Below are 65,665 nucleotides of genomic sequence, written 5' to 3'. Positions count from 1 at the left end.
GCAGAGTGGTGACAAGCATCATTAAGGTATGCATTTACTGTGTGATTGATATCCATTTACTTCCCATTTTACAGGCCTGCAAACATAGAAGAGCTTTTCAATTTGCATAACTCATCTGCATGGAATGTTGTCAAACAAATCTTTGGTGTCATCAAGCATCGTTTCTGAATTCTTCTTCTCCCTCCAGAATATCCTATCAAGATCCAGGTGCTCATTCCTGTTGCCCTATGCATTATCCACAATTTAATTATGTCACATGAATGGAATCCAGATGCTGATGGAGAAATGCGAGAGGGGGATAGCGGAGGTGATGGGGGTACTGGGGAAGTTGGCAACATCGAGCAAGAAGAAAGCATGCTATCAGGGGATGATGAGGGAGACAATGACCCTCAAGAATTATCAGCTAGGGCGTTGCATGATTCTATTGCTGAGGCAATATGGCACGACTACCAGGAGTATCTGTGGAAGTGAGGGCAAACTTGATCATAGAGATTGTTTTATGTACACTTTTCTCACTTTCTAAATGAATATCTCTGGATCATTCTTTGCATAACAAAACACCAGGTCAGATAAATTGCAAGCAGGGATACAAACATGATGGAGGTACTACAACACAAGGTCATCTGGAATGAGTTTCTGGTTACGAAGACAAGTCTGAATCCAGTTTCTACGAAGGGTTTTATCATCCAACATGAGGTATAAATCGATCGCCCCCCCATCCATATGGAACGCTTCCATCAGGGCTGTCTTAGCTAACAGGGGAAGGTCATCATCTCGCCATGTGAGCATCTCCATGGCAGCATGCATACGCTCAGTACACCTTTGCTGTGTGGCAACTGCAGACAATGAACTGATAACAGACCCAAGGTATGAAAGGGAACCCTGTACACCAACGAGTAAAGCAGGTGTGGACATTCCTTTGCTCTTCTTCGACTTCTTTGAAGAGCGTTCTGCATCGTCCTTGATAGAGAGCAACTGGAGCACAGCTTGCGCCAATGGAATTTCAGCAGAGGGTGAAGCAGGGTTGGCATCTGCATGTGTACACTTCCTGCTTGATGGCATAGAGCTGGTAGTTGAGGGGGGATATGAGCTAAGTAATGTTGTAGGGGAAGCGAGAGTCAGCATGGGTGGATTAAATTGCATTGAAAATAGCTGGGACTGCATGTTCATTCTGTTGGCAGGAACTACCTTGTCAATGGACATTTGATTGATCACATCATCTTCAATGATTCCAGCGGAGCTTCCAACCTGAGGAGTAACAAACTGTAAAGTGGTGGAGGATGTGGATGGGGTCATCACCAGATCACTGGAGGTATGGCTAGATGGGTTTATGGAGAGGCCAGGACCACTGGCGCCAGATATGAATGCTGCAGAAGTCATAGGATGGTAGGCATGCATACCACAGGCTTGGTCATTTGGAAACAGCAACTCCATCACCATAAGCAGGGGCCAACCAACATTTTTAAACTGGCACATAGCATTCCCAGGTCAGCCCTGTTGATGGATGTTATTGATGTCAAGTGATGGACCCAAGATGATGGGCACGTACTGCTAACCACTCCTTGAAGTTGCTTTCCTCACTCTCAGAGATAATATTCGCCCCATTTTCATTATCCCAATGCTTTCCAGAATGACCTCGCCATAAGTTGATATCCCTCAGTATGGATTTGAGCTGTACCAATAATGATCAATGAGGCTACACAGGCGCTGGGGAGGGAACAGGATACTCACATTACTGAGCTTCCCTCTGCACATATCAGAGGTCTTCATCACACCTTTTTGTTTCAGGAATTTCTTGTTTATGTGGGCAGTGGCTGCACTCCAAGTGGCAGACTTGAACGACCCATTGCCCATCTTGCCAGCAATTTTCTCATTGACAAGGAAAGCGACAAGGGCCTCTTTCTCTTCCTCAGTCCAGTTGGCTTGATCCTTATCGGAGGGCATATCTTCAGTCACTAGCTCGAGGCAAGACTCACCGATGAGCATCACTAGTGCTGCAATAATCAGTAGGAGGGGTTCCAGGGGTTCACTATCCATCATTGTCAGAGTGGTTCAAAATACAAACTCTGCAGCATGGCAGAGCGGTGGCTTGCCAGGACCACAAACAAAGTAAAATACCAAAGCCAGCAAGCAACTGTGTAGCGAGACTATGTGAACATACCATACGGACTCTTAACACCCATCCACTCTATGACCTGTGTTTCAACAGCCTCATCCCTCCTTTACGAGTTTGGAACCAACATCTGGAGTGGATTTTCAGAGGAATTTGGGCTGATGGAAGCACCAACATCCAGTGCATCCCAAGATGGTTCCAGGAATGGAGACATGGAGGAGACTGCTTTGATAGCAACTTATATGGGTTTGTTCGACAATTCAAAGAGTCTACTGATGTGGGAAGTGAGCTGTGATACACGCCTTCTAACAGGCATCTTTTCTGGTCTACAGACCCTGCTCACACTGAATTTGCTTACTGGCCTGGCACTTCAGAACTTATTGCTGATCTTGAATGTGCCATGGAGAAAGATACATTCAACTATCTCGCGGAACCCAGACCTTACAGAATACAGACTATGGCTCTTAGCAGAGCTCATGCAGCTTGTGCCATATGCCAAAAATTATCCTCTTCCAAGTTCAATGAACATACCATACATATCAGGAGGGCAATACCATTTGGGAACTGACAGCTGTATTATTGACGAGTCATACAATGTACTTGAAGTTCTTGTATGAGATACTCATTTTCATCATTCTCATGCTGTCAATGTACCATACTCTTGCACTGATCCATATCTTGGATTCACTTCTGGAGGAGAACTGTTGCATAATTGCAAGTGGTCATTCCTTGGATACCACTATTTCCCTCCACTAGACTTTGAATGTCTAGAGTGCAGTAACTCTCGCATCTCCACAAGGCGATTCACTGAGAGAGGTACAGAGCATCAAAAGACTTGGCAAAATCCTCATCCTCACATTCCCAAACCTTGCTATCACTGTCCATCTCAATCTGCTAGAGCATCTGCTCACAGACCAAAATGAATCGTACTTCACACATTAAATCCTCCATCCATTAAAACCCATCTGACTCACTCATTTCTCTATGAACACCTTCTAATGGACTTTTAAAGATGTCCAAAGGTCTTTCGAAACAAATCCCAAAACTCAATGGCATTAACTATGCTTCTTGGTTGGTTCTTATGAAGGCTTACATGCAAACTCTTGGTATCATGGGAATTGTTGATGGCACAATTGTGATTCCTGGAGCTGCAGCTGGACAGGCTGCTATTGATGCCTGGAATACCTCTGACACCCACGCTCAAGGAATTCTTATGCTTTACTGCAATCCAATGATCGCAATGTCAATTGATGGGCTGGCTACTTCAAATGCGAAATGGCTTGCCTTACAAGCTTCCTATGGCGCTCCATCTGCTATGACAACTTTCATGGAGTTTCAACACCTTATTCGCATCCAAATTAAGCCAAAAGATGATATAATGGCCAAGATCTCGGAGATTACCATGCTCCTTACTGCCATTACCACTCAGGGTATCACCCTGAATAATAAAATGAAGGCTCTAATTTTGGTTCATGCCATGTCACAAGCCTGGGAACAGGCACCTGTCAATATCCTATCATCTATTCCTGCCGATCAACTTTCTCCTGATACTGTAATACTCACATGAAAGAAGTCTGGGCCCACAAATCAGGCAAATCTATGCTTCCACAAACAGAAAAGGCTGGGTCTTCTTCTCAGACCCAAATCAAACAAGAATCAAATTCACTTCTGGCATGTATGAATAAACCACCTCTTTGCAATATCTGCAGAGGCAGTCATAATACTCAAGACCATATTGGTGGATCTGGTTCTGGATCATTCTGAGGCCGAGGTGGCTGAGGAAGAGGTTGTGGAGGACATGGATGTGGACATGGCGGTAATTATACACCTTACCCACAACAGCAGCAACAACAGAGTTCTGGTTCTCATGGTTGAGGCCAAAACCATCGTCGCAGCAAGGGTAAAGCCCGAGCCAATAATCTCGAAGTTGAAGGGGCAGAAGTGATAAACTCTGCCTATGTCAAGGAATTCCCTGAGGATTCCTACGATCCAAACACTCACTCTTATGCTGGAGTATTTGGCAATCATTCTGATCAACCTTCATTTGAGAATTATGAAGATGCTGCTCAAGAGTTTGATGTTACTGCTCTTGATTTTCCAATCCATGAAAACTCTCCTGAATATTCTCTCCCAGATCCTACTCTGGTTGAACGAGTTTATTCTTCCAACCTCAACACTTATCTCAGACAACATGTCATCACAAATGCCGAGACTTATGATCCAGACCTGTCATGGGATGATATTGAAATGGCAATGCAAGCTGTTGCCAATACTCCCAACAATCCTGTTGATGCTACCACCAGCCAACTCGCTCCTTGGTATATTGATGAAATTGCCAATTATCAACTGGACCGAGTTGAGTCAGTCAAGATTTGTGTAAACATTCCCAAGTCTAATTCTCCTTGCACATGTTCTATTTGTCGCCGAGCAGCCCTCACTCACCAGCGAGTGGACTCATCCCTTTGGGAACAGTGGGAATGGACAAACTCGGACTCTTATCAGAGGACGATTTCCCTTTCCATTGTTGAGTCAGACAGGCTATGTCCAGGTGGTTCCATCTCACCCTCAATACAAGTGGGAGATTCCCTTTTGGCTTGTGAGAACATGGTGGAGAATAGGGATGTTGAGGACAATGGTGGTTTGGCTTCACTGACAGTATGGAATAATGATCAGTCTGCCCCTCAATTTCGAGGACATGATTGTGACAATGGAGGATCTCTCCAAAAATCTGTATTTGTGAAAAATCATAAAAAGAAAAATCACCCAATGTCTTTATCTCAATTTCACAAATCTGTGCCAGAAAAAGCTGTATGTAAACCTTTTCATATAAAACATAATCCAGACATCAAGTATGATCCAAACGAATCTGCATCAGGATATCTCCCTTCTGCATTCGATGGACATGCCTTCGATTCTTATGACTGTTACCCCTTGGGTGTACATGTCAGTTTCAAGAACCTTCCAAAGGGTGAGTCAATATGGATGTTGGATAGTGGAGCATCACACCATGTGACTCCATTTAAAACTGATCTCCTCACTTTTCAAGAGTTTACAACTCCTTCCCTTGCATCTACTGCTGGGTTAAGTAGAGTTCAATTACTCAGTGAAGGAACAGTGGTTATTCGCCTGGAAAATGGCAATAACCTGCCACTACATAATGTTGTTTACAGTCCTCTTTTCTCAAAGAGATTATGCTCAAGAAATGCACTCTTGAAAAATGGATACAAGAGCACAGTGACACTTAATAGCAAGATAATCCGAGCACCAGACAGCTGGACTGTCCTTGAAGCAAAAGTAGCTTCACCAACTTCACCCCTTCATTGGTTTGTGGGCATACCACTTCCACCTACTACTGCCTATGGGGTCCTTTTCCCTCTGGTTAGGATCACAGAAGAGTCTTTATGGCATAATCACATGTGCCACCCAGCTCAAGCTGTTCTCAGACACATTCGCCAATTAGGGCCTAACATACAAATACAGGGGGAGACTACTCCTTGTAAAGGTTGCACACAAGGCAAATTGTCTTCCAAATCCTTTAAACCTTCCTGGAAACACACAACTAAACCTCTCGAGTTGGTCCATGCTGACCTTCTTGAATTACCTGTCGAATCTTACTTCCGGTCCACTTATGTTTTAACCCTCTTGGATGATTATTCATCTTATGGTTTCTGTCTCTACCTTCGTAACAAATCCAACACATATACTGCTTTTGCCAACTGGCTGGTATCTATGCAAAATACTACTGGCCATCATCTACTGGTGCTTCATTTGGATCGAGGGGGAGAGTTTATGGGTTCCACCTTCAAGGCGCTCCTTTCTTTGTGTGGTGTTACTCATTATCTATCTATTGCTGACCAGCCACAACAGAATGGTCATGCAGAATGCTTTAATCAGACTATTTCTGAGAAAGCTGGGACCATTTGACACCAAGCTTGCATTCCAAAGTGATTCTGGAATTTCGCCTTCAATTGTGCACTTCATGTGTACAACAGAACTCCTCTCAAGAGGATTCTTTTCAAAACTCCTGTCAAGCTTTTCTTAGGGAAAGTACCCAACATATCATACTTCTGCACCTTTGGCTGCAAAGCCTTTGTATGGGTTCCAAAAGATAAATGAAAAGATAAATTGGAACCACATGCAGTCGAAATGGTTTTCCTAGGCTATGAGCCTAATACAAAAGGATACCAATTTTTACATGGTCAAAAGATCATTCTTTCTTGTACTGCAAAATTCGTAGAAGACTCTTTTCCTTTTTGTTCAGATAGCAAAACCAAGACCAAGACCTTTGACCCCATTTCTGAAGATGACCAGGACACCTCATCCAATTCAGAAAGCCTACATTCACTTCCAGATCCTGATCAGATCCAACCAGCCACCTCATCACTGGCAACCACTAAATCCACCTAATCCACCACAACCACAAAATCCATACCCACAGCAGAGAGCTGCGGACCAACCTAGAGCCCAACAACCAAGAAGAGCACCTGCTGCCACACCACCAGTCAACCCTCATCATATATGGCACCCTTACCAACCAGAATTCATTCAAGGTGACTCGCACAATGTTCACAGAGCACAACCACCTGCCGATGACAGAGAACCTCGTCCAAAGCATCATTTTATACCAGTATCTCGTCCTGGCAACATTTATGGAGATTGTCCTCCAGTCCAGATTGAACAAGATATTCAATAAAATCAAGATCAAGCACAAGAGTGGATTCATAATGCAGAGTGACATGCTCAGCAGTCCAGAGATGATTACAGGAGATTTGGAGAGGAAGCTAGACCTCCATCACCTTGTCTACCTGCTAGACTTGTACCTCCTGAAGTTCCTCATCAGTGGACTGAACATCCACAAGGAACAACACCAACAACTCCTGGATCACCACTCACTCCTATTCTGGATACCCCTGATTCTCCAAAAGGCATGCCGGACCAACAGGCTGAAATGCATCCTTTTGAATTTGCACTTGCTGCATGTGTTAAAGAATCACCAGAACACTTCAAAGATGTGCTAAAATTATCTCCCAATTTACAAAAGAAGTGGTTCGATGCTATGAAAGATGAATTAAAGTCTATCAAGGAAAAACAAGTTTGGACTTTAGTGGATCCTCCAAAGAATCAGATACCTGTTAAGTGTCAATGGGTATTTGCAATCAAAAGCGATGGTCATTACAAAGCTCATCTTGTGGCAAAAGGCTTCACACAGGAATTCAGCACTGACTTTGAAGATACCTTCTCTCCAGTCACTCAATTCAAAACAGTTTGAATCATCCTATCATTTGCTGCCCAAAGAAATTGGGAAATGGAAGCACTGGACGTAAAAACTGCATTCCTATATGGAAATCTTGATGAAGAAATCTATATGGAGCAACCAGAAGGTTTCAAAGTTTCAGGTCAAGAACACAAGGTCTATTGGCTGCTTCGAGCCTTATATGGCTTAAAGCAAGTGGCACTAGCATGGAATAAAGCCCTTCATCAATCTCTACTCAAAATGGGCTATATATGTTCTAAAGTAGATGCTGGGATCTATATCCATTCATCAAAAGCTGGCATTGTCATCTTCCTTGTTTATGTCAATGATGGTCTATTTATTGGTTTGGACATATGTCTTCTCAAAGCCAAGAAACAAGAATTTATGAAGAAATGGGAATCCCATGACCTTGGTGAAGTCAAGGAATACCTTGGACTACAAATCCACCGAAATCAATCCAAAAAGGAACTGTACTTGGATCAGATTCCATATGTTAAAAAGGTCATCAAAAGGTTTAACATGGAGACTGCTCAAAATGTTTGCACTCCATTACCATCGGGATATCAACCAGAAAAAGCACCATTGGATTATCAAGCCACTCCGAAGCCAGTACCAGTCTATTATAGGGTCTTTACTCTATATGGCACTCGGCACAAGACCAGATATTGCATTTGCTGTCATTCACATGTCTCAATATATGGCAAATCCTACTGAGGATCATCACAACAAGGCATTGCATATAGTTTGCTATATTGCATCCACACCAAAAATGGCCTTGTACTATTCTGGTCTAGAATCTCAGATTTATGGCTTTGCAGATTCTGATTGGGCTTCAAATAAAGACACTTGTCATTCAACTACTGGTTATGCCATGTTCCTTGGCAATTCCCTAATCTCTTGGTGATCAAGGAAACAGAAGACTATCACACTCTCTTCTACAGAAGCCAAATATATGGCTCTCTGTGACACTGCACATCAAATCAAATGGCTGTCAATGCTATTTGATGAACTCAAGTTAAAAACAGAAAAGACCATATTATACTGCAACAATATGGGAGCTCACTTCATTGCTGAGAATCCTGTATCAGACGGTCGATCTAAACATATTGACATCCAATGGCACTTCGTTTGCAAATGTGTACAAGATGGTTTGTTCGGTATTGAATATGTTCAAACTGACAAACAAAAAGCAGATGGTCTAATGAAATCTTTGATGTGGCAAAAGTTTGAGACGAATCGCTCATCAATGGGACTTGTTACACTCCCATTTTAGAGCGAGGGGGAGTGTTGGAAATATTCTATATGTTCCAACATCTAGACACATCTAGACAAACACATGTATCAACACGTTGTCTATCACATGACTTGCCTTAGCAATCAGCTCCACAGTGACATCAGATATGACATCACTTACTACATCATATTCCATGACATTCTCCACTATTCCTTACTATACATAGTAGTAGTTTCCTTTTGCACTATTGGTCCATGTGTACCTACTCATGTATATAAACCAGGGACATTTCTCCCTTAGTCTTTATTGCAATCACAATCCACATTGCTTTCTTCTGTCCAACCAACAACACTGAGCCCCAAGCTTATTGCCTCAAATCTACTACTGTTCTAACAAGGCAAGTGTTCTTGTCTTATTGCTCTTCGTTTAGCTCCCATTCCTCTGCGCAATAGCTCTCACGAAGGTACAGGGCACCGGTGCCCTCATAATGAGGGGTGTCCCTGGGAGCGATCTGAACACCGAGAGAGGGAGTAAAGGTGCTACGTATGTCGTCGGTGGAGTTCAAGAGGGAGAAGGGGAGGTAGTTGAGAAGCTGTGGGCCAGCGGACTGAGTGAAGATAGACTCCCTGAAGGCAATCTCGACGTCATGGAACTGAGCATTGGCAAGGATTTCCTTGCAGCCGTCTGCCACAGCCTTTGCGTCCTCAAAGGACAGAGATCTAGGTACGACGCCAATCCATAGGTAGAGCAGACCGGCTTTCCCTCCTTGCTCGGCAAAGCAGACGGGATCGATGGTCGTCCACCTGACCTCAAGGGAATCGAGGAAATTATAGACTGCTACGCCTGGTGTGCACCATCCGTCCCGGATCGGTGGCTGCAAATGGGCCGGGCCTCCCTCCGCACGCGATACGCCTCGGGGCCCTCAACCGGCTATGTATCACCGGTTTTGTAGACGCAGATTGGGTTTGTAGGCAAGCCGTAGAAGTTGGGGATAGCACAGGGGTAGGGGTCAAAGGTCAGGGATGGCTGATGCCATGGAAGATGACACCCTTGGCCTTGTTGAGACCGAGATCGCCAAAAGCGGTGTCGGCGCGAGAGACAGACGAGCCCTTTTTGCTTAATTTCTTAGCAGCAGCAGAAACGCGCCAGGCGAAGAATTCATTGTTGAGATCCATTGGAACAAACAAAAACGCAAGTACGAAGAGATAGTGACCTACCTGCAAGATAGGAGACTATCTGATTACTAAGCAACGAACGAGCAGTTCCGCTGGTCACCTTGTCGGTCTGTCCATCCAAAAATCGATCGACAATCTCGTATGTCAGTCGTATCTTACCGTCAGGTTCGGCCACGATATTCTCGATAGCGGGACTACTGCACTCTCGGTGATCAGATTGGTCTGCAGTGGCCATTACAAAGACTAAAGCAATAACCTTGAACAGGTTAACATGGGTCGGTGCAGTGAATTTCAACGACGTAGGACTCCAACTTCGGACTATAGCTGGCTAGAGATCCTTCCGACCACTGCACGGTATAGGCGGGACTCGGCGAGGCACTTATACGTTTATTAGGGGAAGCAAGATATCTGTCTGTAGGGACCACATAGCAACTCATCTTTTGGCCAACACGGTGTTCAATCACTGTGGGGCACTGCCGTATACGTCTTGCGCGACTCTAACTACACTCATGATCGCTGTCTTCGGGTTCTTCATCTTCATCCTCTTCTTGCTCCTCACTTGTTTCTGCCTCCCAATCTGTGATGTCGAGTCTTTCATTCCGGTAGCTTTCTATATGTGATGTGAGAATAAATGGGTATATATGGGGACCGTTGCTAACCGTTTTCCTTCACCTCATAACCACCCTGGGTAACGCAGTGCACAAGACTTGCCTTACTTCCAACTGTCGTATTCTTTCCCAGAATTGAACTGTCCAATTTCGCACTGGTTGGAAATGAATTATCACATGTGAACAAAAGTAAACTAGGCAAGCCAGCTGATTTCTTACCCAACGGCAATAATACAATGATCAAGGATGACGCAGCCCACAATCTTGGCCATCTTGCCAATGACGCAGTGCTTGCCGATGACAGACTTTTTTATTGAAGCTCTTTCGTCAACTTTGGTGAAATCACCAATAGTGGAATCGGGTGAAATAGAAGCCTTGCCGTCGACAAGTGACCGCATCTGGGGGTCAGATGGCAAGGTATAGGATGCGGCACTGACGAACTGGACACATGTCAGCTCAGAAGAGTCACAGGTACAGAACGCCGCACGTGTCGGTTTGCCTCAAGGTACGAGGGCAGATCGTTCGCGCGAACACAGAACCCCTCTTTTGCCCGGTGGATAACGATGCCCACGCGGAGACTCCCTGTTACCGACCGGTCTTCGTGGCTTTCGTTTGGAGACGACGGTTCAGACCCTTCGACATTCCCAAAGACTACCAAAATGCGCATCAGTTACCTGCTACACAACTCGCGCCGAAAGCACACACCATAACCGTACTTCGCATGTCTAGTTTTTTGATATTGGAGCTTGCATAGCCAAGGGAAAAAGTCCTCCCGTAGGGAATCAAATTCGCCTTTTTGTTGTAGAACGCCTAAAACTTCGCGTTTACAAACATAAATATGAGAGTCTTGCAACTTAGACGACATATTGGTTCGGGGGTATCTGCACAGGAGACTCATCCGAAGCTCCAGCTCCTCTGGATTGCGGTCAGTGTTGTCCAGCGTGTCCACGTACAACAACGTCCCGGTGGAGTCGTCCCATACAATCGGAGTCAACTGAGAATTTGTCCCCCATTCTTCGGGAACAGCAGTTTTCCCGGAGGGTGGTTCGAACCAGCAGGTGGTTGCAATAGCACCATCAGACATCGTTTCAATACGAAACTTGTTAAGAAGTCTGGAGAGGGGGAGAGATGGGGGAGGTATGAAATCACATGGAAGTATAACGAAATCTTCTTTGATACGGCTGGAGAAGTGTCTCAGAACGGAGCACGTTCCGATACTCAGTCCCTGTGAGTCATCGAATGTCTGGAGATCTATGCGAAGGGAAGGGGACGAGGCGAGTGACTCGGAGTAGATGAAATGGGAGATGGCAGGGCGGTGAGACGGAGGACATATGAGCAGAACATCTAGAACATGCCTGGTCGGGCCAACAGGAAATCACTTAGAAAAAAGAAGAGTTCCCCCACCTTTTATACCAGACTTTTCTATCCAGGAGAGCACGTAGTCTACCATGGGCTTGTTGGATATGGGAAGCAATGCCTTCGGGCATGGCTGATTGCCTAAATCGCCGCTCAGAGGGACGAGCCTAGACAGTCAGATCTGTGAAGAGCTCTGAGATAAGTGCTCACTCGTTTCCAAATCCAGCCAACACGATAGCAAGAAATTCACGAGTAACTGGTCGAGGGGGTGCCACATTGAACTCCATGGCCGTTGGCGTTGATGGATCCGGAAAGACAAGACTGATCGCTCTGACTCAGATCTTATCACCTTTCAAAGTAGAAACTGCCTGATTAGTATTTACTGGACCACAACATGTAGTTCTATCATTTGCACGGTTCAGCCTTATTTCAGATGTACGGGGCGTGGTGTTAGGATGTGTGATGCGAGTCTTTGCAGTGCGTGGAAAGTGGCAGTGACCATGTCAGCCTCGACAATGAGACGCTCAGCTCTCAGAGTCTCACTGACCGGCACATTCCCATTCCGGCTCCCATGGCGCAGCCCAGCGTCCACCAGCTCTTTCGGCGTCTGGAGACTGTCGGTAAGGGTGCGTATGGCTCTGTCCACAAGGGCATCCACGTCCCAACCGGGAACATCGTTGCACTCAAGATCATCAACCTCGACACCGCTGACGACGACGTCGAGGCCATCCAGCGCGAAGTTGCACTGCTGACACAGCTCCGCGACGCTCCCAACGTGACAAAGTACTATGGTTGCTATCTAGATGGGCCTCGTGTATGGATTGCAATGGAGTTCGCTCAGGGAGGAAGCGTCCGAACCCTCATGCAGACTTCGAAAGATGGTGCCTTGGAGGAGCGATTCATCGTGATCATCATCCGGGAGGTTCTCGCAGGGCTCAGCTACCTTCATAAATCTGCTATCATACACCGCGACATTAAGGCTGCCAACATACTCATCACTGCAGCTGGCAAAGTGATGATATGTGACTTTGGAGTCTCAGCCCTGTCGGCCAGCACGACGAGTAAGCGAAACACGCTCATGGGGACTCCAAACTGGATGGCGCCGGAGGTGGCGCAGCCAACTCCTGTGTACGATAGCAAGGCGGATATTTGGAGCTTGGGCATCATGACATATGAAATGGTCAAAGGAGCACCACCACACTCTGACTTGAGAGATGCTATCAAGGTCATGCAACTGATCGCGCGTGTTAAACCACCACGCTTGGGAGAAGGGGACGGGAGCAAAGACATGCGTGATTTTGTCTCTCACTGTCTTCGAGAGTCTCCAAATGATGTAGGTGATGCCGGATCTACTCACTCTTTCAATCTACTGAAGTCCGGAGACAGCGCCTGTCGGCAGATGAACTCTCAAAGACAAAGTGGATTAAGTCGGCCTCCAAATTAAACATCTCGATTTTGAAAGAACTCATCCATCGGTATGAGGTGTGGATGCAGAACGGTGGTGCACGAGCCAGCCTCGCAGAACCTCTCGATTGGGAAAGCGAAGAGAAGAGAGAGTGCGTTGTATAGTGCGAAATATGCTGGCTGATTTCTCACTTGAACTTGTGTAGCCTGGAGAGGATAATAGAACAAGATGAGGAGCTCTGGGAATTCGACACGATCAAGGATTGGACAGGGAAGTCATCGAAAGGTGTCGACGACGAGGTTTCTTCCCCGGGCTCGACTGACCCATCTACAATGGCGTCGACGGTGCAGCAGGCGACAAGTCGCCTTCCAACGTCACTACGGGGTCTTTTCGACGACGACACAGCGATTACCGACACTTTGAAAGCACCTTCTTTTCCTCCACCTTCGCAACGGAGCACTCCTAGCCCAACGCTTCTTGTCCCACCAGTCCCTCCTTCCCCAGGCGAAGGGGCCTTGCCGCGGCGCAGGCTTGCCCACGAGTTTCCCTTCCCAAGCTCCCCAGCCGTTGATAGTACAGCAAGTTCCGGTCCCTCGGTACCTTCCACCCACAATGCGAAGACCCACAACCGGATCTCGCCAAACCACATCAGTGCTCCGAATATCACGCAAAGTATGCATCGACCTCAGTCGTCCCTGGATGCAGCTTTTCCTTCTATTCCTCCTCAACGGCCTCCGCCCGCAGGCCCGTTGCCTCTTCCGCCTTCAATTGGTAGGGCCCGATCCGCAAATGCTGCTGATACAGACTCTTCTCTGCCCACAGAGGGCCCGTCGCTTGGAGCGCTGATCTCTAGGAAGCCAAGTCTTAATCGACAGGCTTCTGTGGCTGTGATGGAAAGCACCCCGACGTCTCCTCTGTTACCGCCTATCAGACCATTTGCCGCGCGAGAAAGGAGTGGGAGTTCCTCAAGCAAAGGGAGTGATGGTGGCAGTCCTTCCAGGAGTCTACTTTTGCCCAGTCTGAAAGATGCTGTCAAGGTAAGCCCATCGTGAGCTTGGGTTCAATAATCTTGATAGCGATTTTAGGTTCCTACCCTCACGTCAGAACACCAGCTTGGAATGACCGATTTGTTGCCACCGTCACCTTCGTCACTTGCTCACATAGCTCGTCCATTTGCTCCTTCCCCCAGCTTGCTTGGTTCGACCAGCGGGAAGGAGACTAGTTCCTTCGCTCTGGGGAGTCGACCAGATGCTAATGCATCAACCATTTCCCTGCCTAATCCGAGTACTTCGACTTGCGGACTCGTCGGCCATAGCAAAGCTCAACCTGCAAGATCCTCACATGGAGCGTCACGCTCGCTCACGTCTGTACCGGTGGAATTTCCTTGCATGGGGCCTCCCGTTCGACCTGTTGACTTGTGCTCTCTCATGGGGTCGCATGAAGCTACCAATGCTCACCTGGCCCGAACGGTAGACGACCTTACCAAGTGGTTCAGTGTCCTTGAAGTTGGCTTTGCGAACATGCTTGAGCAATCACCCAGCGATTCCATCGAAGAGGAGCAAGAAGAGCCGATGGCCGAGAACAAATTTGTTGCAGCCATCGATGAGATCGTTCCTAACAAGCATCCGCCGCAGCGTTCCATGACAATTGGGGCTATTCCTCAGTTAAGCTAGGACTGTCTTGCAGGTCACCATTTCGTCTCTGATTCTAGCATCTATCTTCGTTACTTACGCGATGTAATAATGTTACAATTTGCATAACACCAGGCTAGCCCTACACAATGGCCTCATCTAAAGGTAACCGTGGGACACAAGGTATTCGGTGATAGTCTTCACGGCCTGGGTAACATCGCATTCATCCGTTCTGATATGAATTTCCGGATTCTCGGGCGGCTCGTAGGGGGCTGATATACCGGTAAAATCTGACAAGAAAATGTTGAGCACCCGCGGTACGTTTCTCCGACAACAGGATCGCCGACCTTTGATTTCCCCGGTGCGAGCTCTCTTATACAAGCCCTTGGGGTCGCGTTGCTCGACAATGCTGAGTGGAGCATCCACGAAGACTTCGACGAAGCCAAGGTTGGCTTTCTCGTGCAGTTCGCGAACTGTTTTCCGGTCTAGCAGATACGGTGATATGAACGCCGTGATAGCGAAGCAGCTCGCATCGTTGAACAATTTGGCAACCTGGAAACAGGATAGGGGGCGAAAATGATGCTGGCTATAATGCCGTAACGTGACATGTACTTGCCTCTCCGATACGCCGAATGTTCTCCACTCGGGAGTCCTCATCGAAGCCGAGGTCTTTGTTGAGACCGAGGCGGACGTTGTCTCCGTCAAGGCGGTAGGCAAACTTGCCTTGGTGCAACAGGGATTGCTCGAGAGCACAGGCGATGGTAGACTGGGATAGTTAGAAGGGAATCAGAATCCACGAGGGGGAACGGTGATGAGAAGTCACCTTGCCGCTAGCACTGAGGCCGGTCAACCAGATGGTGACTCCCTTCTGGTTGAGCAACTGCGATCTTTCACCGGCACTGACGGAGCCTGGACGACATAGCTGCGTCGGATGTCACAGACCAGGTAGGTATGCAGATTATACACACCCGGGTGGAAGGTGATGTTGGTGGCCATGGGGTGATCACAGCAGAAGTGTAACCTCCACACCGGAAGTTTCGGCCGGTTGACGAGTCGTATATTCCCGTGCCACACCACTATTAGCGTCCACCCAGTCACATCGGGACACTGGTGGCATTTGGGCATTTGACCTGGCAAGGGTCATCGAAGCAAATGGCAGTAACTAGGTAAAATAGTTGTCCTTGAGTGTTGCGGTTCCACATCACGACTGTGGTTTCGAATGGTATCTGAGGTGTTCTTATCTGTCCTCGTTCGAGCTGGGCCTTCTAATTCGGCAAATTGGTATACGAAGAATCCCGGGTAAGCGTCGGAGTGGGTGAACTGCGGTCCTCGCGTTTAGTTTTTCGCATCACGGCGGCTACGATGTCGGATGCGGTGCCGCTCCACTCCACACTTCATTCCCCCCCCACCAGCACACTACCAGTGGGATGACGGCCTTCCATGGCAAGTCAGACGGACACGTCCTCCCCGTCACACATCCAAAACGACCGCGGAGTCCTTCCTCGTATGGCCTCACAAGACGACTGCTGCGGTCTTTGGTAGCGCTGGCAACTGTCCTTGTATTGACGGCATTCTTCGTGCTCTCACATGAACCACCACCACCACCACCCGACCTGTCCATACCAGAAGACCGTCTCCCACCACTCTATCACGACTTCCGACAACGAGAACTAAACTTGCCACACTACGATGCTTACGAGAACAACAGCTCCATCAAGTACTTCTGGGCTGCCCAACACGCTCACAGTCAGTCTTCCCAAAGGTCGTACTCGTGCATGTGACGAACTATTTCTTTCCGTAGGTTCGGGATGGGGAAACGTGATGCAAGATTATGTGATGATGGCTCTGCTTGCTCATGCCACTGGTCGCTCGTCAGTACTTGCCCTTCCACCGTTTTCCGATCCACTGGTGTTTATTGTAGTTGAAGCTTTGTGTTCGACGACTACGTATGGAATGCCAACGGTTCAATCTACTCTGATCTTGATGGGAAACTGACACCCTCCCGCATACCCCTCTCTGCTCTCCTAGGCGGTACGCACTCGCACCCCTCGTCCTCGTCCTCATTCTCATTCATGCAGGCCCTATGGTTGGTGGCCCAATGCTTCCCGGGGACAACACACCCAGATCTGTCAACAAATACTTTTTTGAGAGAGTATGCCCTAACCCGACCGTGGTACACGTCTCCGACGTCAACACGTACGACATGCGATTTAACGAGCTCGTTCCGGTGTCAGACGTGTTCAATACATGGGTAGACGTCATCAGCGCTATCGACGATCCGTGTGTGATGCTCGATCCGACTGAGAACCAGGTCTTCGATAATTGGTGCGTCCGTCCATTCGCTATTGGATATATGTCAAGCTTAAATGGACATCGCCAGGGTATTCGGCAAGAAACGTCGCATGCTTCCGTTTTGGCCTACCATATCCCGCTCTCCCGTCCTCACCTCCTGGGATTGGTCAGCTCTCGTCCACGCGGCATACAAACGCAACCGGCATCTCTTCAAACGTTTTCCCCACCCATCTTCTCGTTTTGTCACTCTCCTAGACAACTTGGGATTATCCGGATCAGATACCCCAAGTAGCGTCATCGAGGGGTTGATGGCTATCCACGTTCGGAGAGGGGATTTCGAAGGACATTGCCGGAATCTCGCTAAGTGGGATGCAGATTGGCACGCCTGGAATTCGTTTCCTGAGTTTATCGACAAGTTCGAGAAACCGAGAGACGCCACTCCGGATGAAGTCCTGAATACGTATATCGAACATTGTTACCCTGATATCCAGCAAATTGTGGATCGAGTCCGTCGTGTACGTCAAGAGTCACGATCGAAACACAATCTCAACTACTTATATATCATGACGAATGCTCCGGTCTCGTGGGTAGAAGAGCTCAAGAGTGCGCTTGCTGAGGATGCAGAGAAACATCGACAGAAATGGAAGAGCGTCAGGAGTAGTAAAGATTTGGAGCTGACGTGGGCGGAAACGTTCGTGTCGCAGGGTATTGATATGTTCGTTGCTCAGAGGGCGGAAGTGATCATTGGAAATGGGGTGAGTCTATCTTCGATTCGCATCGTCGTCGGGCTGATCTCCAATCTTGATTCTCTTTCAAGTGGTCGAGCCTAACCTCCAACGCAGTAATGCTTCGAATGACAAACGGATTCCCCACTGACTCGATGCGGTTTTGGTAGCAATAGACGGCATTCATAGGGTTTGCTGGTTAGGATGTCTTTGGGATGGCATTTAGTCGATAGAGGATTTATCCGCTGACGTTTGGATATGCTAGGTGGATTTAATGAATATTCAAGTGGTATTAGTCTGGAGGATCATCGTTTCTGGTGAGATGGGTTTGTGGAATAGTTCTTGTAGGAGTCAAGTGTTATAAGGATGCTTTACCGACTCGTCGCACGTCAGCGCCCGACTGAATTGAAACGACTAGCGACCCTGAACCTGAGCAGTTCACTTCATCGTCAACAACGCTGGATTTGGCTCGACACAGCCTGAGATACTCCGTTGTAGCGTTGAGCTCTGACCAACATGTCGACCATATCGACACAAATCCGTAATTTCAAGGAGCCTACCAAGGACCAGCTCCTCTATGCCTTTTTCTCGATCCCAGATGCTCCGTCGCCGTCGTCGCATGAATGGCGTACGAAGGATGGGAGCAACGAGAAACACGATCCACCCGCCGACATCGACAAGATGGAGATCAGTGCTGTGCTAACTCTGGGAGAGCAGGGCATAGAAGATGCCTACGTGAGTTGCCATTCACATTCTTCGTGTCGTGTGGTCATAGTCATCATTATCAATGTCTTCCTCTGGGACGTCAATCCCGAAATCTAATGGCACGCTCGCAGGCAGGCAAACTCTACCTCATACCACCCTATCTCTCTTTCATCTCGCTAGACCGCAAATCAGTTCGGTTTACCATGCCCCTGTCGACGGTGCGACGCGTCGAACGTCTCAATGCTCGTGCGGGTGTATACGCGCTTAGCTTGATCACCTGGCACTCGTCAAAGATCGTACGTTCCACTCGCTATCTTGCCCCGTAACTGTACAGAGGCAGCTGACCGAGTCTTTCGTGTGATGGCTCTCGTGGGCATATAGATCGTTCAGTTGACTTCCTTACGTCCCACCGCAGACGCATTTTGCGTCCTCTTGAGGGACGCGCTCAAAGTCGAACTCCAGCGCGGTCAAATGAAAGTTGTCAAAGGCTTCGTCAAGACATGCTACTCTGAACATCTTCTTTCTTCCTCTTCTTCGTCCTCCTCTGTTACTATTGCAGATAGCAGCCCCGCCACTGAACGTGAGGATGGGGAATTGGTCCCGGAAACAAAGGAAGGACAGGAAGCTTCGGAACCAGAATATCTTGGTGGGTTAGGTCTCAAGTTCAAATTCCCAGGCGACCCAAGGAAGTGAGTCCCTCGTCTTGTGTGGACTATCCGATTAGATATCACCGCCGTTTCCAGATTACGAGAAGCTTCGAAGATCAAGCTCTGGACAACGTATCTGAAGAGTAAGTAACGTGTTCGATCCATCATCAATCCTTATTTTCTTGATCACATATGCACGTCCGTCCTGATCGTCATTAGCTCACGGCAGGAACCTCACCCTTCTTCGATACCCCCAATGCACGCGTCTCGTCCAAGTCGGCCTTCCCAACAGGTTACGCGGAGAAATGTGGGACACTCTTTCTGGCTCACTCTACCTTCGCTATAACAACCCGGGCGTCTATGACGACGTCGTCCGTCAGATTCGGGAGAAGACTGGCACACTCCTCGGCAAGACGAGTACCAGTTTCGAGGACATCGAGAAAGATTTGCATCGGAGTCTTCCCGAATATGCCGGATACCAGTCTGAAGAAGGAATTGATGCCTTGCGCAGGGTGTTGCAGGCGTATTCGTATAAGAATCCCCACGTTGGGTATTGTCAGGTATGGGTTTCTGCATTCTCGCGTGCCCCTTGCCTGTTGTCACTTTTTTTCGCTGAACACGAACACACCGTCGCAGGCGATGAACATCCTTGCAGCTGCTATCCTAATGTAGGTCCTTCCTATTTTCATCTTGCACCACGTCGTACCAAATCCAACGAATTCGTGTCTCTGACTGACTCCACGACGAACACAGATACATGTCCGAAGAGCAAGTGTTTTGGTTATTAGAAGTACTTTGTGACCGTCTCCTCCCAGGGTATTACAGGTATGTTTTCCGTCCCTCTTTCCACCCGGTCACCTTGATCTCATGAATCTTCAACACCGCCACGATCGCTTCGGACAGCCCTACAATGCACGGCACCCTTCTTGATCAACGTGTTTTCGAATCGCTCGTTGCGCGTCACCTACCAGATATTCGTGACCATTTCCAATCCGTGGACGTCCAACTCTCTGTGGCCTCCCTGCCTTGGTTTTTGAGTTTGTGCGTCCCCTTCCTTCCTTATCCTCAGTTCCATTCCTCTCTGCGCGTTTATCATTCGCCTTCATTATTTGAGTTTTGCGATCTGTTACGGGATGAGCTGACCGAGTGGAATAAAACAAAGGTATATCAACTCGATGCCCATGATATTTGCCTTCCGGATCGTCGATTGTTTTTTCTGTATGGGTTCAAAGGTGCTTTTTCAAGTAGGGTGCGTCGCAACTAAATCACTGTCAACGATCTTGTCGTTTACTGACACGTGTATGTGTGACTAGACTAGGTGAGCTACTCTTCGTGTTCTTCTATCTCCATGGATGTATGGAAATGTTGATGTTTGACGCGATCTAGCCATCCTGAAGATTAATGCGGAAAAGTTGTTGCTGGTACAGGATGATGGTGGGTTCTTGAGGTGAGTTTTTCAGCTACCACATACGCTTCTGTTGTACTCGAGCGACGTTGATCTGATGCCAATTATTCATTCCACTTCACCCTAATCCTTCCCAACAAACATCTTAATCCGTGACAATATTGCACCCTTGCCTACTCGCCTGCTCATGACATACGCTCATATGTAGCCTCATGCGCGAATATTTCTCTACCCTCGACGACTCCGCACATCCGACCTCACCTTCCCCCCGTACACGCGCCATAACGTGCTTCCAACACCTCCTCTTGATCTCCTTCCGCGAATTTTCATCCATCACGTCTGAAGTTATTCTTGCCGAACGCCGTAAACTTAGGAACGAAGTGGTGAATACGATCGAGAGCTTTGCAAAACGCGCGGCGGTAAGGAATTTAAGGACTTTTGGAAGAGTTGGAAAGGAACGTGCGGGGTTTGTTTATGATGCATTGTATAAGGCGATGTGTGAGGAGCCGCCGCCGCCGGAGCTGGCGAATGGGAGTCCTTATGGTTTGTCGTCGAAGGATGGCGATCATGGGGAGATGACTGGGGTGACGACAGGGACGCTTGTTCAGGTGATAGACGGTCAGCAGGAAAAGGTCGAGACGAAGATCGGGTTGAAGACGTTCAGAGTATTCCTGGGTGAAATTGCGACGTGGGCGAGAGATGAAAAGGTGATTTTTAATGGGTTTCAGGTATGTCCTTTGTTCGTATTTATTTTCTCATCCTGTGCTTGTTTCTCCTTTGGTTGTCTGTTTCACTCGTTGGAGATTTTTTTCCCGTGATATCAATCATTTGTAGTCTGCGATGGGGGTGCTTTTGCGTCTGCTGGCAATGATGTGGTTATTGGTCCTGGTTCTGATATTTGACAATGACTTGGAGTTCGGCGTTGACAATTCCGGTGCTGACATCGATTCTTATGCTCTCTCTGACCCGGACGCCGGTATCAATGGTACTGTCGCGACGGTAACTTGTGACGCTGCCAACGTCGCGATTGGAATGTGGCAAAACAGCAACGTATCGATCGCCAAGTTGCAGAACACGAATTGATAGATCGGCTATTTTACTTCTGGGATACGTCATGTCGGGGATCGTTGTCGTTCCAGGTTCGTGTGTCCTTCTGTTTATCTTTCTACCATCTTTCGTCTCTCTGGTTCTGGGTCTCTATGTGATTACCGAATGGTCGACACGTGCAACTGCGATCCCACTAACCTCTTTACCCGATAGGACCTTGTCTCCGGCTTGGACGGTGTCATGTTTAACGATCTGATGGAAAGTATTGAATGGTTTTTCAATTTGCATGATAAAGATAAAGATGGGTATCTCACCAAAGACGAAGTGTTGACTTTATCCGAGTCGTTGCTTGTAAGTTCATCCCTCCGTCTCCCATCTCTTCCATCTTCCATCTCCCCTCCACACCTTACTCTCTTGAGAATCGTTCCACCTGCCACTTTATCCAGCTGACGACTCCCCTAAGTTCATATTCCGTCACGAAATCGGGGATACCTATCTTGGTGCAGTGAGCAGGTTCATGAGTAATGCATTCGAGTATGGCGATGCGTTGTTGGATGCAGGACAGGGGCGCGGGGCCGGGGACGATCACGGGTTTGGGGAGAGGCGGGGACAGGAGCGGGAAGGCTATGCGAATTTGGGAATGGAGGAGGCCGGGATGGCGGAGAGGAAGCGTGCGGCAGAGATCGGCAATAATCAACCTTACTTGAATCTCGCTACGTACGTCCACCTCAGTTTTGCTGCGTTTCGCGTCCGCTCGCTGCTCCAATCCTGCACACTTCTTCGCACTTCCCGCGCTACCCACTAACCATACTAACGTCAACCCCTTAGATTCCGCATGGTCGTTCTTGCCGACGAGATTCTCGAATCCTTCTTCGAAACCGATCTTGCAGCATCCTTCCGGCTCGAGCCAGTCATCGACCTCGAGCTCCCGACACACGCGAGTGGCGGGCTCTTGGGCGATTTATGGTCGAATATCGCGACGTCGGATAACAAGAGGATATTCCATAAATTGAGCGATGAACTGGGGAAAACCATTGGGAAACATCAGGTACGTCATGCTTGTTTGCTGTGTGTTGTCGTCACATCACTGCACGAGAGGAATGAATGCTGACGAGTGGTTCGTGAACGACATAGGTTATGTATCGCCCTGCGATTGGTCGCTACACTCGTGCAGAAGAACCTCGAGCCCGCGAATCCATTCTTTCTCCCGTACCTTCCAAATCCACAACTGGCTCTTCATCTGGCGACTCTTATACACTCGCACCATCCACTTCGTCGTCAACACTCACGATCGAGCCTCCGCTACCTCCACTTCCTCACGACGATAATTTAGCACCGGCGTTGACACCTTCCGCAGCACTGTCATCCGCTGGTCTGGCGACTATGCCGCACCTCCAGGCCGTGAGCGCTGCCTTCCTCGAACGAACACCGTTCGCGATTGATGATGTAGGGGACGAAGACGGAGATGACGAAGACGATAGCGAGCTGGATGAAGTGCATGGTGGAGATGAGGACGATGATCAGGTTATGGATGAGGTGGGTCCTCCGTTTCCGACACTTTATTTCATTTCACGTCATTGTCGTATTAGGTCGACGCCTTCCTGGAAGCCAATGACTCTGGATTATCGGAGGCAGATAAGCAGGTTGCAAGAGGTACGTCCATATCTTCTGTAATTGGTGTTCGGTTTTTTGCATGTGCGCTCACATTTCGTCGTCCACAACCAACTCGTAGACCTCGTCAACGCCAAGCCAATGTAAGCCACCTACGGATAGATGTCTCACTTTGCACATATGTATGTACATTACCACAATCATCAATCTATCTCTTCACGTCATATGTCGTCGTGGACGAAGCCTTCAATTTAGCCTGTCAATGGACAGCGCTGGGCGGATTGATATTCAGCACTTGGGTGCATATAAATAAATAAAAACTGTCTGGATGTTTGTCACTTTTTCAAAGATTGGCTGGTAACTCAGTCAGTAATAATCCATAAATTATGAGAAAATAGGAGCAGATAGCCAGGGGTCATATCATGTGACTTGGGTGACTTGGTGCTGCACTATTATTGGAGTCATGGGTCACCACAGAGGACAATGTCTCTTCACTGAGTACCCATCTGGAACCCACAGTTCATGTGTCACGTGTGGGCTATGCTATCGCGCAATCTGGCATGTCCTAACGGCGAGTGACTTCTGGTTCAATACCACAACAACGGTTGCACGGTCCAGGGAAGAACGATCCGGAAGTATCAGTCCCTTTTCGCAATATGTTGCAGCTGCATTGTACATACAACAGAACGAAACGGAAAGTACGGATATGCTCAGCAGTGACTTATGAACGATATCGGTCGAGTATCACCCTGCGATCCGTTGCTACACTCGAGGAAGAGCATAGACCACGCGAATCCCTTCTCTGCGTCATTACCTTCCAAATTCCCGCTCAGCTCTTCATCCGGAGACTTCTTGCGAAGCTGTGGACGCATTGGGAGACGGAAACGAAGGCAGCGAGCGAGCGAGATAGAGGGCATATCTCGGACATGGTTGTCCACAAGTAGAAGTATCCGTGCTCCTGGCGCACTTACACTTGAATGGTTTCAAATAGCCATAGATCCAGATGCGTCAACGAGATCCCCCATACGAGCATGTCAAACGACCGAATGAATATACAAATAAGTGCGATACAATCACGATGCGGCTACAGGTGGTTCTCGGTCCGCCCATATCCGGATAGCGAGGTCAGGTTCGATAGAGCCGGATGCGATCATGTTTTGGTGGGGGTGGGTCTAGCAAACACAACGCTCAATATCTAGGTGATAGGGTTAGGATATGAAGGACTTACAGCTACCGCTACGACGACGCCTGCACCATAGCATCATCAGTGCCCCGTCCAAAAGCGAGACAGAAAGAAAGAGAAAACAGCTAGGACTCACCAGAATGACCTTCTAATGTCTGCACAACCGCCCTGCTCTGCAAATCCCAAATATACACCCTTTCATCCTCGCTCCCGGACACGATCCATTTCCCGCCCGTCACGCTAAAGCACGCAGCGATACAGAATTTTTCGTTGCGGTGCCCGACATATGTTTTGAGACAGCGAGATGTGTGATAGTCCCAGAGACGGATGGCACTGTCGTGCGAAGTTGAAAGGATGTATTTAGAGTTGGGAGAGAATTGGACGTGTTGGCTGAATGGCCCAGTCGTTGGTCAATTCATTAGGCGAGAGAGTGGGAAATGTGGACTCGCCAAATAGCATCGTGGCCCTCTGCAAGTGTTTTGAGACACTGCCCCGTGGTCGTGTTCCATATGCGTCTGCACCAGAAAAGGTCATATCGCTGGAAGCGGGTAACGACAGATAGACAAACATCAGCCCATCCAGGGAACATGACACGATGAGTGATGCATCGCGATTAAAGTGTACGGCCGTCACGTAGTCGAGATGCGCATTGAGGGTCTTGATGCATTTTCCTGTTGGTTTCGTTACATCGATAAGGCTGGTGTATTCCATGACACAGTGGGAGAACCTGCCTCACCACGTGCAACGTTCCATATCCGCACGTCCCCGTCACATCCGCCGGAGACGAGAAGTGTTGATGAAGTATTATAGTTGACGCAAAACACGAAACTCGTGTGTCCGCGAAGTTGCTTTATCGTTAGCCCCTGAGTATCGCGTGAGCCGTTGCATGCGACAACAAACCAGCGGAAAATGACGCACTGTCTCGACGTTCCATATCCGTATGCTTGTATCGTCTGATGCAGATGCAAGGTACTGTCCATCGCTCGACCACGCGATATCGGACAGACCTTTGGTGTGTCCACTTAGATTCCTTATGAGCTCGCCCGTAAACGGGGACCATAACTTGATGACATTGTCCGCAGCTATATAGGGGGAGATCGATCGTGCGACAACGCGGGGGTCAAGCCTAGATATTTTACACACCACAAGAAGCTAGAAGATTCCCATCTGGACTGAATTTGACTGCTGATACGGACTGTGTGTGTCCTCTGAGGGTGTGTCTCAGTCGATAATCGGGTCTTTCGCGGGGGGGTGGCTGAGACGGGGCGGTCGGCGGCTGGACCGGCTGTTGATGTTGTGGTGCTGGTATCTGCGGGTCGTCTTCGGTCGTCTGTGATGCGTTGTCGTCGTCCGTCGTCGAATCGTCCATATTCAAGGAGTATGTGGATAAATACGAACAAACAGTTCGACAGTAATACTCTATATAATACTATGAGCGAGCGTACAACGAACAAGCGAGACGTGGGTCGTGTGCTGCCCCGGCATGCGCTACTAATATTGGGATATTGTGAGGGACGGGGGTATGTAATTGCGGCAAGGGGAAACGTTCAAGAGCATGAGTAGTTGTTTCGGAGGCACTATTCAAGTATGTGACGGCTTACTCGTCGCGGCGAGGTGATCTACCAAAGCCTCGTATCTTCCGGAGGAAGTTCCCTTAACATCCTGAACATCACAATGTTAGATGTCAAGCTCGAATACTAACATGCACATAACACGTTAGATCTGTTGTCAACGACAGTGGAGAACGATACGCACGCCATTGCCGATGAACACTTGCGCCCGCTGTCCGATCAACATATCCACAGCCTGCGCCACCGGCTTAGCTTCCCAACTCAAAGATAGGTCCCTGCTCGTCACCACAGCATCCCACCGCTTCACCTTCATGAGCGCTACCCTGAGTTCTTCCAACCATTCCCTGTCTCCGTTAGTCATGACATACACCTTCTTCAACTCCCTTGAGTTCCCATATAAATTATACTGCTCCTCGAGGACCTTGCGGACTTTATCCGTAATCTGCTCGATCGAAGGAAAACATCGCTTCATATACAGCTGCAAATTCTCGTCTGTCGCATACCCTTGCCCGCCATCAGGGGGTGGTCTAAACTTGTCAGGTAGGGCTGCAAACTTGTTGAAGCCATTCCAGTCTGCCGCCCATTTAGCAAGATGGGCACAGTGGTCGGCAAAGTCACCCCTGCGGACATGGAGGGCGAGAAGGCCAGGTACTGGGTTCGTTTGGTCGGGTGTTAGGAGGGGTTCGACATTGTGTAGTTCGGACGGGGAAATTGAGACAGCGTTAGAAGGACGGAGGTAGGAAGGGAGAAAACTAAGGGATCGGGACGGCGAGTCAAAGAGATGTGCGTTTTGGGCGTATGCCTGAAGGACGAGAGGTGACCATGAAAAGTTACGGAGGATCGGTGACTTGGATAACCTGGGCCACAATGGCAAGATTCGAGGTGATCCAAACTGCCTGAGCAGTTCATTGGTATGCTGTTGAGTAGGGGAAGAGAGGCACAGCGGCGCACCATATTTCGAAAATCTGGAAGGAACCACGCTTGATCTCGACACAAGGATCGCGAATAGAGTTAAGTTTGTCCACCCATGTGTCAAAGATGACAGATGCCGACACGCTGGTGTCCAGACGCAAATTTTTATTGATTTCGTAGCTGTCGATGACGAGAGGATGCGGGCACACGCGTTCAAAGTACTCTCGGGAAACCGAACGAGGCGTCGGGTCACCAGGTGGCCAGGACGAACCGATAATAGGACCTATATTTTGTGTTCGGAGTAAGAAGCGTGGTAAAAACGCGGAACTGACTGTAACCCTACCGCTAATGATGGCAGAATGCGGTATCCGTGAAGGAATCAGCTTTCCATTGAACACCGAATAATCTGGACCATCCGGGTCCCATGTATAGTTGTCGAAGACGAAACTGGGAACAAGTGAGAGGACGAATGACGTGCAAGTCGATGGAATAAGACATACGCTCGGTTCACGGCGTGGGATAGGAGAGCGTTGACGAGTAGCTCTTGCATGGCATTGCCCCACCCAGACGCTATCACACGATCATGTCAGACATGCTAAAAACGAAGGTAGAGAGGTATCGAGGAACGACGCACCGTGAACATGGTTGGCTGCCCAGAAAAATTTAGCGTCCCTCCCCTCTGGGTACGGCAGCGACAGGTTGTGTTGCGGAAGGTGTCGCTCGTAGTCATGATAAGATTCGTAAAGTGGAGGCAACCTGTTCTCCGTGCCATTTTCCTCCGTTCCCCCCCAATACTGAGATGCATTACGGCGTGTTGAATGACCAAGACGGAAGACAACAAGCACGCATGAGGCCAAGACAAGAATGAGGAGCACCCGAGCGCTTCGCTTGGTGAGATACGGTCTCGATGGCAGTCTCAAATCTGAATGGCTAATGGGTAGGGCCATGTCGTCGTCCGTAGACCGTGAATGTTTGTGACGGACCATCCTGGCCTTGTGGAACGTCACAGTATTAGACGGCCCGCAGCCAGCCCCACCCCGTGTCTCTGCCGACGTCGGACATTCCCTGATGTCCTAAACCAGACTCAATCCTCCACGCCATAGTCAACGAGAACGACTTCCCTCCAAGTCAAGCCACCGGCGGGGCTGTTTTCCAACTATAGGGTGCTTTTGTGACCAACCATGAGCTCTACTGCAATATACCCAGCCATGCTCCAGGCTGGTCTTCCGGTCTTCACATTACAGGCCAAGTCTTGAAGCGCCACACAGAACTAATATTGCGACTGGTTTGTTTCACGGGGAACCACACTAGTGCTGCTACAGACTCTGCTGTGCGAGATCCGTTCCGTCCTGTCAGTATTTCACGGTATTCGTATCTCTCAGGGCTTGGTGCATGCCTCTTATCTTGCATGGTGGATGGTAAGTTTCTCTTATTGAGTCCGAGATGCACCCGCATTAAAGAAATTCAAATCACTCAGGAAACTTGCCAAGTAACTAACTACAGCTTGGAGGCCCGACACGCTCCAACCGTTTGGGGAGCCAATTTTGTCACTGCAAAACCTTGATATCAGTTCGTCAAACCTTACTAGCTCTTGGCTGACGTATGGCATTTTGAAGTCACATCTCCTCAGTGCCCCGCTTGCACTTGCATAACGGAACCCGACCCTTGAGCTCCAAAAGGCCATGGCTCACGTATGTATGTTCGTCTGGACAACATCACAATGACCACTTGAGAAGAGCAGTTTTTGGGCGCCCGTATCGCCCGACTTCGAGGGGTCATTCGGACACAGTCGAGCCAATGCCAACTTAAATCCTTGAAAATTGGGAGCGAACCCCACAATGCGGATTCGACCGGATTCATACTACACTTCTTGCTTCTCTCCACGCAACACGTAACAACGGCGTTCCGTTCAATGCCGTTCGTGACCGCGAAATGAAAGTAGTTCCCGCTGAAGAAGCGTGCACGTCCATATGAGTTTTCATCTCCATCTTTACCGCTTCTACTTCGCCTCCACTTAGATATATACCAGACAGGGTATGACATAATATGGCAACGGCAACGGCAACGGTGATACATACTACACACCGTAAAATCCTGCATCCTACCAGTCATATTCGACTGCACCACCACGAGGAATGTCCTCCAATATAATCACTGCATTCAGGGTCGCTCCGATCGCGCGCGGATCCCTGGATCATGACCACATTGCGACATACATGGATACATATTGATGCACATGCCATACGGGGTCACCATGACCATAGATCGGACCAAACCGCAACCTTTTGGACAAAGGACCTAGATTCGGCGTGTCAACATAAGGTTCGGAGGAGTACGAGTTCCCACAGATATGCTCTCTCCATTCCAACTTACCATTGAGACGAGTAAGAGCACCTGACCTCACGGTGGACATATGTAAGGTCTTTTGTGAAACCCTGGCTGAGTTTTGCCCAAGAACGGGAACACGTGACAGCTACGAACACGAGACTTGGCTGGGCTCTAGAAGTTTGCGAACCCACTGGAATGGAAGCATGTGTATGTCAAAATTCCAGAACTTTAACCAAGTCACTTGTCCTACTTAGCTGCTGGCCAACGATTACAATAGTGATGACGAACCACACATACGTACATCGTAACTAGAATTCGATTCAGTATGATGTGGTGTTCTGTGAGACTGCGATGCGACAAGTTAGGTTCCCTACAGTATGAACGATGATGCACTCTGCCTGCTTGAAAGGCTGTCTCTGAACTCGATCTCATGAACGCACGGCCCTAGCATGCAGAATACACGAGCACAATGGCCCCATGCCACTACCGCCAGCCCTTCTCACTCAAATAGACATCATCTGAACACATACCTACGGACTAATGAACCGTTATAAGGGCCCACTCGTTTCCACTCCCCATTCTTTCCGATACCGACGTGCTTGTGGAAGGTCTGGGCCATTCTCAGGTTCTTAACCACAACCTAATCCCATACTATATGCATCAGTGCAATGAAACGTGTCATATGACGCACTTCGTTCGCACCGCGCCGGCTTGTGTGTGAACGGTTGTGTAGACAGTCAGATACATTTCGACGGATCGGGTATAGAGGCATGGCAAATGGAGAGAGGGACAGGACTGGGGTTGTGGCTTGCGCTGCGGAGACGGTGATAGCGGTGATAGCATGTAGCTGGGATTGGAAAATCGGTGGACGAACTTTGTCCCGCACAAACCTCTTAATCTGGTGGGTGAAGTAACCCTGGTTCAAGGTAGACTCACCTGAAAAACATGCGGGACCTGCTCGTGTGAAAGAACTGCAGCATGTTGTTCTACGCACGTTTGTAGGTGGTCGTATCCCATGACCGAAGGTGGAACATGCTGCTCCCAGTTATGTTGCGTTGCAGCGGTCGCCTGAGAGCCTGACTGACAGGTCCAAAATTCGTAAGTGGTTAAATCCCATGGAACTCGAACATAATTTGAGTCCTGCTACTTCGCAGACCCTGATACCAGTAGTATTCACTGAGAACGTGCATATGATGCATGGGACCCGAGGTCTTGAAACACACTCCAGAAGCGCTGCTGCGCCACATGGGTAGTACTCCTGCAGTATCATGATCTAATCCGTTGGTTGTGTAGAGGCCGGGTTTCGTATGTGATGCATCTGGCAAAGACTTGGACCGTTGATCGTATTAGTTGGCAGGTGTGCGATACCGAGCCACCCACCCAGTCGCGTGCCCAACGCGTGCCAGCCCGCTACATATCTACTCATGGCATTTGAAAATTTGACCGCTCAGGGACGTGGATACTTCGAAAAGTGCCCGGACATGTAGCCGCGTCTTGAACTAATGAACTAATGAAAATGAACCACGACGTCAGCCCGTTATGTGCGTCATTCACACTCGAGCCTTCAGGGTTGCTCGCCGTGCGAGCACAGGAGCAGCTGTGTGCCATCCCCGATTCGAAGTGCACTCATGCCAACGTCGTAACATACTCTCGAGCCTTCTAGCTAGCGTTCCATTGACGATTCTCAGCTCTTTCAACCATCCCATAGACAGGCATGGAAACCGTTGCCCCTAGCTGAGCTTGTCATTGTCATAGTTCGGCACGAACCCCTCCCACAAAGCCACGTGCCGGTGGAAATAGTATGTGGTCGGTTGCCAGGATTGGAGCCCGACGGGTGTGGAACACCGGAGCTCCCATGCAGGTATGCGTACGCCGCGATCCCCATATTGAAGCTCATCCGGCGACGGGTGGGTTTTTCGCTATATATACATCGCCGCTGATCTGAATTTTTCTACCCTCCAGTCCCACACATAGGTTCAGATGTTCAGGGTTATCAGTAACTAATAGGGTTGCGAAGGAAAATCATTTAGGGTGGTGCCGTTTTCTCTCAGCGGCCATGCGATTCCGTCCTCCAGTCCGCATCAATGCCTACAGGTACTAGCTGTATCTGGCAGATGTTGAACCCAACTCGCGTCCACAAGGGTCAAGTAACTCCCAAAGTATCTTCGGCAACCATATTGCCCCGTTGAGCAGGGGGAGACACACCTGTCGTTGCCGCAATGGGATGACCACCTCGATGGCTCCAGCGGATGAGGGTACAGTAAGGCGATTGACAAAATCATGGAAGACTCCCTCCTTTGCTATTTTGTACTCACTGCAAGGGATATGAATGGACAAACCAAAAGCGGAGATACGAGAAAAGGAGTTGGGAACTCGAGCGAAGCTAACCAAACCGCTGGGAGACTGCTGTAGGCATAAATAAACTAGCATGGGAACGTTGAGAACTTGTCACATCATGTGCCCTGGGGAGCCCAAACTCGTCAAACAGGCGCAGCCAGGTTGTAAGTACATGAACACCTTTGTTTCGAACGTGGGACAAGAACCTTGAGATCCCGAGGACGCCGATACCCAGGATTACGGCCTATCGGCCCGATTCCCAAATTTGCATACGAGGATGTCCAGACCGATGCGAGCCTATAGAGGGCTCCATCTCCGCTGATGAATAAAGGATGGGAAGTGTTTGTGTCCATAAACCCATGTTAGAAGTTTCTCCATACACCGTACGAACATATCGTGATCAACTAACTTTCCGGTTAGGTGCTTACCTATTCACACGACCAATCTCCAAGCCCTCCACCACTAAGTTAAGAACATGCTGATTTGAAAGGACGGGCTCCGTGACGCCGAGAGAAGGGGCGGGCTTGTACTCCAGCATCTTGCGGTTTCCGGTTCCAACGGTGGCGCAATCGTTCATAGAGCGGGGTGAAGGCGTTAGCCTTTCTTTTTCCCAACTTTTACTGGAAGACCGATTTCCGAACGAATCCTTGGCATCTCGGTCTATTGTGTCTTTGTTGACATCAACACCGATCCTGTCGTTGCAGTAATAACATCAGTGGAAAGGTGCCGGTGATGTTTGAAGGGTTGGACTATTTTCTTTCTCACTGCAATGATGCGAATCCCACGGAACGAGCCAGCAGAACGGATTACGGACCTGTCCTTACACAAGTACCGAATAAGGAAGTTTGAACAGCGAGATTACTGCCATGTCCTTGTTACCATACCATCGGCGGCGGAGGGAACCGATTTAAGGGATAGGCTGAAGGAATTTTTCTGAGCTTGAGTTTGAGAATTATCGTACGTGGACGGATTCCCCTCTTCACGACACAGGTACGGCAAGTGGTACTAATGCAGTTGTGATCCAACACATGAAGTCCGTGTAAAGACCAATGGCATGATAGGAATGAATTGGCTATTACCATGGATTGCATTGAATGGGATACTTGACTATCTATGTATACACGCACTTTTCTCGTGAACGTCAACGCATCTACCTCCCTCCCTGCATCTCTATGATCCGCATCGGAATCATGCCGTGGACGCCTGTCAGGCGTTTCGGCAGGGGTGTTATGTACCTGCCTGGAGGTGTGTGCATATAGTACACACACAGCAAGTCGCAAATAAATGTGTGCAGCGCTAGGCAATACTCTTCCGCAACCACTGCCGCCCTCCACTCGCAGAACGTCACAGTTTACTCCACTCACAGGCTGACTGCCAACAGAGGAGCAGCGCCAAAATGAAAAACCCACAGGCGACAATAGATTACAGTCTCAGGACACGGGACTGCAGAAAATGAACTATGTACTTTTCCTGCCATCCTGATCATGGAGATCGTTCAAGTCGTGAGGGGTAATAGGGGGGAATGCGGTGCCAACGGGCGGCCCGAACAGTCCCTGCGCATGCGCATCGCTCGCACTAGACTTGGATCAAACTCTATGTACTTATAATGGCATACCACCATCATGCATCACCGCCAAAAACCAGTGCTGTCCAATTTTTCGTGGGTGCGTGTGTTCGCTGTCACTTATGTAGATTTAAAACCGCGTGTCTTTTTTTTTTTTTTTGGTTGGCTTGTATTTGCATTTCACTGAAATTAGGTTACCGTGCGCGTGTCCACGCAGGTCCTCGTGTGTGGTCATGTTCCATCAATGCATGGCCGGTAGGCGCAGTAAAGACGGTTAGTTGGTCATATCAAGCAGGAACACAATGCGAGTACAAGCAGGGGACATGGAGACAACGTGACACTCAGCATCACGCCAGGTTCTCCGCGGACGTGCACGTTCGCTTGAGCACACCGCTTGATGGGAGCCCATGACCACTGGTCCGGAATGATACGACAAGGCTCTCATTGGCGGCACTGGTAAGCACAGGTATGACGCGTATGGTCCCACGACGTCCACTTACTGTAAAGGTATGGAAGGAGAGGTAACACTCTCGTCCTTTGCGTCACAGCACCTACACAGATTGTCGTGTGCGTCGATAGATGGATCCCGTATGTACCTCGTTATGACAGGGAGGGCGAGCAAGATACGCGTGTATGCTATAGGATATAATTTCGAGTTCGACTCCACCTCTCTTCCCCATCACATATCTACATATCCGTCTGCTGTGCTTCTTCTGTTAGACTTGTACGTACATCTTATGAACATACGAGGAACGTAGGCTTCTCTATCGGCAAACCCCGTGATCAGACCTACAATGTTCGATACCGTCGGTAATCGAATCATCGAAACCTGGATGCCAGAACTCTCTGTCAGAGCGTGGGCCGTCGCCGTGAGTTCTCGATTACGCTGATATGCAGGGAAGTGTGCGATGCATCGTGAAGTAGTGCTCTATTGTATCGCATCTTAGCGCCTGCCCCACGTAGTACATACTCACCCGTTCACCTCGCCGGGTCTTGTTACGGAGCCTGCCCGAGGGCACTTTGATGTGTGGAACCCCGTCACCTGGGAACGGCGTACAATTCGGAAGTACTCCGTTGCGTGGAAAAAAAATGAAGCCCCCACTGGAGTCGGCATATGCTACAGCTGAGAAGCAAACATCTCATCGTTCCACCTTTTCTTGCCGTCCAGTCAACCGTCGGTCTTACATGTTAGATTATCGACTAAGAGGTCCCTGCGTGTCACTTCAATCCATCCTGAACGCTGAGCATCCAAGGCGCCAAAATGTTCTCGATTAGAAGGGATGGCAAAATTATATATGGGAAAAAAAATGATAAGGATATTACAAATTAGATATCTGACCTCCGAATCCCATGGACGTTCCCCATGTCTACTGTATCCCTCGTCTTCCGCCTTCCCAGTCGAAAATAGCGTTCCACCACATACCAACTCGTTGGATTCTATTATATCGATTATTCTTCTGCGTCGCTTCGGGGTTTGGTGCAGACCTGACTAGAGTCGAGGGTCGGTCCTGATCAAATCCTGATCATGAAAGATTGGGCTTTGACGGGAGCTGGACCCACTCTAGTTACAGCAACTCGAGTGACATCCCCTCCGTCCTTGTCCACGTAGGGAGAATATTACCGTAACAATGACATTCAGATACACATACACCTCTACGCGGATTTACAGGGCTGATCGACCACCTTTAGTCCCTCCCCATTAGCCCCTTTTCCTAGGGAGTACCCTGCTTTTCAGATAATCGTGATCAGTGTCTGTATTTGGGTGAAATGGTGGTGGTAAGCGACGCATCAGACAGGAAGAGGCCCTGGCGGGAGCAAGCGGGGTTATCAGATATGATACATGACTTTACGCCCGTATACGCACATACTACCTTGCGCGTAGAAATTTGCAGTGGGGAAGACACTTTCTACTCAATAGTATCGACTTAATGGAACGTCAGACAAAATCGGGCCCTGTTTATCATTCAGAGGTAGGTATGTACTGCGAATGAGGCCATCTAAGATCGATCAATTCGATCGTTGGTCGCGATCTGTCCAGCAACTTAACTCTTACGCGCCGCAAGTGTCCACAGGTGATTCGGGGTATTCAATTAATGATACAGCACTTCATGGCCGTTGGTATGCGAATACATGTGGATACATATGTGTACGCGGATAAATGAAAACGAGGATATGATACGGTACGGTATGAACATACTTTATACGGTCGTGATACCACAAATAATTCCGTATGTGCATGATGCATGATCGTCCATAGTGAAGGTACATATTTCCTCACAGGGGCAAAACCTCTGATGTTTTGCTCCACATCTGCGTACCCCTCCGTGAACATATTACATAGTTAGTTTCTCAACATGGGACCGACCATAGATGTGTATTTTGCACCACGATTGTCTGGCTCTGATGTTGCGTTTGGATGGATAGGTTGACGTGGACGTCCCACATGACACGATGTGGGCACCTCTATCTTTGACTTGCTGTTTCACTCGGGCCCTCCATGTATGACATATTTTGAGGTCTGCCACTGTCTGCAAGCAGTTTGTACACTAGAAGACAAATGTTAGGCACGTCGTCTGATAATGACTTCGCGTTCGAGAGGAAGTCAACTGTTGCATATTTGAACGAATGGGTCGACGAAAATGACAACAGCCGATCGAAGAGTCCCTGAGTACTTCCCGTGGGATCGACTTCCTCGTAGGTTGTCGGGAATATTGCGACCCTACCCTTCAAGGGCCCGGGGGGGAGGGACTCGAGAGAAAATGTAATAGGTGTATTAATATGGTATAATTAATATAAGAAGCACACTAGGTGCTCAGATAAGTAATACACCCTAACGTCGGACTCCCGTTCGAATCGCGCGACGGTATGTAGAGTAAGTGGGTAGAACAGTAGGTCTAGAGAAGCTAAAACAATAGAATAATAAATCATATCATACAAACATGCAGCCGGGCCATTATGATGCACAGAATGCGGGTGACAAGGGATCATTGTTCGGAATGACCATGACGGGAGAAATCGAAGAGCGAAGACGGTAGGGTAGGGTAGAATGATAGGATGAAATGGAAATTGGAACGGTCACTCGAAATGATAGTTGACCGCTGCGCGGCATGCCTCGGACGCGAGCGGCATGCAAGCGTGTAGGTGTAAACTTGGTTGTGAAGGAAATGGAACATCACAAGCAGGACATATATATCCACTTGACCTGGAGGTCGTATGCGGCCGTTTTGAAGGATAGCGGGACGACTGTGGTAGTAGGCGCACCGATCAATCACCTCTGGGCGGGCATCAGGGGGCCGCTGCAACGACTCACATTATCATCATCAGTGTGATGCAAGTTCAGCTTGCGTTTCAAAGGCGATGAGCAGGATGATGATGCGTCTAAAAGCACAAGCGGTGTCAGAAACCTCGGACGAGTGCATGGAGGAAATATAAAGGCACCCGTCACGCTGTCTCTCCAAAGATGCACCCGTTTCATACGAACATTGTGGGTGTCATCCGTCCATGGGACCGGTTCACGGTCTTGGGAAGAGTCGTCTGGGGTGACGACCGAGGAGCAATAGGACGAGCATTCCTCTTCCTCGGACTCAGAAGTGGACGGATATGACGAACCAGCCGGAGTAGACTGGATCACGGAGGAGATATTATGAGGGGGCGGCGGGGAGGCTTCGACGAGTTGTATGATCTGGATGGCGTGGGGTTCACGCACGTAGAGGTGACCAGAAGGGACCTTTGAGTCCAGAGCAAGCATGTCGTGCAGAGGGGATGGCCCTAGTGAGGAGGGGGACGAGGAGGGGTGCAGCATTCGAGGCTGGCTTACGTCCAACATTATGGATGGGATTGGGGGGACAAGGAGGGGTGAACACCCGGGGGCTCAAATTTAAGAAACCACAAAGCCACGCGAGCACTTTTCATGTCCATTCTCGGATTTGTTGGGAAGGAGGGAGAAAAAAAAAAAAAGATCTTGCCGGGATGCTAAATCAAGAGCTCTCCCAGATCTCAGATCGCTCGCCCAATGGGCATAGTCACGTGATTGTATCGATTTCGAATGCCAAATTTAGTATCCTCCTCATATACCCAATTTAGTGTTTTTGTTCCCAAACACCACCATCGTTTTTTTTCCCACCACATATTCTGTTCTGACGTTTCGTCCGCTCATCACGTGGACTGCACTGGTACTAGTACTGTACAGCACACCCATCATCCATCTCGTGAGATCAACACCTCCGTCCGTACACAAGTCCCGGTTCAAGGTCGCATAGGCGCAAGCCATGCCTCCGCTGCCTCAAACTGGTCAATCAATTCCCGAAGAACTGCACCCTCAGAGTGAAGTTGCCTCATGGCAGTCAATGCCTACCAACGGAAACCGCATGTCAGCCTCCTTTCAAACGCGACGATCCATATCCCGACCCAATGGCTACACCCACACGCGCCGAAGAACGAAACGAAACAAACTTACCACATCCCAGAACCGGAATCCTCGTTCCACTTCCGATTTAGGCGACTTCACGCCCGGAAACGTGTCTTCACAGATATCCAATGCCACTTGCTTATACTCTTGTACTCCCTCTGCCATGGGATCTTGTACCCGCGTCTGGTTATTCAAATGTGTCAGAGCATCCAAGTATACCTTGGCGAGCACCCCAAAGCCCGTGTTCACTTCATTCTGGAAAGGAAGCGATATCGCAATGTCCAACAAATCGTCCCTTGCCTTGCGCGCTTCTTGGCGTAACAACATGTTCAACGTCGTCATTTCCAGCAGTGTACGCAGTGCACGTATCAGGGATCGCACGAAGGAGTTGAAGACGAGTAGTTCGCGTGATAACGGGGCGGACCAAGGTTGGGGCTGGGGTACACATCACCTGTCAGTCACCGAGGAAAAAACAACCGAATATATCGGGTGATTTGACGACGTTTACCTTGAAGTTCAAAGGCACAATACTTAGCACTCTCATGACCAACAACATACATGATTTCTCATCATCTGAAGCCGGGGATATAAGCTCACCCACCAATAAGTCCCTATGAGAAGACGACATACCGGTACCGAAACTCGGCCCACCACTGAATGCTCGGCCCGACCATAAGTGGCCGTGCATTACCCCTGCCCTCACAAGTTCCAAGAATAAGTAGAGTGGCTCTTGGAACTTGTCATTCAGCCGTGCGTGTTTGATTGCTGTGTACATGGCTCTTGCCAAGGGTGAGTGCAGGTGAGAATTGAGGAGGAACCTGTTCCCCATGCCACGGATTTTAAAAAACTGTCACCGAAAACCATAATATGACTTACCCTCTCAGTTCAAGGAATCGCCATATTACGTTGGCCACCAACTCATCTTTTTTATCCAACTGTCCGCTGGAAAGGGACTTTCCCTTGGTCCGTGCCGCCAGTTTTTCCGTTGCTGTCGCACCCAAACACAGGGCAAAGTCAATCGTAGAAGACTAAAGATACCTTGGGGGGTTAGCCACACCGGTGCACCCATCCACCAGGGAAAGAACACTTTACGTTCTGTCGTCTAAGCTCCTCTTCTACGATCGCGTAACCCACGTTCCATCCGGAGACTCTTTCGGCAAGTTGCACGGTCTGCGGCGAACTAAGCTGGATAGCTTTCGCAGTATGAGGTACTTCAAACCAAAAGTTTCCCGACACTTTGCGACTGGTCCAGAAAGTATGAGAGACACTGCTTATCAGTGCGAGCGCCGTCGCTCGTGGACCCGTCTGACCGTCTGTGATAACCTCTTTCACGAAGCGCCTATATTCGGTCGTTTCCCCGTTGTCTAGTGGAGGCGGTTCTACAATCTGTCCGCTAGTAAGCCAAACGAGCGCCTGAGGTCCCATGAGTCCGCGTGAGAGGTAAAAGTAGACCTCGTCCGGAAGACGGTTGGTGAATATCTCGTGAAGGTCCGCAGGTATATCTGCCGCAGTTGGGTGATGTGGATGATGGTTGGGGCCGAGGGAGGGTGGATTGTTGGTGATAGCGAGAGGAAGCGGGACGACCGTCCCTTCGGAGGATAATACGAGGGAATATTTGATCATCGAACGCGTACGCGCGTATTGGTCCGGGTACTGCACGGGCTTCATGCTGGGATGCTCGGTGTAGGCGGTCACCGCTGCGAAACCTGATTTCCAGTGTTTCACCATGTCGACGGTAGCTCTGAACCCCTGTTCGTGCATGCTGGGAGGAAAAGGAGCTGCATACTCAAATCCAACTAGGATACCTATGTCGAGAAATTGATCCTCGGTCACCCCAAGGTCATTTAAGATGGAACGTTTTGACGCGAAAGTGAACGTAGGCGCTGCAGCAGTTAGATCAAGAGAGGTGATCAACTTGTCGACGCTAGGGTAGAGAAGCGTATCTGTGGGTCCGAAAATGGCATGGATGTAGGATTTTGGATGCCTTTGGAGATAAATGAGCTTCAAGAGAGCGTCAGCTCGGCCAGAAGTTAACCGGAAAGATAGAGAAATCCCACCTGAGCCCAGCCCACATAGGGTGCGACGAGAAACTCGACATTGCGATGCCTAAAGATTCTGAGGACCATGCGCCACAGATCCCATGGTTGAAGTCCACTACGTCCCTCGAAGAGTTTACTAGCTGCTTCCTCCTGACCGGCTTCATACTTGGACCAGGCATCTCTCCTTGCTTTACATGCCTCCTCCCAATCAACATGATGCTGCTGCCTCCAGCGTTTTGCAGGGAGAAGGCCAGGGAAGACGAAGACGGGTTTAATGCGAAGTTTTTCGAGGGTGCGGAGATCGGTTTCGATACGGGTCGTTAGCGCCAGCGGGAGACCACCTGTCGCGGCAAGCAGTGGTTCGCGAGAGGGCGGATTTTCAGCGAGTTGTTTCAAATAATAGTGCGCATCGATTCCTAGGCGCGTGTCCGCTAAGGCATTGAGGGAAAGTGTTTGCAAGTGCTTCCGCTCGGTCAGGTAATCTGAATGTGAAGACGATGCACAAAGTCAGGCTTGGTAACTCCATATTGCGTTTGAATAGCAGGTAAAAAGATCAGTCCTTACTGTCCAAATGCTTGATAGGCATCGTAGCTCTGTCAACGTACCACGTACGACGTAAGTCAGCCGTGCTTGGGCAACGTTGTGCACAGCGAGAAGGCAAACCAAAACCTTCGCTTATGTAAGCTCTCAACTTCTCTCCTACTAGAGCATACTGCTTAGGATTACTGTAAGTTATCATTAAACTAGCAAGCAAACTATCGGGTGGTCTCACTGACTACACGCCTGTGGAACGGCCAGATACGCAGCTGGACTCTGTACCCAAAAAATCCAGCCTAAAACCTCATGCGGAGGTGTTGCACTTTCCCGTCTCGAACCCTGTGACTGCGCCGTGTTGCTTTGCATTGGAGCAACCCCGTGCTCCGTATCTTAGTTGTGACCATGCAATGACGAAACGAGCGCTCCTTCATGTGTGTAGGTTCCACGCCCATGTGCACAGGCAAACTATGGTTCTGTCTATTCCGATCGCGGACAAGACCACACTATTCATGGGTTTAACAATTCCTCATTTGAGACGCGCAAGGATCATTTTGTTCTCACCATGGAATCGTTTGCCCCTGCGTGGCGTGAGCTTGGTCATACCTCTTGCTTTCACACAAGACAGGCATCAGCGCCTTGTACGTTGTCGATCGCTGTGTTTCGGGCATGGTTTTCCGGGTTGGTATGTATACTTCTTCCATCTGGCGAACGCATGCACTGACATACGTTGGTCATTCCATAAGAGCGTTACGAACAAGGCTACCCGGTCCCTCTTCAGCGATTGGTGCACGCAGCAAGTAGTTGGTCTGTTTGCCATTCTTTTTCAGGTAACCAATGTCCCTCCTCCCGATGAGAACTGGTCAGGGGTTCCCACATTTAGGAACCTCTCACTCAAACTCGCACCAAGTTATTTGATGCCCGAAACAATGGCGTAGGAAAGGGATGTCCCCAAGCGGAGTAGGCCGACAGAAGAGAAACCGTCCTAGACTGACTTTCAGGTTTGATTCGCACGTAAGCACGTTTCAAAATTCGTGTCTCCCGCGTCAATATTCACTGTATGAGAATTGTTCATCTGGCCGCGTAGAAGAGTAGGGTAATAAACAAAGTTGCTGGAATTCAAACCACTGGTTTTTCCGGGAATGGAATCATTGCGGTACAATTCCTGGTCAGCTGCCCCTGGAATGCTCCCGCGCCAAGGGTACCTCAGCGTCTGAATGATACCCGAAATACGTATGCGAGCTTATTTTGCACATCTAACCCATTTCTTTTGCTCCGACCTGCGTTTTTGTGCACGGTTTCCGAACATCCCGGCCTGGTGGGAACGACGAGGAACCGCGAAAGCAAGGTGCGAGCGTGCGCTGAAGTGCACAGCACGATCCAACTTCCACAGGCTTTGGCCATTATGGGAACTTTTTTCTTCGCTGAGCCTAGTGCGTGGCGTTGGACCCCACTTGCAGAGTCCACATCGATATCAGTCGGGTTGATACTCATCCACCTCAGCAAAGTGGCCAGACTGCACAACAAGGCGAGAAAATTCGTTTTATTCCCCCTAAGCAGTGGGTTATGAGAGTATACGTGTTATTATATTGTTTCCTCTCTGCAGGCAGGCCGTAATGTGTGTAGCGTGTTTGGGCGACTGTGATAAGAATAAGTGGTAGGTTGACGACCAGGACCTAAGGCATATTAGTAATTGCTTTCTTTCCGTATCCACTGAGGCATGAAGGTTTGGAGTGGAGCTCGTAGAAAGAACTTAGTAGACACCCGGAACCGCAAGCATGATAGGGAGGGAAGGCTCAGGGTGGGAGACGTGCGCTGAAGTGCCTAGCGGCATTCAGCCTGGAACGCTGGTCACTCTCTCGACTCTCGTCAATGTTTTGTAAAATGCTATTCTACAATACAGGCACCAACCTATACCGGAAGAGCAACTAGGTAGATCCGTATCCCCGAGGACAGTTCTCATACGCAAGACTCGCAGATCCACTACGCATGTAACATATACTCGCAGTGAGACATGTCTCATTGCAGGGTATAGCTCGAACGGAACTCTTGGATTGGTATTTCCGGAACGTCTATGGTAACAGGGGCAATTGTTAATGGTCTGACAGAAAAAAGCATCTTATGGAGTCATCGGTCGCACCTGGCCAAGTGTTGTGTTTGTTTCCATCTCTACAGGATCAGAACGTATTAGACCCCAGTACGACGGAGACGGACGAATACGTACGCTCAGTCACGAGATGCCACCACGTGGCGTTCAGTGGGTCGTTCGTGCCCCACGGAATGTTCCCTCCATATGCTTCACGGGCACTATATTCAAGGAAATACGTAGGTCCGATGTCCGTCTGGTTATCAAGGGATGGGAACTCGTCTACGCGACTGATCCAACTGCAACCGAGTTGACTAAGATCAGCTTCAAACAAGAGACAGACGCACGTGTAGGCATCTAAAACTTCGAATGTCTATAAGGAGCATTTGTTACAAGTACATTAACAAAGGTTCAAAGGATAACATACTGCCGAGTCTACTTCGTACATTCGAAAGCCGGAGTTGAGGTTAGTAAGCGGTGTGAGTGAAGGCGATATCTATTCAGGCATATGGGTGTCGACGAATGATTAGATCGGAGATGTCCTGAAGTAGGTTAACACTACAAGAGGCGTACCCATGACACAGCCAGAGCAGTTTCCGTGTTTATAACCGTCGCATTGTTTGCATAAAAAACCTTATATGTAATATTGACATCGACCGACGATTGAAAAATTTCGCCTCGGTTGATCATTAGCTCTCGTACTTACGGAGAATTGATCTTCATGGTTGTGACCATAGAAGATATCTAATGCAGATCAACACATGGAAGTTATAGGATCAACGAAACACTCACTTGCAATGACGTGTGGAGAAAATCGGTCCACGCTGATGAACTATTCAGTCGAGGGGCATAAGGTCAAGAACGGGAGCCATTCACATCTGATAGACTAGCCAACCGAATCATGTCATCAGGAGCAAAGCCTAGCAGTGAAAGACACCTACACAAATTCGTCGGATTGAGCTGTGACTGCGTACCGTCCCATCCGCTGATGACGTGGCCGATGATCCACACTGTTTGATAAAAATAGGCCAACGGTCCCAAGAAGTCCTGGGCTAGCGCACAAAAAGCTCACCTCGTCCGCCGGTATCCTCTGCATCCTGTAGTTCGTCAGTTAACCAGCGTAGAATTCCAAACGGGTCAGGAGTTGTCGCGTCCACATAACTAAAGTAATTCAATCTGGAGATACGACCAACCACCAAACGGAAATGAACATCATGAAAAAGTTGAGGGAAACACACATACTGGTACCCTGGTACATGGACCGCGCGAGTAGTCAATCAGCAGAACATCAACAGTATCTCACAATGACGAAGTCATACACATATCCGTATCAAGCGAGATGATACGCAGTCCATCTGGCCGCTTGACGCTGTAAGCCGCATAGTGGGTTCGTGCATACTCCACGGAATTCATCGGAAGCCATCCATTGTGGTACCACAGCGACGACACATGTTCATAGAGCCTATAAACGATGTTAGCTGGCAATGTATACACTACAAGGTTTCCTTCGTACCAGTTGAATTGTTTCCCCAGAGGTCCACCGAGGTAGTATGGAATCATTTGGAACTGCGTCTGCATACAAGAAAAGTATGTCAAGAAACTTGCATAGAGGGACTAAGCGGCAAGAACCTACATATGTATCGTGGTTTCCCAGAGTAGCGTACACGGGAGCAGGTCCAACATATTTCCTCAATAAATCATACACGACCACCTAGCAACCATCTCAGCGCCTCTAAGGATGAACGCCATCTCCATCGCTTACCTGAGCCTGCTCGACGAAAGCCCTAATTTCTCGTATCAGGCTGTCGCTAAATGTCGTGTCACCGAAAAGACATACCTAGAATATTGGTTATCGGGGTCATGTGCCGTCAAGTCACCTGTAAATAGAGAGAAATTGAATCCAGTGACTTCTGTCTCTGTTAGTACAGGAATAGCCTCCATTGCGGAGAGCATCAGAGACATCGGCGTGTCGCTGGTGTGAGATTACTTCACTGTAATCAGCTTTCGAACGGATTAGTAAAACACACCAAAGATATGACCCATATCGAGGGGCAGGAAGAACGACACGACCAGGCGAAGCAGCATTCCACACGTTTTCACGACAGCAGAGGTATGCCGTACAGTTCGCCTCGTATCCAGTGGCATATCCTGGACGGCAATGAACTGGTAGGATAACGGAGAATGCACAAAATTACACACGAGGGTCGATGTGGATGTCGCTGACGTGGAGAACCTTTAAGCGTTCACCACTCGGCTGTTTTGGAGGAGGCAAAGGGTTAGGTTTTGGCTTCGCAAACCAACCTGTCATGTTCAAAGGCACGGTTGGTGGGACGGGACATAAGTTCAGAAGGCGCGAACAAATGAGCTACCCATAGGTTATTAGCGCTGTCCAAAATGAACGAAATATTGACTTCACCTGTCCGTCGTACCCGCTCATGTCACCAAGAGCCACCACTTGTGTAAAAACAGATCCAAGGGCAAGCTCGCTATACTCATTGTAACAAGTCGAAGAGAAATTAAAGTATATGCAAATAGCCTCTGCGAGCAACGGGCCTTGTTCGGGGGCCGCAAGAACGAGCATCTTGGCAATTGCGAAAGAAGATTGACATTTCGCACAAGTGTCGAGCACGGAGTTAGATGCGACGGACTTGATTTGCCCAATTGCTTGCTGAAGCAGCTGAGTCGGCTGCAAAGGTGTCGGTAGCGGATGAGGGTCAACTGTATCGTTCTGTTAATAGCATGATAAGAATGGTCAAATGAAGAGTATCGTCCGGGTACTTTTGGGAAGTTTGCCGGATCGGTCAGCATCTCCGGGAAGTCTGAATGCTAAGTAATGTGACATATCAAACATCAAACCTAACTAGTTACAGGGGGACACTGATAGGCTTACCGTAGCCGGATCAGAGATAACAGGTTGTGGTTGAGCAGACGTAGCAGTAGGGTCGTTCCAGTACGACTCATAGACGGAAGTAGGAAACGTTCCAGGGGCAGTATATGCAGAACGAACGTCTGCGCCTACAGCAACACTTGCGATAGCTATGAAGCACAGAAAAGCGAGTCTGGAGAGCAGAGACATCAGGTCTCCAGGGACACCTTTAGTGAACCTGCTGGAGGAAGAAAGATGCAAGAACGACAGTCTTTTGAACGCATGATATGTATTGATAAGATAGGAATGGAAGTACCTCCTTAGCGCGTGACTGATCGAATGAGAACCCTTCTGTCGTTCGTAGTGCGGCGGGTGGTACCAGTTTGACGCCGGAACGGAATTATTTGCCAACGGTGAACTGTACAAGTTAGGGGGCTGTCTGCCTAGAAAAGATCAGTGGCGATTCCAAGTCTAAGTTATCTGTTTCTGCACCATTAAATCACAGCTTTAAACTCACCCTAAGGGCGCAGGGAACTACCTTTGACTTTATTTGGATATCATGGATGACCCAAGTACAAAGAAAGAAAGAACCGGAAGTTCGAGGAGCATGTGACTGTCCTCGTTGCGATCAAAGGTGATTAGAAGAAGCCTCCGGCCCGGAAATAGTGCGGGTAACTGAGCGCGAGCGAGAAAGCGAAATACTTACAGCAGGTTCCATGTCGATAGACCAGAATCGACCAACGCACTCATAAGCGCTTTCCTTTAGTCTTGGAATGCAGCCAAACAACGGCGCGCACTCTACCTCGCTTGCGATGCTCACTAGTGTAGAATTACAAGTGCACAACTAATAGTAGCTATTTTACGGGTCCTGAAACCCTTTGAAGTCTGCACTCAGACTCTACACTTCATGTACTACTAGAAGTACTATAGTGACCCAAACATTGTGGCATGCCGGAACTGCACAGGTCGCAAGGGAAAGGGCATTGGGCACGGTGGGTGGGAGGCAACTGGAGCACAGCATGCGCTCTGTCTGGTTCACTTTTGGTAATTCCGGACGCGTGATTCAACGTTATTATTTGGCTACATCTCAAGAAGCGCTTATGTGGGTGTTGATCAATTCTGGTCTATCGATTTGGACCCTGCTGTAGAGTTTACTGCTTACCATAGCCTATACGAGAAAGAAATTGTTGGCGAAGGCGAGCCACAAGGCAAGATGGTGGTGCTCTCGAGAGCACGATTACACTGATACGGTGGTCCACGTTTGCAACTTGCACGGGATGGCTTTCCCTTCTGTTTTCGAAGGTGTATTCTGCATAAGATGACCGTACCTGTCCATCGGGCGTAAGTGTAAAGAAGGTACGGGCTGCCCGCGTACGGTGGACTTCATGGTGCTTGAAGCTTGAATAACTACCTGAAAATTAGCTTAACTGACGGACTCCGAGCGCAATCCAGGATCCCAGATTATACAATAAGGTTCTTCTAGCTCCGTGATGCTGACCGATGCCCATTCCTCCAAAGGTCTACATAATGGACGAGTGATGAAAATTGATGACCTCATGGTAGCGAATCGTGGGAATGCGTGAGTATTGCTCAACCTAAAACGGAAATCTCCTGTTGATTCCTCAGTAAGCTGGCTTCATCAGCGATTTGAGCGAGGGTACAAAAGCGAGGCTCGCCTCGCTGGCACTTCGCTCCATCGTCTTTGTGAGCTGTCTCGAAGACTCACAGCCGTTTCTGAGGTCCTACGAAAAATCAGCGGTGCTACATCACTAGAACGCACCTTGTCAGCTCATCCAGTCTCGACTTTCCACAGACCTTCGCCAGCCATGTCCGGCAATCCAATCCAGATAATCCCTCATTGGAGCACAGACAGGGGGCACGCAGATCATGGGTGGCTCAAAACCTTCCACACCTTTTCTTTTGCTAAGTGAATAAGCTATTTTGCGATTTGCGTCATGATCTTATTATCGTTCAGCTACCACGATCCAAGACATGCTTCTTATGGTGCTCTCCGTGTTATTAACGAGGACCGTGTTGCGCCCGGCACCGGATTCGGGACGCACAGCCATCAGCATTTCGAGATTTTCTCTTATGTCGTTGGCGGACAACTCGAACAGTGATTATCTCTTCCCATTCACCTAATAGATATTAACTACTTTTCGTGTAGCCAAGATTCGATGGGAAACACGGAAGTCCTGTCTCGCGGCGCACTACAATCAACCTCCGCTGGAACGGGGATCTCGCACTCTGAGAAGGCACACGGTTCGGAAGAGGTACACTTCCTACAGATCTGGGCATTGGCTCGTCCGGGAGACGGAAACAAAAAGCCCGCATATTTCACCAGGTAATACGCTTAATAGCTCATGTGGTGATTATACTTACCTATTTGCTTTCCAGAAAGTTTCCCGATGAAGAGAAACACAACCGATTCGTGACCGTCGTCGCACCTGATAATTCTTCATCAGTCTCTCTCAGTCGCGAGGATAAAGGACCAGCACCCATTCGTTCCGAGCTCTGGATGCATGCCTCCTTGATTGATCCAGGAGTTTCCCTCGTGCATGGGCACGTGGAAAAAGGACAAGGACAACCGAGGAGAGGGTACATCCATCTAATTCAGACGTCAGGGTACAACTCAGGAAAGCCCGGTGGGAACGCAATCCGCATTGGTTCAAAGTCAAGTGCTGAAGATTCAAAGGTAGAGTTGAGGGAGGGCGATGGGGCATACCTGGTATATGAAAGTCATGATCTCGAGGTGACGAATGTAGGACAAGGGATGGCAGAGGTTTTGCTGTTCGATTTAGACTGATATAACCTAGTTCGACTTACTGTCAGACGTATCAGTTTCGAGGCTATGAGTATTTATCTCCCGCCATGGTGTTGAAAGTTATTTGGCATTTTTGTTATGCTCCGTGCTACTCAAGTGCTACTCTAAACGACAGTACAGGCTTCCCTTGCCCCCGTTCCACTAGTGCGGAGATCCGTACGCTTGTACGCAATCCTGATGGGCAATGCTCGGCGAGCCAGTGGGCACAGCCACCTGCGAATTTTTCGGAATAAACGTACTTAGTTTGCAGTGGCTGTAGGCACAGCCACCTGCAAATTTGCCGGAATAAACTGACTTAGACGTATGTCAGCATATAAACTTTGGACAAAATTTATGAGTCCACTCAGAATAAAAATTTATAACAGGTTTGTAATTTGAATTATAAAAATATTTCTTATTTTACTTTGGAATTCTCTTGCAAGTGTGTAATAATGTTGAAACCATCAATGTGTAATGAACCCAAGTACTGGGCAAACACCCATTACTATGGGGTTGGAGATGAAGCTCTATCTCACTAAAGGCCTTGGTGGTGACACAAATCCCTCCATCTGTGCTGCGGAGGGGCAGAATATCTTCGAGAAGTTCTGCGAGGCATCACAGCTATCTCCTCGTTGGTCGAGGCTCCCCAAATTCCCAATGTGCGAAGCGTTCCGTCGCGGAGGCGCGATTGAAAGCTCTGATGAGACATTGCTGTATACATACGTCTTATAAGCACTTTACTTACATAATCGCCATCTTTTGCAATCCTGGTCAAGCTGGACCACGATGCTTCCTCGGATACTCCTTCCCTCCTACCTTCGGTCAGCATACTTCTGCGGCTATACGTATTTGCCACTTTACTGTCCAACATTCCGGCTTTCATGTTAACTGTTGTATGCCTACCCCGATCCGCATAGAGATGGACGTCACGTGTGGTGATGAATTACAGGTAGGGTCACCTCATGTCAAGAGTTACTGTCAGTATTGTCCTGCCGCTGGAGGGACTCAGCGTGAAATAAATCATAATAACACGAGGGAGTGAGCGGCACGACCTGCGCACAAGACCACGACCTCTGGACGACGACACAGAGAGGCTGTGTGTCTGGCTAACGACAGAGAGAGTGGAATAGCTGGTATACGAAATTGTCCGCGGGATAATTTTGCATGACACATAGGGCCTTCTGAGCTTGCACAGCAAGCAATGACGGTTAGACATCTGTATCACAGGACTGACGCCACAGCATATGCAGACTGTGCTGCACCTAAGTCGCCGGTGACACGGGAAGGTAGCACAGTGCTGAATCATTGTACCGCGAACAAGGCACCAGAGCGTTCAGTAACGCCACCGCCTAGCAGGTCTACGTTTGTGCGTTCTCAGATTCGTACCTCGTTTCACCACTATTCCTGTAGGGTTAGAGCGAGAAACCAGCTTACATGTCTGGCTTCCTGTGGATGGAGACGAAGATGAGAAAGTTGGTGCCGCATTGAAGATGGACGAGGGAGGAGTGGAGGACGGCGCATATACGGAAGATGTGTTAGTGAGTACTATTAGGTCGCATGAGGGAAGGTATACAGGAGCAGTGGGGAACACAAGAGCTGGCTGAAATAAGGAAAAGCACGTACCCGCTGAAGGTGTCGGTGAGGTGGTGGCTGCGGCACTTGGTGTCCCAGAGCCGGAACTAGAGCCAGAGCCAGAACTTGCATTTACAAAGGCGGCAACAGGAGGACCGGGGAAGGTGTAGTTGATCGGAGGGTTGTAAATCTGTGTTTCCATCAGTACACGCGTGTAGAATTTGGGTAGTGATACTGACATTGGGTGTGTATATTCCGGCTTCCGTATCGGTGTAGCAGCCTGGGAATCGACACACCTCGCTGCTTTGCGGGGCACCAGTGCCTGAACCTCCGATGCTCAACTGGATACAGGCGGGGTAGAACTCGGCACCGCCGACAGATACCGCAAGTTGAAGGGAGATGATTTCGGAGCGTAGTAAGTAATCCCCAGGTTGTATGTTGGAAGGTATGGTAACATTTGCAGGCTCCTTAACGTCTGGGAGTCAGTGAAGGAGACAGATGAGGCTCGATCGACAGCAAGAACAGGAATGTTACAAACCCAGGTTAGCTTGATACCAAGTGTCGCTCGTTTCGAGTCCAAGCTCGGAGATCTTGAACCACTCGGCATTCGTGGAATCATAAGACGAACAGGAGCCACTACACTTGGTCATGTAATGGATGATAGGTCCGACGTTGTGTGGCCACTACGTGAAGGCATTATTTGCAGGAGTGGACACAAAGTCGGTTTTCTGACGCACATTTGAATCACCAGTAGAGCCGCCGACCCAATAAATGAGAATTTGGCTACTGGGGTTAGCATTGGCGACGTCTGAAGCCTCTGTGGCGTTCATTCCGCAATTCAATGACGGATTAGTAGCACCCTTAACAGGATCGATAGTCGAAACCTGACGAAGGTGCATTTGTTAGATCGGGTGACCAAGTCCGGTGAAATGATCCCTTATCCTTAGGACAATTTTGGGATACTTGGAGGGAGGGATCAGTACCTGTCGAATGACACTAGGGTTCGTTGTACCCCCGGGGATGTTGCCTTGGTAAGTCGTCCCGTCGATAGTGACGGACCCGACGAAACCATGTGCCAACACAGAAACGGGAAATAGAAAAAATAAGAAAGATGCGATATTGAAGGTAATCATCGTTGGAACGTCAATAGTCTAGCTGCTCAAGAAAAGAAAGGCGGAAGAAAGCCCGCTCAACGGGTAGGTTGGGATGCAACGAATACGAGGGGACAGTGGCGGAAAAGCACGACAAGTAGGTCATGCCGCTCTTATCAAGGGGCCAAATGAAAGCATGCCGTTGGAGTACTGGAAGGGCGTGGCGAAGTAGAACAATGGAAGCAACTACGCAAAATGGCACACACCGAACTGCTGCATACATCACAAGGTTTGACTCGGATAGTGAAGTTGAGCGTGCGCAATACTAACGGATGCCCCACGGCGTAAACGCGAGGTTTGCATGTGGATACCTCGCGACAGCCAGCAACGCGGCGATCTCCTCTTGAACTTGAGGTCCGCAGTTCACATAAGCGTAGCCGAAAGTTGGGTGTTCAATTGATGCCAACCCGCCAGATAGCTGATCGCAGTCCTGTGAAAATACGAGTCGGATATTTCACTATTTGAGGATCGACGAATCAATTCCGGCGTGTGCTCATACCTGGCCCGGAGGCAGTTCGCCTGACCTGGGTCGCGGGCCCGTGTCACCAATTCACCACAACAGTTGAATCCCGGTCCTCACATCCCGCAGAACGCTGAGGACATGCGTTCCCCACGCAGGTGGGCAACGGTTTTCCAGTACGTGTGTAACTTCTGCCATAGAAACATTAGCCGAAGAAGAACGTGGATCCGCGAATGTTTGGATGTATTGCAACCAGAAGCTAGTCGTTCACCGTGAACCACTCATGACTCACAAATCCTAGGTTGTCACACGACTGCAAGGCCAATAACGTTTTCGATCATCATTTTCTTCACCAAAGGGACTGCCACCTTGCTAGTTGGACCATGCAAAATACAATGATGCCCTTGACTGACTCAGTCCTTGACAGTGACCCCCAGTATGCTATTCGCCACCTATGCCTCTGTGTGGCAGCCTACTAGTGTGCTAGGACGATAGGTCGAGATGCCTTGCAACGGGTCGTCCGTACCACTAGTTCTATGCAAGCTGCAGTCCTAATTCGTAACTGGGCCCCTTCCGACGCGACGGAGATCAGAATTGTACGAGTCGACCACCCAAACCCAAGAAAAACGGCCAATGATGCACATTTCTAGGTGTGCGTTCAGTCGAGGCGATGCGTTTGCACAACGCATTTTTTAAGAAACCGCTCTCCCTTGATTCTAATTCGATGTCTCCTCGGCTAAAGGGATATCTTCGTGGATGTAGGTAATATGTCTATTTCGGATTGCATTTGTTCACGAGGGAGACGTTATTTGCTACGTGGCATGTCGCCGGAATGCTGTTCACAGCGTCTACTCGGCGCCTGATGCGCCCACCTTCGCAAGGGATTCTTGTCAATGGCCAGGATCAAGCCAGGATCAACACAAAGGTCCGTCATGTCATCCATAATCGGAGGGATGAAGAGCCCGTCGATAAAGTGTAGTGAGAAAATGAAAAGTTAGGTTAACGTGACTAGGTTGCCCCCTCAGGATAGGGGCACTTGGACAGAGGATACATCCGAATGCGCGAGGGGAGACGATATTAGGCAAATTGGGGAGGGGGTGTAAGGGTCAGCGCTTCAGCTGGTATGTATGTAGACGTACTTCACGTATGTACATGACTCTATCCTGGGCGACGGCGAGGGCCCACCGACATTGACAGTGGGAAGAGTCGGAATCGGGTTAGTGGCAACGCCCCCTTTTAGGTCTCGGTGGGGGTGTTGGTACCGAATGGCGGGAGTGTCTGACTTGACTCGGAATGCAGCGGAAACCCAATGCTTGCCTGGTATGTAGTGCGAATGGCTATAAGCTTATAGTACTGGTAAACCGCATTTCTTATCTATGTAGCCTTTTTATGTAAACGTACAAGTGGACAAGTCAGTGCCACAAATATTTTTGATGTCACATTCCTCCGAAGTCGCCCGTCCGTCTGTCCGATCAACCAGCCAACAGCGTATTTGGCTTTTCGTCCTTCCCATGTCCGCAAATCATCGCCATCGTTGAGTTTGTGAGTAAGTACTTACTGGATAACTCGTCCCTACACTACCATCACCACCAACACCAACACGCGTAGACGCAGTAACATGACTGGCACCGACATCGACACCCCGCCCGACAGCACATCCGACCCACCCACGGTCTCGTGCGATGATCCTCCCACTTGTAGACCAGCTCTGCCTCGTATCAGGTCATGTCTCAAAAACTCACCTTCTCACTCCGGCACTTCGACACCTCCAAACGACGACGATGCCTCTCCGCATCCCATAAAGAAACACGTTGCGTTCTCCGAGGAGGGAACCGAAGAGGTGCATGAGGCTGATGAGTGGGATAGGACGCCCGCTGAGATACAACGTCTTACCTACGAGTAAGTGGGGTCACACGACACATCTCACCCGTTCTTTGTTGACACTTTCCAATCAATTGGCAGCGACGTCCTCAAACTCAAAATGCTGCTCCGCGAGCTTCCCCGTGCAGAACAACCTGCTGACGTTCTCTCGTCCAAGCCATTCGCAAACGTCTTCCTCGCCAAGGTACCTATCCCACTTTTACCTCTCAACCCAACCGTCATTTCGTCGACTGGACACATGTCCTCGCCTCCGTCCACACCACCTGGTGCCATATCGCCTCCAAAGGCGCTTTGCCTCGCACGTGATACCCAGTCACGTGATATCAATGTGCCCTCGTCATCGATGGTACTTGCACCTCATAACATCCCCGTGCCTCCTCCTCCCGTATCCACGCGACCAGCATATATGCCTGCGCCTTCCACGACCCTCAAGTCAAACCTTCCACCTCGAAAACGAACATTTTCATTTGTGCCACTCTTAGATGATTCGTCGCATGGACCGTCTATCACATAATCATATAATTAGGGGAGAGCAGGGGGTGCAGGGGAGGTTGACAATTATTTGGTGTTTGTTCTGAGTATTTCACTAAGTAATTTAAATAGACTGTTTTGGGACAAAAAACAAACTAATAATCTAAACTGTCTGTTATGTAGGTTATGGTCTGCTTTTCCTTGGTGCTATGGTCCATTTACAAACACTGGCCCTAAGACCACCATTGCCTATTTTGGCTATCATAGTGCTCCACCCATTGAAAACCCCCATAAATGTCATCACCACTATGACTCAATGCCATTGTGTGCAGCATCAGGCACCAGTGTCTAGAGCAGTCAGAGGTCATGGTGACCTGGTACTGCAGGCATGGACATTGAGGATGTTTGATGTGGGCAGGATCATGAGCAACTGCAGGATATCTGCTGATCTCAAGATTGATGCAATTTTAGGGTTATGGGCCCCTGTAGGGTGGAATTTTCGGCCAACCCTGGGGCTGTGCTGACCCTACACCTAACCCCATGGACTTCCTATTTGGGCACTGGGGTTCCATATATGGCAACTGAGCCCCCATTGCATCATGAGGAGGGTGAGCAATCATGTGATGGCGGCTTTGGCCATCCAGGATGGCCACCAGCCCAACAGGCTCATGATCACATGACCGCATCCTCCATCATGCAGCGTGGCCGTCTTGGATGGCCATCCTGCACTGCAGTAGGCAAGTCACATGACTGAAGTGTGCTCACACCGGTTGGCTGTCCAAGATGGCCATCCCTCACCATGGGCACATCGGTCATGTGACTGACATGCCCATATGTGGATGGCTGTCCAAGACAGCCAGAGGTGGACCTCCACTAGTCAATCACATGATTTACACCCTCCATTGCAGGTGGCTGTCCAAGATGGCCAAAGAGTACTCACCTGTGTGTTGCAAGTGGCTGTCCAAGACAGCCAAAGAGTATTGACCCATACCAGTGTACAATATATATTGCTCATTATCACTGTCAGTAATCTAGTCTGAGCTGTCCATAGGGTCAATTATACAGCCCCTGGGGGAATTATAATTACAAACTCCTGACCATAATTTGGGGGAAATAATGCTGGGAGTCGATAGATATGTCCATTGGGATGTCCCAGGTGAAATTTGAATGAAATTGGTGGTTGGAAAAAAAATCTACAGGGGGTAGAAGGATGGTCAGACCACAAAGTGGTATCTCTTTGGAAATACTTCTGGGAGGCTGGAAATCATTTCCATTGTCTTCAGTGGCATTGATAACACCCAGGACATCCATCCCTGGCAAGCTGGCACCCCCTCCTGATGTTACTGGATTGCCATCCCTGGGGTATGAGGAGGGGATCAGGTATGTCGATGAAACAAATATGGGACCTTTGTAATGCAATTTTGATGGTCTTGTAATGTAGTACCCATGGAGTAGACATGATTCAGATAGCTAGATCAATCTCTGAAATTGTTTTGATGGAGTGAACATGGGGAGGGGGGGTAATATATGTTTCATGGATATTCTGACACCTAGGAATGCTGCTACCATTGTCATCATCCATTGTGACTTTCAGGCCCTCCAGGACAACCATTCCTGACAAGCTTTCATGCTTCCTAAACATTACAGAATTAGCACCCCCAGGATAAGAGGAGGGGAATGACACATAGGGTCCTTTCTGGTGTGATCCAAATGGTCCTGCCATGTCATTCGAGTGGCACAGACATGGTATGGACAGCTGGATTGATCTGGAATTGTTTTGATGGAGCAAAGCTGAAGAGGGGGGTTCACATTTGGGCCAGGTATCATCCCAAGATGCCAAACATGTTGCTACCTGATCAGACTACACTAGGCAACACTGGGATTCAGTTCCACAGGAATGGGAACCACAATCTATATCAACAAAGGTCTGGTTCAGAGTCCAACTCTGAATGGCATCTTCCAAAGATGTTGGCTCTGGTTTTCCCTCTGAACCTCTCAGCCAAGTTGCATCCAACTGGATCCAAAGCTGACAGGTAAACAGAATGAAAAGTTTCCCAACCACTGGCCCCAGACTGGACAGTTGGGCTGACCACTTCCAGTCCTGCATGATCAACCAAGGCTGCAGTTGGATGGTCCTTGACAATTTGGCCCATGTCAGTCTGCTGCTAATGGGAAATTGTTTGCAAACACCAGCAAACATCGAGCCAGCACCATGGCCTCTGTCCAAATTGACTGTGACAGCCTGTCACTCATTTTGGAGCAGATGGAACATCATTTGCAGCCTCTGGTAGGTCAATCGACTTTCATGTAATCCAAATAAATTACATTGGATATTCTATCAGTGTGCCCACCCGACCACCCCTGCTGAGACCATGCTGCACCACTTGAAATGGTGTTCATACCATGGAAACCTCTTCCCCTGCTCTCAGGTTGATAGGTACAGGTCCATACAATATGGGGAATGACAGACAACACAGATGAACACCAGCCAACATCAACCCCTTACCAAAGCCCCTATCCAGACCATGTCCAAATGCTGGGAGACCCTGGGACCTGGTTCAAGCACATTGATCATCATTCCCAGATTCCTGTATGTCTATATTACTGCATGTATTACAATGAAATACAGAATCTACATCAGATAGTATACCAGTATGCCCACTGGATCACCCTGCCTCGGAGCATGCTGGCCCACTTGGAATGGTGTTCATCCATACAGGCCCACTTGCATGGGTCTTGTAGTACCATGTCCTGGTCCGTCCACCATGACAAACACTGATGAACATGGGCAAACATTTGTGAACATCAGTCCAGCATGGATGGCCCTGAGTAAACATACTGGAGGACTTGTTTACTTGTTTGGAATGTATTAATCAGCTTTTCCAGACTCCCCTAGGTCGATTGCATGTCTGGTAATACAAATAAAATACATCAGATAACATATCAATGTTCCTGTCTGACCACTCTCCCTCATGGCATGCTGGACCATTTGAAGTGGTGTTCGTCCCTCCTAGATCAATTGCAATTGACCTTGCTAGGACATTTACAGGTCCATACAGCCAGACGAACACCAACGAACACCAATGAACATCACTCCAGAAGCAATGCCCCTGTCCACATTGACTGGGACACCCTGGGACTTGTGTGGAATGCATTAATCACTTTTCCCAGACTCTCCTAGGTCTATTGCATGTCTGGTAATACAACCAAAATACATCTTATAACATTCTGATGTTCCCATCTGACCACTCCCCCTTGGAGCATGCTGGGCTGCTTGACATGGTGTTCATCCCCCCTAGCTCAATTGCAATTGACCTGTTCTGAACATGTCTAGGTCTGTACAGCAGGGCGAACACCAACACACACCGAAGAACACTGTTCCAGAACCAAAGCCCCTGTCCACATTGACTGGGACACCCTGTGACTTGTTTAGAGTGTGCTAACCATCTTTGCCTGACTCTCCTATGTCAATTGCATGTCTTGTAATACAACCTACATACATGATATAACATACCAATGATCCTGTCTGACCACTCCCCATCATGGCATGCTGGACCCTTGAAGTGGTGTTTGTCCCCCCTAGGACCACCAAAGTCGACCTAATTTGGACATCCACAGGTCCATACAGCAGGACGAACACTGACGAACACTGACGAACACCAATGAACATTGATCCAGAACCGAAGCCCCTGTCCACATTGACAGGGACACCTGGAGACCTGTTCTGAGTGTACTAACCATCTTTGCCTGACTCACCTATGTCTATTGCATGTCTGCATGTCTGGTAATACAACTAAAATACATCTTAAGACATACCAATGTTCCCATCTGACCACTCCTCCTCAGAGCATGCCGGATCACTTGAAGTGGTGTTCGTCCCCCCTCGGACCACCTCAATCGACCTAATTGGGTCATCCACAGGTCCATACAGCAGGACGAACCCCATTGAACACCAAAGAACAGCAACCCACACCAATGAACATTGATCCAGAACCGAAGCCCCTGTCCACATTGATTGGGACACCCTGCGACTTGTTTAGAGTGCACTAACTATCTTTCCCTGACTTTCCTGTGTCTATTGCATGTCTGGTAATACAACTAAAATACATCTTAAGACATACCAATGTTCCCATCTGACCACTCCTCCTCAGAGCATGCCAGATCACTTGAAGTGGTGTTCGTCCCCCCTCGGACCACCTCAATCGACCTAATTGGGTCATCCACAGGTCCATACAGCAGGATGAACCCCATTGAACACCAAAGAACAGCAACCCACACCAATGAACATTGATCCAGAACCGAAGCCCCTGTCCACATTGATTGGGACACCCTGCGACTTGTTTAGAGTGCACTAACTATCTTTCCCTGACTCTCCTGTGTCTATTGCATGTCTGGTAATACAACTAAAATACATCTTAAAACATACCAATGTTCCTGTCTGACCACTCCTCCTCGGAGCATGCTGGATCACTTGTAGTGGTGTTCGTCCCCCCTTGGACCACCTCAATTGACCTAATTTGGACATCCACAGGTCTGTACAGCAGGACGAACCCCATCGAACACCAATGAACACCAACAAACACGAACAAACACCAATGAACATTGATCCAGAACCAAAGCCCCTGTCCACATTGACTGTGACACCCTATGACTTGTTTCGAGTGCACTAACCATCTTTCCCTGACTCTCCTAGGGTCTATTGCATGTCTGGTAATACAACTAAAATACATGATATAACATACCAATGTTCCCATCTGACCACTCCTCCTCAGAGCATGCTGGATCGCTTGAAATGGTGTTCGTCCCCCTAGGACCACCTCAATCAGCCTAATTTGGACATCCACAGGTCTGTACAGCAGGACAAACACTGATGATCACCAATGAACATTGATCCATAACTGAAGCCCCTGTCCACATTGACTGGGACACCCTGAGACCTGTTTCAAGTGTACTAATCATCTTTTGCTGACTCCCCTAGGTCTATTGCATGTCTTGTAATACACATAACATACATAGGTATAACATACCAACATTTCCATCTGACCACTCCTCCTTGGGGCATGCTGGACCCCTTGAAGTGGTGTTCATCCCCACTAGGACCACCTCAATCGACCTAATTTGGACATCCACAGGTCCATACAACAGGACGAACCCCATCGAACACCAATGAACAGCAACATGCACCAACAAACACCAATGAACATTGATCCAGAACCAAAGCCCCTGTCCACATTGACTGGGACACCCTGAGACCTGTTTCCAGTGCACTAACCATCTTTCCCTGACTCTCCTATGTCTATTGCATGTCTGGTAATACAACTACAATCCATCTTATAACATACCAATGTTCCCATCTGACCACTCCTCCTCAGAGCATGCTGGACCCCTTGAAGTGCATCAACTGAGTGCACAGAGTGCATCGACCGAGCGCACAGAGTGCACCACAAGTTGGCACCACATCATTGATACATGGGGAACTGGATGAACAGAATTCATCACTGTCTCCCTCTGTACCCATACCCTTGCCTTCCCCCTCCCCATCCCTCTGCTTCCCTCTATGAGGTGGCCTTGCCTCTTCTTGCTGGAGCCTTTCGAGCATTCTTTGCCTTTGATGACTTCTTAGTCTGTGCCTCTTTCAGCCTCTGCCTTTCTAAGATGAGGGCCTTGCTAGCCAGCAGTTCGTCATATCCTGCATGCTCCAGGAGCTCCATCTGCAGTGCATTCCTGGGCTTTACCACTCGAGATGCTCATCTCCTGGCCTGTTGCTGTTCCTTCTCGGTGGAGATACCCTCGATCTTGTAGAACTTGGGATTTGTCACCAGAACCACCTTCTCACCCTCCACCCGCCATGTCTTCCCAGGACTCTTTTCACTCCCTTTGGTCGCATCAGGTAATGTCTGAAGGACAGAAAATATCCTGCCAAGGTGGTCCAGCACCTCAAACTCCTCCAGGGGTGTCCTGTTCTTCATCACCTGGTGATACTCCCAAATATAGCCAGGCTTCGTCCAGAAGACATTCCATGGTGACCTCCGTGAAGGTTGTCCTGCTGTGGGTCCTGGGAAAAACAGGTTGACCCTCTCTGCAAAGCTTGACTGTCGGCAACCAGCCCCTCCACTCCCTGCAATTTCTGCATTGCAGGCCTTGAATTCACAGGCACGTATTGTCCTGAAGGTCTGGTTCAGAGTCCAACTCTGAATGGCTTCTTCCAAAGATGTTGGCTCTGGTTTTCCCTCTGAGCCTGTCAGCCAAGTCGCATCCAACTGGATCCAAAGCTGACAGGTAAACAGAACGAAAAGTTTCCCTACCACTGGCCCCAGACTGGACAGTTGGGCCGACCACTTCCAGTCCTGCATGATCAACCAAGGCTGCAGTTGGATGGTCCTTGTCAATTTGGCCCACGTCGGTCTGCTGCCAATGGGAAATTGTTCCACTTCGTCCAGAGGGGGAATCCTTGGCCAGGCAGGTCGTCCATCACCCCTCTTCAACTTTCCCTCCATCAGCTTGAGCACCTCCAGGTTGTCATGATCCTGAACTTCTGGAAGATGGGGGACATGATGCAAGTCCAGGTCCAAAAGGAAGAACATTCCAAACCGCTCACACACCCTGGAGACCTGCAGAAGGGCCATGGACTCTCTCACATGGAAGTCAAGGATTATTGCAGTGGTGGACGTGCACCGAATCATGTGGCAGATGATGCCAGTCAGAATCCCAAGGTTGGGTGGTTCCAGTTCCTTGAGAGAGATCTGAGCCAACTGGAGGGCCCTGATGTGTCTAGCCATAAATTCCAACCAGACTTTGGTCGGGATCCAGAGAATGGGATTGGAGGCTAAAAGCTCTTCCATCTGCAAAGATGGAAGCATCAGATATGAGCATGATGGAGCTTGGAAATGCATCACCCTTTGTGGCACCACCAGTATTGCCTGCTCCACTGCAGCCCCACTCATCCTGTACTCGTCTCGCACCCCATATGACCTCTTCTTTGCATCTCCAGAATACATGTTGATGGCCTGCATGCATTCCCCAATGAAGTCATTGTTCAGGGCATAAGCATCCTTGTCCATGACAAAGGTGGGGCTGTTGTCGTTGGGTCGGATCACCTCGTAGGCCAGATTATATGCACTTCTGAATGCAATGTGAGTTTGCCTTGCTCGCTCCTGTGACATCTCTGCTTGGATCCCCCCATACCGTCCAAGCATGCAAGTGTGGTGGGCATTTCCTCGCAAATATCCACCTGCCCCAAAGGAAGCTTCCAGGGCATCCAGTCTCCACAATCCAACGAGCTTTTCATCACATGTGGGGTGAATGCTGATTCCCAAGTCGACCAAGAGCTCCCCATTGGCCCTGTCTACCATGTGGGACCAATCCAGAGCTGGAAGTCCATGGAGGAGAGCTTGGACTGGCGTTTGAACGGCTCCTGACAGGGTGGTTTTCGTCCACAACTTGATTCCCTTGCATTCCAGGACAAAGAAGAAGGAACCATAGTTTGCAAATCGTGAAGGGTCCTCTCGGATGATTGCCTCCATGGACTTCTGGATCTGCTTCAACACTTGCATTGAAAAGGGGACCGCTTTTGGCTGACCAGCCTAATAATCTACTTCCTGGACCCTGCGCAGAGTCCGGCGCATTAGGGGCTGTCGCATGCATGCGTCAATAGGGGCTGTCGCATGCATGCGTCAATAGGGGCTGTCGCATGCATGCGTCAATAGGGGCTGTCGCATGCATGCGTCAATAGGGGCTGTCGCATGCATGCGTCAATAGGGGCTGTCGCATGCATGCGTCAATAGGGGCTGTCGCATGCATGCGCCAATAGGGGCTGTCGCATGCATGCGTTGACAGGGGCTGTTGCATGCATGCATTGATAGGGGCTGTTGCATGCATGCGTCAATAGGGGTTGTTGCATGCATGCATCAATAGGGGCTGTTGCATGCACATGTCAATAGGGGTTTCACATGCACATCAGGGGCTAATATTGTACTTTCCAGACTCCACCATTGCCTCTGCATGAAACCTGCACAGCCACTGAATGAAACCTACACAGCCACTACACAGCCACTGCATGGAACCATGATATGAGGAAATAAATACACAGGGACCAGAAAGTTGGTGAAGGGAAGCAGCACAGCCACTAAGAATGCAAAAAATAAGCGACCGGTTGCTTATCTGGAGACAAGATGACTAGCAAGTAATTAGCAAAAAAAAGTGGAGTTAGCAATGACCACTGACTACCAAATAGCAAAAAAAAATAGGTGAGCAGTTGCTTATTTGGAACAGTGGACTATGAAAGGATGTAGTAGTGAGCATGCACCTACTGACTACCGACTGACTTGAATATGACTAGCAAAAAATGAGGGACTGGTTGGTTATCTGGACACAAGATGACTAGCAAGTAATTAGCAAAAAAGGGGAGTTAGCAAGAACCACTGACTACTGATGAGGGACTAGGAAAATAAGGGACCGGTTGGTTATTTGGATTGAAGATGAGTAGTGAGTTGATTAGCAAAAAAAGTGGACTAGCTACGAAGGGATGTAGTAGTAACTACTGACTGACTAGGGACTGACTTGAATATGACTAGCAAAAATAAGGGACTGGTTGGTTATCTGGAGTGGTAAGACAGACTAGTAGTTTGTATGATGAGTAGAGATTAGAGATTAGTGAGTTGGTGAGAGAAGTAGGAAAAGTAATGGGGAGTGAACTGGGATGAAAATGGCAGTAGAAAAGCTGGAGATAATGGGCATTAAAAGGCTGGTAAATAAGGCAGAGATAACGGCCATGAAAACCCCAGTAAATAATGTGGAGATAACCCAGGTGAAAACGCTGGTAAATAACCCGTCGATAACCCGCGTGAAAACCCCGGTAAATAACCCGTCGATAACCCGCGTGAAAACCCCGGTAAATAATGTGGAAATAACGCCGTGGACACCCCGCGAGTGAGAATAATGGTAGTGAGGGTAGATTAGTTGGTAATAGGAATAATAGTGTAGTGTGGGATGAAATTGGTGGTAGTAGTGGTGGTGGTGGTGGTATTAAGAGTAATAGTAATGGTAGTGTAGTTGGTAGGAATAGGGTAGTGTGGGATGATTTGAGTAGTAGTAGTAGTAGTAGTGTAAGTAGTGGTAGTGGTGGTGGCAGTAGGAGTGGTAGTAATGGTAGTGGTAATAGGAATAGGGTAGTGTGGTTGGTAATGAGTGGTGGTGGGGGTAATGGTAGTGTAGTGTGGGAAGAAAATTGAGGTAGTAGTGTAAGTAGTGTAGGTAGTGTAGGGTGGGAAGAAAATTGTGGTAGAGAAAGTAGGGTAGTTGGTAATAGGAGTAGTGGTGGTAATGGAAATAAGAATGTGGTGTAGATGGAAAAAAGAAAAGTTGGTAGTAGGAATAGGAATAGAGTAGGGAGTGAAGAAAAGAGAGGTAGTAGTGGTGTTGTAGGTAATAGGAATAGGGTAGTGTGTGAGAATGTAAGTAGTAGTGATAGTAATGGTAGTGTAGTTGGTAATAAGGAAGTGATAATGTGGGAGGAAAAGAGTAGTAGTAGTGGTGGTGGTGGTGGTGGTGTAGGTAGAATTGGTAGGGTAGTTGAGAATAAGAGAGTAGTGTAGTTGGAAATGTGTTGTGTGGTTGGTAGAGTTGGTAGTAGGAATAGGGTAGTGTAGGGGGAAATGGGAGGTGTTGTAAGTAGGGTAAGTAGGGTAGTGTTGGTAGTGATTGATAGTAGTAGTGTAGGTTGTGTAGTTGGTAGGAATGATAGGATAGTGTAGGATTGGGAGAGTAGTAGTAGTAGTGTAAGTGATGTAGGGTAGTTGGTAATAGGAGAATAGAGTATGGAGTAGATGGAAAAAAGAAAAGTTGGTAGTAGGATTAGGAATAGGGTAGAGTAGGTGTTGTAAGTAGGGTAGTGTGTGATAGGTAGGTGGAGTAGTTGGTATATCTGAATGAGGAGTTACGAAGGGAAGCAGAGAAAAAGTTTGGGGAAAGGTGGGGGGAGGGTGGAGTGTATTTGAAGTGGTTGATGGGGCGACCGAGGCAAGGACATCACAGCAACTTGATTGACCTGATCATGTGGTATCACGAGCACTCACAGACATGAATAGAAGAGCAGGGATTTGTACATGTGGCAGCGACAGGGACTGGGAAAAACAAGCGACCGGTTGCTTATCTGGAACAGGTACTAGGGAGGCCAAAGGAGAAAAAAGCAAGAGAGACAGGTGAGTGATAAGGATGAGGACTAAGTGGTGATGACAGACTACTGATGGCAAGGGACGAAGGCTGAACTGGAAAGTATGAGTATAGAAGGTAAGGGATGTGTTGGTTATCTGGACTGGGGAGTGACGAGGGACTACTACTGACTATGAAGACCGAGTGGCTAGAAAGTGAGGACAGACGACTGAAATGCGACTACAGACTACTGACTGGTGAGTAGTGATGACAAGAAAATAAGTGATGGGTGGTGATTTGGACTAGTGACTATGGACACATGAGACATGACAAGGGACTAGGGGCTACAGACGAGGGAAAGTAATGGTGAGTGAACTGGGATGATAGCTGGGAAATAAGGGGTGAGTCAATGCAGGTGAGAATGGGCACAATAACCCTAATATTCTACTTTCCGGACCCTGCCCCAGGGTCCGCATGAAACCTGCCTTATATGGAAGGTTTCCTGCATGAAACCTGCACAGCCACTGAATGAAACCTCACAGCCACTGAATGAAACCTACACAGCCACTGAATGAAACCTACACAGCCACTGAATGAAACCTCACAGCCACTGCATGCAACCTCTTAGTGAGTGAATGAAACCTACACAGCCACTGAATGAAACCTCACAGCCACTGCATGCAACCTCTTAGTGAGTGAATGAAACCTACACAGCCACTGCATGCAACCTCACAGCCACTGAATGAAACCTCACAGCCACTGAATGAAACCTACACAGCCACTGAATGAAACCTACATAGCCACTGAATGAAACCTCTTAGTGAGTGAATGAAACCTACACAGCCACTGCATGCAACCTCTTAGTGAGTGAATGAAACCTACACAGCCACTGCATGCAACCTCTTAGTGAGTGAATGAAACCTACACAGCCACTGAATGAAACCTCACAGCCACTGAATGAAACCTACACAGCCACTGAATGAAACCTCACAGCCACTGAATGAAACCTACACAGCCACTGAATGAAACCTACACAGCCACTGAATGAAACCTCACAGCCACTGAATGAAACCTACACAGCCACTGAATGAAACCTCACAGCCACTGAATGAAACCTACACAGCCACTGAATGAAACCTACACAGCCACTGCATGCAACCTCTTAGTGAGTGAATGAAACCTCACAGCCACTGAATGAAACCTACACAGCCACTGCATGCAACCACCATATAAGGAAATAAATACACAGGGACCAGAAAGTTGGTGAAGGGAAGCAGCACAGCCACTAAGAATGCAAAAAATAAGCGACCGGTTGCTTATCTGGAGACAAGATGACTAGCAAGTAATTAGCAAAAAAAAGTGGAGTTAGCAATGACCACTGACTACCAAATAGCAAAAAAAAATAGGTGAGCAGTTGCTTATTTGGAACAGTGGACTATGAAAGGATGTAGTAGTGAGCATGCACCTACTGACTACCGACTGACTTGAATATGACTAGCAAAAAATGAGGGACTGGTTGGTTATCTGGACACAAGATGACTAGCAAGTAATTAGCAAAAAAGGGGAGTTAGCAAGAACCACTGACTACTGATGAGGGACTAGGAAAATAAGGGACCGGTTGGTTATTTGGATTGAAGATGAGTAGTGAGTTGATTAGCAAAAAAAGTGGACTAGCTACGAAGGGATGTAGTAGTAACTACTGACTGACTAGGGACTGACTTGAATATGACTAGCAAAAATAAGGGACTGGTTGGTTATCTGGAGTGGTAAGACAGACTAGTAGTTTGTATGATGAGTAGAGATTAGAGATTAGTGAGTTGGTGAGAGAAGTAGGAAAAGTAATGGGGAGTGAACTGGGATGAAAATGGCAGTAGAAAAGCTGGAGATAATGGGCATTAAAAGGCTGGTAAATAAGGCAGAGATAACGGCCATGAAAACCCCAGTAAATAATGTGGAGATAACCCAGGTGAAAACGCTGGTAAATAACCCGTCGATAACCCGCGTGAAAACCCCGGTAAATAACCCGTCGATAACCCGCGTGAAAACCCCGGTAAATAATGTGGAAATAACGCCGTGGACACCCCGCGAGTGAGAATAATGGTAGTGAGGGTAGATTAGTTGGTAATAGGAATAATAGTGTAG

The 65,665-nt window shown here is 48.7% G+C and overlaps 16 protein-coding genes across 16 annotated transcripts; 6 read left to right on the top strand and 10 right to left on the bottom strand.

The window, feature by feature from the left end:
• Window positions 1-9,052: 9,052 nt before the first annotated feature.
• On the bottom strand, window positions 9,053-9,343 carry F5J12DRAFT_694814 (uncharacterized protein; the record flags this gene model as incomplete). Its single annotated transcript, XM_051740421.1, has 1 exon — window positions 9,053-9,343. A coding segment is annotated over one exon (291 nt), but the record flags the coding sequence as incomplete, so codon positions are not given.
• An 896-nt stretch (window positions 9,344-10,239) lies between these two features.
• On the bottom strand, window positions 10,240-12,169 carry F5J12DRAFT_580600 (UDP-3-O-glucosamine N-acyltransferase). Its single transcript, XM_051740159.1, has 6 exons — window positions 11,951-12,169; window positions 11,789-11,907; window positions 11,090-11,728; window positions 10,872-11,035; window positions 10,604-10,824; window positions 10,240-10,539 (listed from the first exon to the last, which is right to left on the bottom strand). Exons 1-6 carry the CDS (start codon window positions 12,025-12,027, stop codon window positions 10,431-10,433), a joined length of 1,329 nt encoding a protein of 442 aa, XP_051594399.1. The 5' UTR covers window positions 12,028-12,169; the 3' UTR covers window positions 10,240-10,430.
• A 142-nt stretch (window positions 12,170-12,311) lies between these two features.
• F5J12DRAFT_728950 (kinase-like domain-containing protein) lies at window positions 12,312-13,309 on the top strand (the record flags this gene model as incomplete). The annotated part of the gene is made up of 2 exons (XM_051741925.1): window positions 12,312-13,073; window positions 13,127-13,309. 2 exons carry the CDS (start codon window positions 12,312-12,314, stop codon window positions 13,307-13,309), a joined length of 945 nt encoding a protein of 314 aa, XP_051594398.1.
• Window positions 13,310-14,263: 954 nt separating this feature from the next.
• F5J12DRAFT_728964 (uncharacterized protein) lies at window positions 14,264-14,818 on the top strand (the record flags this gene model as incomplete). Its single annotated transcript, XM_051741928.1, has 1 exon — window positions 14,264-14,818. One exon carries the CDS (start codon window positions 14,264-14,266, stop codon window positions 14,816-14,818), a length of 555 nt encoding a protein of 184 aa, XP_051594397.1.
• A 117-nt stretch (window positions 14,819-14,935) lies between these two features.
• Window positions 14,936-15,772, bottom strand: F5J12DRAFT_728956 (adenylylsulfate kinase; the record flags this gene model as incomplete). The annotated part of the gene is made up of 5 exons (XM_051741926.1): window positions 14,936-15,066; window positions 15,124-15,328; window positions 15,378-15,542; window positions 15,600-15,685; window positions 15,745-15,772. The coding sequence occupies 5 exons, from the start codon at window positions 15,770-15,772 to the stop codon at window positions 14,936-14,938; spliced, it is 615 nt and encodes a 204-aa protein (XP_051594396.1).
• Window positions 15,773-16,095: 323 nt separating this feature from the next.
• On the top strand, window positions 16,096-18,172 carry F5J12DRAFT_869172 (uncharacterized protein). The gene is made up of 6 exons (XM_051747097.1): window positions 16,096-16,522; window positions 16,578-16,647; window positions 16,704-16,807; window positions 16,855-17,101; window positions 17,157-17,823; window positions 17,886-18,172. The coding sequence occupies exons 1-6, from the start codon at window positions 16,204-16,206 to the stop codon at window positions 17,961-17,963; spliced, it is 1,485 nt and encodes a 494-aa protein (XP_051594395.1). The 5' UTR covers window positions 16,096-16,203; the 3' UTR covers window positions 17,964-18,172.
• An 8-nt stretch (window positions 18,173-18,180) lies between these two features.
• F5J12DRAFT_869138 (TBC-domain-containing protein) lies at window positions 18,181-23,599 on the top strand. Its single transcript, XM_051747096.1, has 18 exons — window positions 18,181-18,528; window positions 18,630-18,794; window positions 18,880-19,187; window positions 19,242-19,288; window positions 19,365-19,705; window positions 19,782-19,813; window positions 19,899-19,970; window positions 20,049-20,186; window positions 20,308-20,389; window positions 20,543-20,592; window positions 20,759-21,278; window positions 21,597-21,689; window positions 21,811-21,948; window positions 22,061-22,314; window positions 22,426-22,645; window positions 22,732-23,133; window positions 23,187-23,250; window positions 23,330-23,599. The coding sequence occupies exons 1-18, from the start codon at window positions 18,310-18,312 to the stop codon at window positions 23,353-23,355; spliced, it is 3,171 nt and encodes a 1,056-aa protein (XP_051594394.1). The 5' UTR covers window positions 18,181-18,309; the 3' UTR covers window positions 23,356-23,599.
• A 670-nt stretch (window positions 23,600-24,269) lies between these two features.
• On the bottom strand, window positions 24,270-25,792 carry F5J12DRAFT_580329 (WD40 repeat-like protein). Its single transcript, XM_051740158.1, has 8 exons — window positions 25,535-25,792; window positions 25,310-25,473; window positions 25,128-25,254; window positions 24,960-25,062; window positions 24,841-24,906; window positions 24,528-24,781; window positions 24,437-24,456; window positions 24,270-24,380 (listed from the first exon to the last, which is right to left on the bottom strand). Exons 1-8 carry the CDS (start codon window positions 25,758-25,760, stop codon window positions 24,282-24,284), a joined length of 1,059 nt encoding a protein of 352 aa, XP_051594393.1. The 5' UTR covers window positions 25,761-25,792; the 3' UTR covers window positions 24,270-24,281.
• Window position 25,793: 1 nt separating this feature from the next.
• F5J12DRAFT_580328 (uncharacterized protein) lies at window positions 25,794-27,983 on the bottom strand. The gene is made up of 6 exons (XM_051740157.1): window positions 27,509-27,983; window positions 27,375-27,444; window positions 27,218-27,321; window positions 26,914-27,157; window positions 26,147-26,858; window positions 25,794-26,088 (listed from the first exon to the last, which is right to left on the bottom strand). The coding sequence occupies exons 1-6, from the start codon at window positions 27,858-27,860 to the stop codon at window positions 26,011-26,013; spliced, it is 1,560 nt and encodes a 519-aa protein (XP_051594392.1). The 5' UTR covers window positions 27,861-27,983; the 3' UTR covers window positions 25,794-26,010.
• A 7,868-nt stretch (window positions 27,984-35,851) lies between these two features.
• F5J12DRAFT_869080 (uncharacterized protein) lies at window positions 35,852-37,027 on the bottom strand. Its single transcript, XM_051747095.1, has 3 exons — window positions 36,542-37,027; window positions 36,414-36,481; window positions 35,852-36,346 (listed from the first exon to the last, which is right to left on the bottom strand). The coding sequence occupies exons 1-3, from the start codon at window positions 36,927-36,929 to the stop codon at window positions 36,179-36,181; spliced, it is 624 nt and encodes a 207-aa protein (XP_051594391.1). The 5' UTR covers window positions 36,930-37,027; the 3' UTR covers window positions 35,852-36,178.
• A 490-nt stretch (window positions 37,028-37,517) lies between these two features.
• F5J12DRAFT_728967 (XPG I-region protein) lies at window positions 37,518-40,006 on the bottom strand (the record flags this gene model as incomplete). Its single annotated transcript, XM_051741929.1, has 7 exons — window positions 37,518-37,946; window positions 38,020-38,084; window positions 38,142-38,329; window positions 38,388-38,539; window positions 38,604-38,746; window positions 38,813-39,512; window positions 39,569-40,006. Coding segments are annotated over 7 exons (2,115 nt in total), but the record flags the coding sequence as incomplete, so codon positions are not given.
• Window positions 40,007-41,938: 1,932 nt separating this feature from the next.
• Window positions 41,939-45,514, bottom strand: F5J12DRAFT_869065 (sphingomyelin phosphodiesterase). Its single transcript, XM_051747094.1, has 22 exons — window positions 45,061-45,514; window positions 44,949-44,996; window positions 44,587-44,898; window positions 44,370-44,535; window positions 44,198-44,318; window positions 44,008-44,142; window positions 43,933-43,954; window positions 43,804-43,881; window positions 43,684-43,742; window positions 43,489-43,632; window positions 43,421-43,426; window positions 43,243-43,346; window positions 43,112-43,180; window positions 43,047-43,056; window positions 42,963-42,994; window positions 42,877-42,914; window positions 42,744-42,803; window positions 42,598-42,666; window positions 42,518-42,543; window positions 42,309-42,469; window positions 42,225-42,253; window positions 41,939-42,156 (listed from the first exon to the last, which is right to left on the bottom strand). The coding sequence occupies exons 1-22, from the start codon at window positions 45,244-45,246 to the stop codon at window positions 42,013-42,015; spliced, it is 2,019 nt and encodes a 672-aa protein (XP_051594389.1). The 5' UTR covers window positions 45,247-45,514; the 3' UTR covers window positions 41,939-42,012.
• A 1,148-nt stretch (window positions 45,515-46,662) lies between these two features.
• F5J12DRAFT_775190 (RmlC-like cupin domain-containing protein) lies at window positions 46,663-48,052 on the top strand. The gene is made up of 4 exons (XM_051742305.1): window positions 46,663-46,963; window positions 47,012-47,152; window positions 47,204-47,380; window positions 47,434-48,052. Exons 1-4 carry the CDS (start codon window positions 46,863-46,865, stop codon window positions 47,840-47,842), a joined length of 828 nt encoding a protein of 275 aa, XP_051594388.1. The 5' UTR covers window positions 46,663-46,862; the 3' UTR covers window positions 47,843-48,052.
• Window positions 48,053-48,947: 895 nt separating this feature from the next.
• On the bottom strand, window positions 48,948-51,011 carry F5J12DRAFT_579978 (glycoside hydrolase family 61 protein). The gene is made up of 7 exons (XM_051740156.1): window positions 50,833-51,011; window positions 50,395-50,775; window positions 50,149-50,295; window positions 49,950-50,094; window positions 49,651-49,886; window positions 49,463-49,601; window positions 48,948-49,285 (listed from the first exon to the last, which is right to left on the bottom strand). Exons 2-7 carry the CDS (start codon window positions 50,542-50,544, stop codon window positions 49,173-49,175), a joined length of 930 nt encoding a protein of 309 aa, XP_051594387.1. The 5' UTR covers window positions 50,545-50,775; window positions 50,833-51,011; the 3' UTR covers window positions 48,948-49,172.
• A 1,392-nt stretch (window positions 51,012-52,403) lies between these two features.
• On the top strand, window positions 52,404-53,561 carry F5J12DRAFT_868977 (uncharacterized protein). Its single transcript, XM_051747093.1, has 3 exons — window positions 52,404-52,921; window positions 52,985-53,448; window positions 53,506-53,561. The coding sequence occupies exons 1-2, from the start codon at window positions 52,641-52,643 to the stop codon at window positions 53,415-53,417; spliced, it is 714 nt and encodes a 237-aa protein (XP_051594386.1). The 5' UTR covers window positions 52,404-52,640; the 3' UTR covers window positions 53,418-53,448; window positions 53,506-53,561.
• Window positions 53,562-59,121: 5,560 nt separating this feature from the next.
• Window positions 59,122-60,945, bottom strand: F5J12DRAFT_728958 (uncharacterized protein; the record flags this gene model as incomplete). The annotated part of the gene is made up of 2 exons (XM_051741927.1): window positions 59,122-60,216; window positions 60,271-60,945. Coding segments are annotated over 2 exons (1,770 nt in total), but the record flags the coding sequence as incomplete, so codon positions are not given.
• Window positions 60,946-65,665: the final 4,720 nt, after the last annotated feature.

The sequence above is a fragment of the Pisolithus orientalis genome (genome assembly GCF_024613125.1).
Source record: "Pisolithus orientalis strain OTSU chromosome Unknown F5J12scaffold_99, whole genome shotgun sequence".
Classification (NCBI taxonomy): Eukaryota; Fungi; Basidiomycota; class Agaricomycetes; order Boletales; family Pisolithaceae; genus Pisolithus; species Pisolithus orientalis.
This window is presented reverse-complemented; position numbering and strand designations above follow the sequence as displayed.

Coding starts and splice junctions, on each gene's coding strand:
- F5J12DRAFT_580600 (XM_051740159.1), bottom strand. CDS start 12,027: ATGGAGTTCAATGTGGCACCCCCTCGACCAGTTACTCGTGAATTTCTT. Junction 11,729..11,788: donor AGAAAAGTCTGGTATAAAAG/GTGGGGGAACTC, acceptor GGCATGTTCTAG/ATGTTCTGCTCATATGTCCT. Junction 11,036..11,089: donor ACATGCGAAGTACGGTTATG/GTGTGTGCTTTC, acceptor GCATTTTGGTAG/TCTTTGGGAATGTCGAAGGG.
- F5J12DRAFT_869172 (XM_051747097.1), top strand. CDS start 16,204: ATGACGGCCTTCCATGGCAAGTCAGACGGACACGTCCTCCCCGTCACA. Junction 16,523..16,577: donor GGCTGCCCAACACGCTCACA/GTCAGTCTTCCC, acceptor TTCTTTCCGTAG/GTTCGGGATGGGGAAACGTG. Junction 17,102..17,156: donor AACCAGGTCTTCGATAATTG/GTGCGTCCGTCC, acceptor GGACATCGCCAG/GGTATTCGGCAAGAAACGTC.
- F5J12DRAFT_869138 (XM_051747096.1), top strand. CDS start 18,310: ATGTCGACCATATCGACACAAATCCGTAATTTCAAGGAGCCTACCAAG. Junction 18,529..18,629: donor AGGGCATAGAAGATGCCTAC/GTGAGTTGCCAT, acceptor GCACGCTCGCAG/GCAGGCAAACTCTACCTCAT. Junction 18,795..18,879: donor CCTGGCACTCGTCAAAGATC/GTACGTTCCACT, acceptor GTGGGCATATAG/ATCGTTCAGTTGACTTCCTT.
- F5J12DRAFT_580329 (XM_051740158.1), bottom strand. CDS start 25,760: ATGGACGATTCGACGACGGACGACGACAACGCATCACAGACGACCGAA. Junction 25,474..25,534: donor GAATCTTCTAGCTTCTTGTG/GTGTGTAAAATA, acceptor CCCCCTATATAG/CTGCGGACAATGTCATCAAG. Junction 24,381..24,436: donor GCGTCGTCGTAGCGGTAGCT/GTAAGTCCTTCA, acceptor TGTGTTTGCTAG/ACCCACCCCCACCAAAACAT.
- F5J12DRAFT_580328 (XM_051740157.1), bottom strand. CDS start 27,860: ATGGTCCGTCACAAACATTCACGGTCTACGGACGACGACATGGCCCTA. Junction 27,445..27,508: donor GGCAGCCAACCATGTTCACG/GTGCGTCGTTCC, acceptor ATCGTGTGATAG/CGTCTGGGTGGGGCAATGCC. Junction 26,089..26,146: donor AAGTGTTCATCGGCAATGGC/GTGCGTATCGTT, acceptor TGTGCATGTTAG/TATTCGAGCTTGACATCTAA.
- F5J12DRAFT_869080 (XM_051747095.1), bottom strand. CDS start 36,929: ATGTTGGACGTAAGCCAGCCTCGAATGCTGCACCCCTCCTCGTCCCCC. Junction 36,482..36,541: donor TTGGAGAGACAGCGTGACGG/GTGCCTTTATAT, acceptor TTGTGCTTTTAG/ACGCATCATCATCCTGCTCA. Junction 36,347..36,413: donor ATCACACTGATGATGATAAT/GTGAGTCGTTGC, acceptor CTACTACCACAG/TCGTCCCGCTATCCTTCAAA.
- F5J12DRAFT_869065 (XM_051747094.1), bottom strand. CDS start 45,246: ATGTCTCTGCTCTCCAGACTCGCTTTTCTGTGCTTCATAGCTATCGCA. Junction 43,743..43,803: donor TGGGAAACCACGATACATAT/GTAGGTTCTTGC, acceptor TCTTGTATGCAG/ACGCAGTTCCAAATGATTCC. Junction 42,470..42,517: donor GAAGTTTTAGATGCCTACAC/GTGCGTCTGTCT, acceptor ACTCGGTTGCAG/TTGGATCAGTCGCGTAGACG.
- F5J12DRAFT_775190 (XM_051742305.1), top strand. CDS start 46,863: ATGTCCGGCAATCCAATCCAGATAATCCCTCATTGGAGCACAGACAGG. Junction 46,964..47,011: donor CACACCTTTTCTTTTGCTAA/GTGAATAAGCTA, acceptor ATTATCGTTCAG/CTACCACGATCCAAGACATG. Junction 47,381..47,433: donor AAGCCCGCATATTTCACCAG/GTAATACGCTTA, acceptor TTTGCTTTCCAG/AAAGTTTCCCGATGAAGAGA.
- F5J12DRAFT_579978 (XM_051740156.1), bottom strand. CDS start 50,544: ATGATTACCTTCAATATCGCATCTTTCTTATTTTTTCTATTTCCCGTT. Junction 50,095..50,148: donor GCTCTACTGGTGATTCAAAT/GTGCGTCAGAAA, acceptor GCCTTCACGTAG/TGGCCACACAACGTCGGACC. Junction 49,286..49,462: donor CTCACCGACACCTTCAGCGG/GTACGTGCTTTT, acceptor CTCCATCCACAG/GAAGCCAGACATGTAAGCTG.
- F5J12DRAFT_868977 (XM_051747093.1), top strand. CDS start 52,641: ATGACTGGCACCGACATCGACACCCCGCCCGACAGCACATCCGACCCA. Junction 52,922..52,984: donor ATACAACGTCTTACCTACGA/GTAAGTGGGGTC, acceptor ATCAATTGGCAG/CGACGTCCTCAAACTCAAAA.